This window comes from Hipposideros armiger, unplaced genomic scaffold (genome assembly GCF_001890085.2).
Source record: "Hipposideros armiger isolate ML-2016 unplaced genomic scaffold, ASM189008v1 scaffold_61, whole genome shotgun sequence".
In the NCBI taxonomy this organism is placed as follows: domain Eukaryota; kingdom Metazoa; phylum Chordata; class Mammalia; order Chiroptera; family Hipposideridae; genus Hipposideros; species Hipposideros armiger.
The window spans coordinates 2,667,926-2,727,667 of record NW_017731411.1 but is presented as its reverse complement, the minus strand read 5'-3'; the positions used below and the strand labels follow the sequence as shown (position 1 = coordinate 2,727,667).

General features: G+C 39.6%; 1 protein-coding gene across 1 annotated transcript; it reads left to right on the top strand.

Annotated features, from left to right (window-relative positions):
• The first annotated feature begins 13,411 nt into the window (after positions 1–13,411).
• Positions 13,412–48,624, top strand: TEKT3 (tektin 3). The gene is made up of 8 exons (XM_019641476.1): positions 13,412–13,514; positions 17,093–17,700; positions 20,206–20,289; positions 27,495–27,565; positions 32,249–32,392; positions 34,814–35,036; positions 38,092–38,246; positions 47,402–48,624. The coding sequence occupies exons 2-8, from the start codon at positions 17,122–17,124 to the stop codon at positions 47,616–47,618; spliced, it is 1,473 nt and encodes a 490-aa protein (XP_019497021.1). The 5' UTR covers positions 13,412–13,514; positions 17,093–17,121; the 3' UTR covers positions 47,619–48,624.
• Positions 48,625–59,742: the final 11,118 nt, after the last annotated feature.

Sequence of the window (59,742 nt, the reverse complement as noted above, 5' to 3'; positions counted from 1 at the left end):
CTAAAAAAATGTGTATTTCACAGTAAAAAATAATTAAAGAAAAAAAAAAGAGAAAGAAATGCTAGCAGATTTGTGTCTAGATCAGAGCTTCCCAACCCTTTCCACATCGCAGCCCATGGAGAGAAGGAAAACATGAAGTTGGCAGTTTGTGTTATACAGAAGGCTAGAGGCAAAGGGCGCAATCTCGACCTGGCTGCTGTAATCTATTCAAAGCATGGGTGCTGGGTGCTCTGATACACAGTGCACAGGTGCAAACCAAACACAGTCTTAACAGAACATCCACTGTTGCAGCTGGGCCTCTGCAGAACTGTATCCCTTCATGGGGTAAGCAATAGCTGATCCCATTTCAAATTCACAGTGACTTCACGCTTAATATCCTGGGGTCATGAGTGACTTTGAATGATGGAATGGAAGAATGTAAAAGGACACTGGTTTGTGGACAACTATGAGTAACATCTCTTATCCTGGGAAGAGGGGAGATTGCCTACAGATCATAATATTATTCAGTGTGTTTTCTCCTTTTTACCGGATGATAATCCAAAGTTTGTGATGAATGAGTTAAGAAGAAATAAAGAAATAATACAGTGCGGAGTTTATGACTGTTACTTTGGACTCATAAATCATTTTTAGGGAAGCAGAGTATATATAGATGTACATGCACACACATACATACCGTATATCTGTGTGTATACATATATGTGTATGAATGTATGTATATAGAGAGTGAATATATACATACATATTCTCAGCAGGTGTGTGTAAGAAGGCTCTGGGAATTTTGGTAAATGAGAAGACGTTAGAGTGTCTTGAGGAATAATGAAAATTTCTTTTTGTTTAATTAATTTTTTTTTCCCTTAGGGAAGCCTCAATGCAGTCAGTGATGGATGGAACCTGTGTAGCTAGGGGATCAAGCAGAGGGGAAATGGAACTGCCTAGGTGGGGCGACTTCAGAGATAGTACACCCACCCCTGCTCTATGTGGCGGGGAGTGCTGTTTGCAGAACAAGACTAGAAATTAAGCACCAACAAGAATACTCACACCAGGCCTCCCAGGTGTAGGGGAGACCTCAAAGGATGTTGGTGACAGGCCTCCCAAACCACTTGGGTGACATAGGGCAAGTTAATCAAATTCATTGGCTTCAGTTTTCTCATCTAATAAAGGGGGCTGGACTGGGGAGCTATTCAGGTCCTCCTGGATTTCACTTTTTGTGATTTAACTTCAATTCAGTTACCTAAAACCTCTTTCCAAAGACAGTGTGTGCTTCAACGAACAGCTGAAGGAGAAACAGAAGAAATTTAAAGATTTCTCCTGGATACTTAAAAATATTTTTTTAACTTAATTTAAATTAGAATTATAAGTAACTATGTTAAAAATCTCACTCACAAGCAAAATTTGGCAACTTGTTTACAATGTCGGTTATGTAAGTTCCAAACAAAGGAAATCAGAATATTTGCCTTTAAAAATCCCCAAGATTGAAGTAAGGAGCACCTAAACAAAATGTAAGATCTGGTATTATTGCTCAAATCCAAGTAAATTCCTCCTTAGTATGGATTCCCAGACTCCAACCTTACTGAATCAGGTCTTCTTGGGTTATAACCCTGAAATCTGTATGTCAAAAGCTCTCTGGGCAATTCTGATGAGTCATGCTCTGGGAATGTTCCAGCAGAGCAAAGATATCTGTGTTGTGAATCTGATGAGCTAAGTATTGGCCTAAGAGGAGCCCTTAGTATTTTTATGAGTATTCTAGAGGAGTGTGGGGTGGGGTGGGGGAGGTAATGTTGATTCAAGGCAAGCAGGAATTCTATTTGTGTCTGTAAAATTCTGGCTTTCCATTTTCACTATGGAAGGTTGTAGTGTTGATATCGCTCATCTCCACACCCTACCTGGTCTGATACCACAGATAATTCGACCTCTATTTCTGAACAAAGATGTTTGCCCTGAGCTCCTGTCTCTTCCTGGGCCCTGGTGAGCTGGGCAAGATCAGAGCAAACCTGGAGCAAGCCTCGGTTTCCATTCTTATCTGGCCCTTTCATCACTAGAACTAAAGTGCTTTCTTGAGCAAAAAGAATCCAAAGACTCCAAAGGCCAACGGGCTCAACATTCATGGCTTATACACTCCTGGTTTATAGTCTTTTCAACTTTTTCTTTCTACTCTCAATCTCCTCCCCAGTTCGAAAGCCTCATCTTGGCTGTGGCAAGAGAGAGAAGGGGTATGGAAGGCACAAGGGGATCAGCTGCCTTTTCTGTCTCAAGCAAGAGCACTAGTCTGCCTCTTTTCAGCTTTTGAGTATCTCAAACAGGTTTCCTTACATCTTCATTGCTCAACTTATTTAAATACTAATTTGGCTTTATGTTTCTTCTACTCAAATCATTGTGGCCTCCTTGATAATTTTCAGGAACCTGTCCCTGAAACATTTGTCAATGAGTGGGTCCACTGAGGAGGTGATTTCAGGCTCTTTGAGAAACAGAGATATTCAATGATTGTGAGCAATGAGGATTATAGAAATGAGACATGTAGAAATAAGAAAACCTTATGGACATGGGAAAATGTCTGGAAACTGGAAAGTCATTGAGGGTGCAGTAGTGTTCCAACGACAGGGTTATGTCACTGCTCCCCGGCTCTCCAAGTTTATGAATCTCAGAGTTTTGCAACATCAGATATGATGACTCATCTACTCTCTGTATGACTCAAGATCAAACTTCCCCAGAGAGAATCTGCCTACGTTGGCTCTTGTGCGAGACCATCTCAGTCTGCTGGCAGCCTACAGACGGGCTGCCTTTGAGCAAGGTGCCCACTCTTGGTCCAGTCAGCTATGGCCAGGGCATGCTGGATGGAGGCGAGGAGCACATCATATGAAACATGGCCACTGTCTTAGGTTGGATTCCCTAGAAGTGGACCCTGAGAAGCAGTGTGAAACTGATTTATCAGAAAATGTTCCCTGGAAAAAACTAGTAGAGAAATGAAGAAGTGGGATGTAAAAGGGAAAGCAGGAGAAACAAACTCCCCAGGAAGGTAACTGGTTCAGTGCCATAGGCAGAGCTCTGGAGACAGGGTATGTCACATCTCAGAGTTGTCCCAGTCAGGGCCAGGGAACTGGGGTATACACACCCCTGAACTCATTGGTATTTGGTTAAACATTGGCCTGAGGCACAAATTCCCAGCCACTTGGAGTTTTTCTTGTGCAGGTAAAGTAGATTCTGGCAGTCTGAAGGCAACACTTCAAGGAGATATGCCGTCCACTGTTGGGAGTGAAAGCACTCTGGAAGTCTGTACTCAAGAAATGGTCAAAGGATCTGAGGTGATGTGGATTGGAGCACTAACAGCTCCGGCTACAGCTACCTAAAGAATTAGCTAGAAAGGCTTCCTTCACCAGGGTGCTGTCATCATGGCCAACACCATAAACTGAATAGTCTTCCCTGCATGGCCTGATGGTAACAACAACAAATTGAGTTGGGAACTGATGCTCAGGTTGTAAACGGTGCAGTCAGTTATCTAGTACCTTTGTCTATGGTGTGGCATCTTTGGAAACAGCCAACATCAGTCAAAGGCCAACAGAAAGCAGACTAAAGTTAACACTAGTCAGGCATTGGCTATTTCCAGGTTATTAGGAAGAGATTAATTGTTTTCAACCATTTCAGCAAAAATAAGTTAACTTTCTTATTAAATCACTGAGAAATGTCATTTCAAATATCTTATAAAAATATAGCACATCTATCTGTATCCAACTTCATTTTCACAAGCTCTCATCAGTTTAAAGAGCTACATGATTTTTCATGTGACCAGTAAACTCACCTTTCAGGAGTCCCTGGCTGATAGTGCTTTTTCTTCTTCAGAGCTCCTGAGAGGCTGGGTCCTTTATGAAGGCTCTTGCCATGCTGGAACCAGCACTATAGGAGTTTTGCCCTGTCCCACCAGAGGGTAATCTCTTTAAGGGTAAAAACAGGGGCATACTTGCAGTGATGTAAATATTTACAGCTGGCTTCCTAAGAAAAAAGATATGCATACATAAATTTATTCTACATTTTAATGATATGAAGGATGTATACCACACAATTAATAAATAATAATAAAATATACAATACTCTATTGTAAATTCCATATAGACAATTGATTTTCACAGAAAGCTTATACTGATTTTGGCTAAACTCTTGTATATAAGAGTTTATAGCTGGTCAACTTATAGTTGTGACTGATGAACAAGGAGAGTTCCAATGTAAATGTTTTGGTCAATATTTTCAAGTAAGACAAAAATGAAGATGTATGTTGAAAGTCATTCAATGACATGTGACTTTTTTGCTGAGTCAGATAATTGTTTCCAAATACTGGAAGAATATAGCTTCAGGTTTGTTTGTTGTTGCTGTTGTTTTTGTTTTGTTTTGTTTTGTTTTTGCTTGTCACAATTTAATGGCTACAGACATGAGACACTTTTAAGTTTCATCTGAGTTATAGCATTTTTTCCCTATTTCTTTCTTGAGTCTATATAATCAACAAAACAATAAATCAAGCCTTGATTTGTAGCTTTTGATGATTTTCATGGTGTAAATACTACCATCATGATTAATTCTAATTTACCAAGATGATGTCGCTGAACTTAAAATGAGGAAGGGAAGCCATCATGAGGTAGTACTTTCATTAGAAAGATGCAACAGATGAAAATAAACTTAACAGGATAAAAAACAGTAAAATGTTATAAAAGAATTAGAAAGTAATGAGTTTTGAGTACTGATTGCATTGTTTTAATAAAATTTTTTAAATTATAAATTTATATAATTTAGCTTTTGATAGTGACTGTGCTTAATAACCAGCTAGCAAAATTCCTGGAAATTTAACAATGTTTTTATAGCCTTAGTCACAGGAACCATTTTTGCTCTGTGCCAGTTTCATGCACATCATCGATGATCCTCACAGTAACCCCACAAGTTTGATAATATGATTTCCCTTTTACAGGGACTTAAAAGTCCCTGTAACACCACTGCCATAATTCATTGCCTTACATGCTGAGGGGTAAAAAATGTTCAGTGATTGCATGAGTGATCTGAGTCCAGTTAATTAGAGATGTTGACTCTCAGGCTCTGTTTGACATGTTCTATCTCACTGACAAAATTCTAACAATCTCCCCATGGTAGCTAGGCTCAAAAGCTAATTTTAATTAACTAATAAAGGTCTTGTTGGCTTATCTGGATGAAATATGGTGTACCTCTGGTAAAACCCAGCCTACTTAGACCTGTTAGTCTTTCTGTGCTTGTACCATCCATGTTTCCTTAATAATACATAGTCTCTACAGAATCTTAGTTATTACAAAGTGGCCTCAGATCCTAAAATGTCAGATGTTTTGAGTAGCCTTGATATGTTCTCCTGTTGTTTATAATACATAATGTGAAGAATATTCCATAACCCAATATTTACCATTTTATCACTCTTAGCATTAATCCAAAATTTCGCACCCTGTGTTGTTTGTGTCTTCCTTTAAAGTATCAGAACCTCCCTACAGCACTTAATATGAGTCATGTTTGTTGTTGATGATGATTAATTGATGACATTGGACTGTCAATAAATACCAGGAACTTATAAATGGAACTTTATGATTAAATTTCAGAGGAACCTCAGATCATATAAGAAAACCTTTTAGATCATGATGAGCAATTACTGTCTAGCCATCTCAGCTGCTGGGATGGCTGCTGATTAATTACTCCATGATGCAATTTACCTGATAACTCCAATCTGCATTTCTTTTCCTTTGACTTTTATTTCTTTTTGGGGGGGGAGAGAGAGAGAGAGAGAGAGAGAATCAGTCCCACTGCAAACCCCTGTAGAAGTAGGGGCCATTCTATTTAGATGTGCTAAGTACTCTTAGCTCTTCTAGAACTGCTCAAAAGTGAGCATCCAAATTTCAGTCTATTTTCTGGGAAGGACTACAATAAAACATCTGATTAATTCTCTCCGCTTCAGTTCATTGGAGCATCATTAGCCCTATTTTATAAAGAGACCCAACTGACCTGGGGTGATTTGGGAATTTACCCAATACCACATCACCAGTAAGTGTCAGGGAGGGAAGCTAGTCCCTCTTTCTCCAAGTGCCCATTCATTCATTCATTCATTCATTCAACAGACATGTACTAGGAGTACAGCATAGACCAAGCCCCAGGGTAGGTAGTAAGGATAAAAAGGAAAATGTACAAGAAAGATGTACACCTGTTTGATGTAGGAAAAGGACCATGGGCTTTGGGGTCAGACAGACGTAGGTGGGACTCCAGGTCTCTAAGCTCCTGGCTAATGTAACCTTGGTCGAGTTACTCAACCTGTAAGTCCCTGTAAAAGGGAAATCATATTATCAAACTTGTGGGATTACTGTGAGGATCATCGAAGATGTGCATGAAACTGGTACAGAGCAAAAATGGTTCCTGTGACTAAGGCTATAAGAACATCGCCCCTGCCCTTGTAGGATAGTCTAATGGGGGAGACAATATGTAAAAACCTATGACAATGAGATGATGACTCTCATTATCTCAAAACAAAAGAAAAGAGCCCTGTGGGAGCCCATCCTTTTCCACTTGATCAGGAAGCCACAAACAAAAATGTGACCTTGGGATTGTCTGTTAGCCACTAGATTTATAACTTCTTACCTGTTAAACAAGGGAACCAGAAGACGATAGTGAAACTTGAGTGAGCCTGTACCTTGGATTTCTGGAGGTACTCCCAACAAGGTGTGCCCTGCAATTTTATGCTATAAAAAGTCGATTCAATTACAAAGGCTTATGGTGATACACACCCCCAATAACTAGCTTAGTAACATAAGCAAACATAATAGTGGCAGCTGATATCACATTACTGTTGTTGCAAATGATAAAATTCTCAATGAATGTATCACACACTCAAGCTTCTCAATCAGTCCTCTGAAGCACTTTTCTGTAAATATTATTGTTATATTCTGTACATTAAGTCCATTTGGATTCCATACTAGTTATAGATTACATTGCTGTTTCCACAAGTACTGATTCCTAACACAGCACTCAAGGAAAATAATACCATCGATATGGATGGTGCACATTGGACTAAAATGCCTCAAATCTGTTTCTAAGTAATTTCCAAGAAAGATGATGAAGAATACATTTCAAGAACTTACATTATTCCAAAATTTAAACTGCAAACATTTCTATTACCTACCTCACTCACCTTTAACAATGCAAGTTTCCAATTTTCCTATATAAATAGCTAAAAAACAGACTTATAGAATTAGAAGAATTTAGAAAGAATGAGCAGATTAGAGACAGTTGGCTATAAAGGCAATATTTTCTATTTCCATTCCTAAACATTCCTCTTTTACCTTCCTTTCTCTCTCCTTTTCTCCTTATCCCTTTAGTCTTCCATGAGCCACCCTTTAACACAACGCCCTCCCCTACAACACCCCATATTCCTTGACAGGCTACTTAGAAGGGGAACCATCATCAATGACATCTGAGTTAGAATCTTTTATTGAACACACAAAGAAATCATTTATTTATATATATGGCTTTGGAGTAATTAGCTATCCACAGATATAAATTTTTCTTTCTTTCACTGGAACTTATTTTTAGAGCACATTTTATTCTAAATTAGGGTTTCCCAACTGTGTTCTATGGGACATCAGTTAGTGTCCTGGAGATGTTAACAAATGTTCTTAGTTTTAAAAACTGAGGTTGGGTCTTGTGGGAAAATACAAACTGGCACATTAAAGATTGAGGGTTCTTGTGTTAAAGAAACCTATTTAACTCTCTCTGTGCCGGAAACACACATCTGATACAATAAGAATCTTCTTTTTCTTGTACAAAAGAGCGGAGCAAAGAAACTCTCTGACGCCATCTCAGCCTCCAAGGGCTGCCCCTCTCATGATGGAAGCTGGGCTACTTGTTTACTTTCTCACTCACACTCACATTTGACAAGCTTTCCACTCATTGTCTCCTGCCCTGTCATTCACCCTATTATAGTCTTGCAGACCTTTAAAGAATTTCACAAAGTAGCTGTGAACCACCATCAGCTCCTAAGCCCATGCTCTTGTGGTTCCACTGGACTTTGTGTTGAAAACAAATGACTTCTTCAAGGATGCCAATCCTAGAAACTTGAAGAGGTTGTGTTCAAATTCTCTTGGCCCAGCCATCGTACCCTGCTCTGCGGACCACTCACCCTCCCTTCTAAAAGGTGTCTAAATTATTGAAACAGCCTTGTGAAAGGTGGTACCTCTACCAAAGTCGACTGTAAAACCTCCTAACAGGGGACCTCTGCCCTAGTACCAGTATAATCTGCTGTCAGCAGGCACAGATGAGGTAACTGAGCGGGCCATCAGCACATACCGACATGCCATGAGGCAGCTGTGCTTTCCTCACGGGGGTGTTGGTGAGTTGAAGGAGTTCACAGAGGTGAGGGCAGGGCCTGACACAGCGTCATCACTCTGTGCTACTTCTTCATGGCTGGTACTGCATTTCTGATTTACGACTTCTTTTACGTTTATTTGTTTACAGTATAGAGGTGAAAAGCATGGGAGACAAGGCTTCAAAACACGGCTCCTTCCTCTTGCTGTCTTTGTGAACTTGGGCGAGCTACCTAACCTTCCAAACCTATTTCACCTCATTTAGAAATAATGACAGTCCATCCTGTACTGTTAAGAGGAGCAATAAATGAGATGATGGACGTAAAGCTCTAGCATAACACATGGTATATGGCGCACAAAGTGAGGGTTCGTTAAATTAACTATGATTTGTGTTATTGCAGTGCAATAGTGGTGTGTGTGTGTGTGTGTGTGTGTGTGTGTACGTGCAGAGATACCAGTTTATAGCCTACAGAATAATACTGAAACATTATTAAATATCCACAGCATCAAATGGATTACACTATATGTGTGATATAAACTAAGATGAGGAAGAATAAATTAGTTTTGACAACTTATAATAATTATTTTTGTCAATTTAAAGTAAATATAATATTTATTTTATTGTTTATAATAACAAAGTTAATGTTTAGAAGGAAGTGTTTGCCTTTGACATGAAAGATGAGTAGCATTTATACAGGCAAAGATGGGGGGAAGAGAACTCCAGGTTGAAAGAAGAGTCTGAGGAAATCATGGTTGCAGAAAAATTATAGGACGTTTATGACATCCACTCAGAGGCTGGGAGGCTGGAGCAGAGATTGTGTGTTTTCCCATGTTAGGGGTCATGGAGTGAGAGGGAGGGCTGGCAAGCCAGGGTGGGACCAGATCGTGGGGGGCCTTGAATGCCGATATGAGGGGTTTAGACTTTGTTTTATAAACTCTGAGGACCCAACAAAGGTTTATGAGCAGATAACAGTGTAGTTAGACATGTTTCTGAAGCATTTGTTTTCAAGTGAATGTGGATATCCTGTTTCGTCAGCAGCAATTTGGTGGATATTTTTGTTCTGCCACTGAGGCTGTGACTCCCACTTTTGCTTCTGTTACAGCACATGGCAGAGGACCACACATGTAACAGGTACATCAAATAAACATATGGAGCTACTGTCAGAAACTGTGGGCTTTACGAACATTGGAGCGGCCACGCAAATACCAGGAGTTTTCCTCTCAGCATTGACATGACAATTTGGAAACAGAAACAGTCTGACTTTCAGTCCTTCAGTAAAACTATGAGCTGAGTTGTGGGGGAGTTGTTGTTTTTTCCCTCTTAGAAGCTGTCAGAGGCATGAATACATTCTTTTCACTGCCAGGCAGCAGGCTAACTGCACAGCATTCAATGGTGAGCGAAAGAGACCTGGTTCCTACCCTCCTGACAATTATATTCTAGAAGGGAACTCAGATACTAATTAAATAATTATATGAATGAATAAATAACTGGAAACTGTAATAAATGAGCTGGGGAGTATAGCATGGTGACCTAATTGAGTCTGGGTGACTGCTCTGTAGGGCAGTGACATTTGAGTGGAAAAAAAAAGTGGTCCAGGCAGAGGGAAAGGCATGTATGAAAACCCTGAGGTAGGAAACAGCATGGAGCATTGAAAAACCTGAACAAAGTCCAGTGTGGCTACATGTCGCGAGTGAGGAAGAGATAGGTATGGTCTGAGGTCAGGGGAAACAGAAAGGGTACAATCATTCAGGGTACTGGCCATATTAAGGGGTGTGGATTTTATTTTAAATACAATGGGAAGCTGTGATGTAATCTGATTTACATTTTAAAAAGATTACTTTGGCTATTGTAGTAGCAGTATTAGAAACTAGAACCCCAGTTAGAGAGTTATTCCTATAATCCAGGCAAGAGGTGTGGTGGCTTCAACTAGGAAAATAACACTGAAGACTGAGAGAAATGAAGATATTTAAACTATCTTTCTGGAGATAGAGTTGGCAGGAGTTGGAAGTATGGATGAGGGAGAGGAGCATTAATGAGGACTCCGATATTTCTGTTTGAGTGGTTCTGTTTATGGAGAAGGGGAACCCTAGTGGAAGGGAAGGCTCAACACTGAGCTGCTTGCTGTACAACATTCATAAGAAGATTGAGACATGCTCCCTACTGTCAAGGAACATACCATGAAGCTGGAGAGCCAAGATAGCACCCAAGAAACCTAAAGCCCATCTTGGGGCATTCAGTATAACTAATGGTCAGAGGAAGGAAAGACAGGAGAATTGGAGTCATCAGAGTGCTTCTGGAAAGAGGAGGAAAGCCAACTTTTGGGCAGGTGGTAAGGAGGTGAAAGAACATGAGGAGTGTGGAGAGCGGCACAGACCACATCACAAAGAGAGACACACATGGGTGTGGCCAGGTCAGAGAGCAGCCAAGGGGCTAGCCTGTCTTCCCAGCCAGCCCTGTCTCTGGGCATTTGCTTCTGCTACCTGCTGGAATGCCTGTTCCCATCAATTTCCAGTTTCCCTACAGCAAAGAAGAGTTGCTTCCACGGTGCACTCACTATGCCCTGAACGATGTCCACCATGCACCCAGAGCCATTGGTGTCACTCATGGGGGCACCCGTTTTTCTACCTTTCCTAGATTGGTAGCTCCTTTAGGGCAGGGACCATGTGTGTTATTTGTTCTCTTCTTCCCAGTGCCTGGCACATGGTAACAGGCACTTAATAAGTAATGATTGAATGTATGAAGGAGAGATTTGCAGCCTGTGATTTTATCACAGCTGGGAACAGAGAAGCAGAGGGACAAAAGTGTTCATTGTTTTGCTTTGAACACTGGGGTTCCTGCTGCACATAAAGAGATTGTGCTAAACATCTTGGGGCATAATTTGGGTGGATGACATGTTCCTCCAGCTCAAGGAGTTTATAACCCAGGAAACTCATAGTGGAGGATGGTGGCAACAGGCTGTCCTGCAGTGAGTGTGTCAAATCAGGCTGGAATGCTGGGTCAGAGATATAGACAGAGGAGTTAACGACTTAACACACAGAACTTGACCCCTTGGGCACAGGAGTAGTCATAAGATTAGTCAGGAATCCATGTGGAGGCCATGAACACTTATTTAGGCATTTGACAGGAAAAGCAAGAGAGGTGTAGGTCAATTAATTGAAGGAGCAGAAAAACCTAGTGGCTTAATTCGTAACAGCAATGGTTAAGGTGAGTTTTAGGAGAGATGGTCTTTGTGAATTAGGGAGATGTACAGAGCTGAGTAAATAGATTTATGAAGAGTAACATCAAACCTTAGACTAAATGTGGATGAGCAGCATATGCTAAACTAGTTGCATAATTTATAGTTTGGGAGGAGGAATGGACAAAGCAGTCTGGGTATGAGTCAGTTGTGAGGATGGGAATAGTGGGTGTGAGATCAGGGAAGAAGATGGATAAGGGCCACACTTGGTTTCTGATGAAAGTATCCTCAAAGAGACCAAATTCTGCTATAATTTCACCTGTTTATTTTTAAATCAGGCATTAAATGAATTTGATATTCATTTAGCAATGAGATTGGGCATTTTGATGTATGCAAAAGTACAAAGATGTCACATCATCTTCAAGGAGATTGCAGGCAATTAAATCTATTTTAGGACTGTTGCAGGCCTTTTGAATGGTAGCATTTACTGTTTCTGCAGCCTACAGGCATCAGCAAGGCCCATCCAGAATTCTGAAAATTAATACAAAAAGCAGCACACTATGCATGAGAAAAAGTAATAATAATAATAATAATAATAATAATAATAATAATAATAATAATAAAAGGTAGCTCAGGGTAAAATGTTTCTTCAGCCAGAAATAGAGTTGTTGATAAAGAACATAGGAAAACAAACAAACAAGTTTGCAGAGTCTGGGGGCAGAGGCTTGGCTTGTCCAGGGCTGTGGTCAGGCTGCTGACTAGCTTCTGATCATTAGATGTTGTCTGCAATTTTCCTACTTGGGGAAAATATTCTGGGTTTGTCTCCACTGTCAGGTGCCATGTTGCTTTAATGCAAATCCTTTGCAGTAGCATTCCAGCTTCTCTACTTCAGCTTCCCATGAGTTCAGTTAGCCTGAGTTAGCCTCTTAATAAACCCAGAAAACAGACAGAACTGAGTTTCTGAAATGACAAAGTTGAGCTCCCCTCCCCTCAACCTGTAAGGTTCACTTCACTAAGGTCTGTTAGGGGCTGGCCTCATCCTGGCAGCAAGTCCTCAACATCACTCTTCAATGGAGTGTCACAGAGGAGTTCTCAGACACACCAAGAATGGTTAACTGAGGGCTTTATTTTCTTTAGCATTAAGAGGAACTCCTGAGTTCTGCTGCTGTTCACACATTTAGACTGCTGTCCAGAGGAAAGAGTGTCTTGAAGTTTGACAAATCGGAATTTTAGTGCTACCTCTGCCACTTATGTGGTGACCTTGCTCAAGCCAATGAACTTCTCCAAGCTGAGTTTCCTCATGTAAGATATAAACTCCTACTACATAGTTGTAAGGAGGCTGCATGGATGAACGGTGATGTATGTAAGATATGTGGCCAAGCGCTCGGTGGAAATAGTAACAGCTACTGTTTAGAGAAACATTGGCTAAAGAGAGAGGGGAAGCCCCAAATCTTTTCCTTAGAGCGAGGAAATAGGGGAAGATCGCTGTATAATCCCATCATGAGAGAAGATCTGTGGGACAGAAGACAGGTGTAAATGTGGCTACATTTGTGGTCAGCATTCTGCGCCTTAGAATGGGCCACCAAGCTTTGTGCAGCTGGAAAAAATCCGAATCAGGTGCCAGAAGAGAGGCGGGGAGGATGGGAGATGGGAATCACCACGGTGGCATCTCGCTTGGGTTGACCTTCACCCATTTCACGCCCCAGATCAAGCTGGTCTACCGGGAAGCCGTGGTTACTAAGCACAAGAGCGTCCATGGCAACCCGTTCCTCTAGCTCCAGCTGCCTGCCTCTCCTCCCATGGGCCAATGGGCTCCCGGAGAGCCGGCAGGGGCGGGCGTTGACTGGTCCGTGGACGCTGACGTCACAGATGGGCTAGGCGGGGCCAGGGCCCTACCCGTAGGGTCGGAGACTTTGCGGGCGGTAGGTGGTGGGTCTGCGACCCCTCCAGCTCACCGCCCCTTCCCCGCCCCTCGCCCGGCATCCGCTGACAGGTGAGTGGTCTCGCTGGCTCTCCCCTGGGACAACTCCTATAGGATCCCCTTCTCCAACCAGGGCTACAACGTCTGACCTCAGAATTGGGGGTGAGGCCATGGAAACCCTGGAATTGCTACCCCCCAGTTCTTTAGTCCTTCCTTTAAAATATGAACCGTACAAACCCACAGGCACCGCTACACAGTCCGCCACCCCCATGCCTTTGTAATTTATGTTTCTGAGGCTTTTCAAGGATTGAGAAGTTCTTTCTAAATGCGGAACCGGGAAAGGGGCGTCCGAACCCCGACCCTCTGCTAACTGGTATAATTTAGGAGATCTGTTAGCAATGCTGTGCTTTCCCACTAAGCACTGTTCCTTGTTCTTCTGCCTCCTTTAGCCCGGGTCTCCCAAGTGCAGCCAAGGGGAGGGCAGTACGTCACCTGGAGGTTCAGATATGGTTCCTGAGATTCAGGCAATGCGAGTGTTGTCTATCCGCCCGTTGCCATTTCTGTTGAGCTCTGGCTGTGAAGCTCTCACTGTACTTTGACAGTTCAGATTAAGCCCCTTTATGTTTTCTCTCTAGATGCTTATAATTTTCTAGATAAATAAACATTTTCTAAATGGGTAAAATTACTCGTTTGGTCATTGCGAAAAGAGCAAGCACATAGTTTTACTAACAGGCAAAGTGTTTTGTGGTATCTGATAAAATATTCTACTTTTTCTGACTTAAAATGAAATATTTCCCACAATAGAGTGTTCAGGCATCCATGTACCCACACCTCATATAAAACAACAAAACTGTTACAAGCACGCATGAGGCCTCCTATGTACCCTTGGAATCCTGTTTCTCTCTCTCCTTCCCCACCTGTGCCTGCCTACCAGAATTTTAGTATTTATATTCTGCATATTTTATACTTTTACTACTGATGAATTTATTTAAATCCCAATATATAGAGTTATTTTAAAGTTCACATAATGATATCATGCTATACATGCTGTAGGCCATTCATTTAACTGTTGTGTGATTATGAATTTACTACAAATTATGCATGTGTACTGTTGATGGACTTTTAGACTGTTCTCTTTTCAAACTTATTAGAAACATATTCCTGTACATTCTAATTGTATACATACTTATGTTTCTCTAGGTAGATATCAAAAAGTCGAATTACTGAATCATAGGGAATATGCTCTTTCAACTTTACTGAAAACTGCCCCACAGCTCTGTAATTTGTAGTAATTTATACTTCCACTATCAATAGTTTCTTATCAAATTTTCCTTTTTCTGAAAAAAGATTATTCAACTTTTCCTGCATTCTTATTTAATATATGCATAAAGATAAATTACTTAAGTATCAAAGCCTGATAAAATTTCTTTTAATTCTGGTACTTATTAATATATTGGGGAGAGTGTTTTATTTCTGCTCCAGTGTGAAACTGTGAGTAATTAAATGGATATGACCAAAGGAACTAATGGATTCATATGTAGTCGTTTCAAGCTTATGTTTTCCACTTATCTGAGCCGGGTGTGGAGCAAATTATGGAAACTCTCTGTACTTGTTATATCTTCTGCGGAAAATGATCTATATGTTTTTATACCTTGAAATACTTATGATCTTAAAGTCTTGCCTAAATTTGCTAATAAAATATGTTTATCCTTTTGGACTGTAAATGGCGTTTTCTATTGGGTTGTTGGAAAAATCATGACACATGTTTGCGACAGATGACACTAGTTTATTTTTGGAAGTATTAGAGTCATTTGCATCTATGTTATTGCTATGTCATTTGACAGCTGACAGTTCTAGCTTCATTCTAAAAAAAACTGAGTGATTTGTTTGAGTTTTGGAGATTTTACAACAAGTTGAAGATGGAAGACCAAACTATGCATTTTTGCCATATTTTACTGTTTTACTTCCATAAAGGGAAGAACGCATGTCAATCTTGTGAAAAGTTGCATAAAGTTTACGGTGACAATGCTCTACAAGAACATCAGTGCCAACGATGATTCACGAAATTCTGTGCTGGTGAGTTTGATCTCAACGATGCTCCTCGGTCAGGGAGGCCCACCGAGGTTGATGACAACAAAATAAAGGCATTGATGGAGCAAACCCATGTTACACAACATGAGAGATTGCAGAAATATTGAACATCCATCATTCAAGCGTTCACAACCACCTGAAGAAGCTGGGATACGTAAGCAAGCTCAATATTTGGGTTCTGCATGAACTCAAAGAAGTTCATTTGACAGCGCATATAAACATCTGCAATATGTTCATTAAACATGAGGAAAATGATCCTTTCTTGAAGCGACTGATAACTAGTGATGAGAAGCGGATTGCTTACAACAATATGGTGTGCAAACGGTCTTGGTCCCGACATGATGATTCGCCTCAAACGACATCGAAAGCAGACATTCATCAGAAGAAGGTTATGCTCTCAGTGTGGTGGGATTTTAAAGGTGTCATTTCGAGCTCCTGCCAAAGAACCAAACAATCAGTTCGAATGTGTACTGTTGGCAGTTGGACAGTTTGAACGAATCCATCATCCAGAAATGTCCAGAGCTTGTTAATTGTAAAGAAGTTGTGTTCCATCGTGACAACATGAGACCACACACGTGGTCTCATTTTGATCACCTGTCAAAAATTATTGGAGCTTGGATGGGATGTGTTGCCACACCCACCATACTCGCCTGACCTTGTGCCATCAGACTTCCACTTGTTTCGCTCTCTTCAAAACTCCTTGCATGGTATAATGTTCAATTCAGATGAGGCTGTAAATCAGCACCTTGTTCAGTTTTTTTGCAAATAAAGACAGGTCCTTCTATGGACAAGGAATTATGAAACTCACTGAAAGATGGCAAAAGGTTATCGAACAAAACGGGCAATATATCATTGATTGATCTTTGTTGTTTATATAAATAAATGACCTTTGAAAAACAAAGACAAAATACTTTATGACTTTTCCGACGACCCAATATATCAGAGCTGCTCATCGGTGGCAAGTTGCCAGGAAAAGTGGCTCTAGGTACTGGCTTTGAGCTATGTTTGCCTACCAACCACACCATTGTAATGGGATTGTGTGTATTTGGGATGACTGGCGGCGGCGGGGGTGTGGGTGGAGGTGGAGCGGCAGGATGCTGCCCAGCAGCCCCTTGCTTTGCTAATACTGCTCATAACAATCCAAAGAAGTGCTATTATTCCCAATTTAGAGATGAGGAACCTGAGGCACAGAGAGGTTAAGTAATGTGCCCAATGTCACATAGCTAGTAAATAGCAGAGCCAAGATTTTAATCTGTTAAAATACATAGTTTAGGCTCTTAATGTGAATTTGTTACAAGACAATATTCTTGTAATTTAAAAAATATTTTAAAAATTTAAATAATCTAAAAATATGATTTTTAATACATCTAGCGACAGAGATGAAAACATATTTTGGAATACATTATCTCTGATAAAGGTGGGTATCAAATTAAAACAAATCTCCTATGTATTAGGGAGCACTGCTGCTAATTCTAAGTCAGATGTGGCCTTTGTAAGTTTCCACCAAAGATTAATTTATGTGACTGTCTATTTTTTTCCTTTTCCCCCCTTTGAAACAGGAGAGATTTACAAGTAGCATTTGAGCACCATGGAGCTTTTAGGTTCTACTTTAACCGCCACTTATGGCCACCCAAGACCAGCATCAACCAGCTTTCTACCCGCCATCAGCACCATGACATCAAGCTATAAGGACCGCTTTCCCCACTACAATTTGACCCATAGCTTGAGCCTTCCATGGAGACCAAGCACATACTACAGAGTAGCCTCCAACTTGCCGACCTTGGGCCCATACTGCACCAGATCTCAGAAGGTGTCTGAGAGCACCATGCTCCCCTTTGTCTCCAACAGAACCACTCTCTTCACAAGGTATACTCCTGATGATTGGTATAGGTCCAATTTAACCAACTATCTGGAATCCAACACTTCCCGACATAATTCAGAGAGACTAAGGGTAGATACATCTCGCCTGATTCAAGACAAATATCAAGAAATGAGAAAAATCCAGGCAGATTCCACTCAAAATTTGGGAGAGCGAGTCAATGACATAGGGTTTTGGAAATCTGAAATCATTTACGAATTGGATGCAATGATTGGAGAGACAAATGAACTAACTGATGTTAAGCAAAAAATGGAGAGGGCTTTGACGGAGACAGAAGCCCCTCTTCAGGTAAATATAAGACCTTATAAATGACACTGTGTCTTGATGGTTATAATCCACTGGCTACTTCTGAGGTTATCTATTGAACTGTGTTTTACTTCAATCAATTAATTTGTAACTAGTTTCAGTAATGATAAAACAGTTGCCATTTTTAGACGTTATACAGAACAATCATTTAAGTAGAAAGAATTCTGAATGCAAAACAAAGGAGGCTAATTAAAGAAACACCTTAGGACACACAATGTTTTATGATGAAAATGCTATCTTCACATTTCTTAAATATGCTGCTTGGTCATTGCTGTACCTGGATTAACATAAACAATATGTAGGAACAAAAAACAAAACCAACTATTTCTTTAGTCTGTGTCATGAAATGCCTCCTTTGCATATGATATGATTCCATTTCAAGGTTCAAATGAGACCTTCTTAGGAGATGGAATGAGTTTGATTGAATAGAGAAATGGGACTGAGGTTAAGCCAGTTGTGGTGGTCATGGAGGATGCATTTCAGTTGGTTGCTGGCCTCTGACAAGGCTTCTGAATGAGCTCAAATTGCCTCTAACCCTCTGAGTCTGTGAAGGGCCCTTTAGCCTCATTCTATCCACCACCACTGAAAGAAGACATTCTGTATTTGAAGATGTGAAAATGACAGGAATTATTTTAGAAGATATATATATATATATAAATATATATGGATGATAAAAGCTCATACCATTTTTCTTCATGTTTTTATGACTTATTTCCCATGTGATAAGCATTTGCTGTAGTTGTTTATTATGACATCTGTAGCGGAAGAGTTTAGAGAATCAAGGAGCTGGAAGTCTAGTTGTTTGAAGAGTTTGTTGGCGATCCTTGCATACTGTTATTTCTTATTGAGCCCCCTCCCCATTAAGCACAAGGACACACAAATACTATAACCACTGGAAATCCTGAGAAAGGTTGATAGATACTAATGATGTCCTTTTAAATTAACTCATCATGAATTAGTTTTGGGGATTAGAAGCCCTTCTGTACTTTCTGTGTTCTGACTCATTTTGAGGATTCCTGGTCTATTCTACATCCCACCCCATCCCAATCCTCACTTACTTTAAATTCTCCTGAAAAGGATAGCCACTTACCTTCTCACTTAATTTCCAGAGGAGATTCAGTTTCTTCCATTAGTACTACTTTAGTGATGACTGCTTCCAGTGAGTTTGGTCTAATTTGAATTTTTTTTCTGTAATTTTTTGTCCAGATGTTCTTGTGTGTTTGAACATTTACTGTCAACACAGTATCAGAAGGTTCCTGGTTAAAATTAGAGTTAGTCATATAAATAGATACATCTCAAAAGAGAAACTACAGATGATCAACTAAACAAATGTTAAAATTCAATAATAAAAATGCAAATTAAATCAATGAAGTAACTATTTTTGGCCTATCAGATTTACAAAAGTAAAAACTGATAATGTGTTGGGTTGACAGAAGTACAGAAAATGGACACTTTTATATATTGCTGGTAGGACTGTGGATGGGTAGAAACTTCCTTGAAAATGGTTTAGTAATACATGTTAAAATAATCAGAGTTCTCCTCAACCTATTAATTCATCTTCTAGTAAATGTAAATTATACTATTAAAAATTAGAAATTCACTTAAAGATTTTGCTCACTGATATCATATCTGGATTACAGTATACATACTATTTTAAAATTTGGAAAAGTTAACATTATACAGTCATCCCATGTCGTGAAATAGTCTTTGAAAAAAGTATTTTAACAATTACATACTATTATTTTATACATAATTTATTGTTAGCAATCTATGCTCTTTTCCATTGGAGTCATTAATATACTTTGTCTCAAAGGATATTTCATAAATAGGGCCTATCATTTAATGTCAACCCTAAAAAGCATAATATAAAATTATAAGGACATTATAATCTCTGATTTGTTAGAAACAAACAAATAAATCAGTGATATGGGCATGGCTAAATCATCTTCTATTTTTCTATATTTTTTCTCTTTAATGAATAAGGCAATATTTTTATAATTAGGAAAACAACAAATGGTACTTTAAAAATAATCACTTGGGTTTTTTGGCTACGCAAATATTTTGGTGTCTTTAAAGATAATCATTTGTTTTTCCTTTACTCTTCTCAGTATAAAATATTGGGAAATAATATCTTGAAGACTATGTTTCAGGTTTTGAAGGTTTTTCTCAAAGAAATTAATGCCAAGTAATTGTCTCAGATGCTAATTTGTGTGGTTTGAGTAGATGCCATCTGCTTCATTTTGTCAAGTTTCCAAATTATAATTTTTTTTCAAACTACTTTGAAGAGCTAACTGTTTACCTTTTAACTAAAAGCAGGGATTTACTTAGTTGTCATGGTCAGTTTCATGCTATATTTCCAACAAAATGGCTTGAAAATTTGGTATTGGGAGTATTTGTTGACTTGTTTTAGAAACAGATCTTTAGACATGCTAATCACTGATTTTAGAGAGCTTATATTAGTGGCTTCCATTATTTGTATATCTGTAGGTAACCCGAGAATGTCTGTTTCATCGAGAGAAGAGAATGGGCATCGATCTAGTTCATGATGAAGTGGAGAAAGAACTGCTGACGGTAAATGTGGGGGAAAAGCTTCAACAAGAAACTTAGTTGCACACACGTGTTTAATGTATAGATACAAAAAAATGCTGTTACATAAAGCCACTTATACATAAGGAGTTCTAGTATCAAGTGTTTATAGCATTTAAAATATATACCTTCTGTTTTTGGTTATAAAAGTAATAATGTTCATTTAGAGAATTTGAAAGATACAGAAAATGATAAAGATAAAAATAACCTGAGGTTCACTTAGACAGAAATCATCATTAATTTTGGAGTATCTTTATTAATCATACTTGGATAGACACCACCAAACTTAAAGACATGTCTTCAAGATTAAAATTATACTGTATACATAAATTTGAATAGTGCTTTTTTTGCATGATAAATACTCAATGCTGTTTATTCTTAAATATAGATGTGGGAAGGCAGTGCTATTTTTTTTTTAAAGAATTCTTTTTTTTTTTAGAGAAGTTTTAGGTTCACAGTAATATTGAGAAGAAGTACAGAGATTTCCCACATGCCTCTTGCCCCCACACATACACAGCCCCCTCGATTATCAACATCCCACCAGAGTGGTACATTTGTTACAATTGATGAACCTACACTGACACATCCTAATCACCCAAAGTCTATAGTTTACCCTTAGGGTTCAGTCTTGGTGTTGTAGATCTTATAGATTTGGACAATGTATAATGGCATGTATTTATCATTATAATATCATACAGAGTATTTTCACTGCCCTGAAAATCCTCTGTATTCTGCCTAATCACCCTTTCCTCACCCTAATAGTGCTTTAGTCATTTAAAAATTATATTGGGGTAATTTCCTGATATGATTAGATATCCTTTGAGACATGATTTTAATGGTTACATAGTGTTTTGCAATGTGAAGTGCTTTCATTTAAAAGAAAAAAAGAGATAGGAATGCAACCCAACTATTTAAAAAGAGAGGATTGATTTTTTTTAATAGCATCACAGTATACAAAAATATTACTGATAACTATGTATTTCTAATTTTTTTCTTAGAATACATTTAGAAAAATATAATTGATGTTTCAAAAGGTATATACATTTGGAAAGCTTTTGATATACAGCCAAATTGCTATGCAGAACCTTATAGTTACATCTGCACTACTATGCTGATTCTCCCACCACGTCCTCTTCCACCTTCCACCAGTTAAATATGATTTAGTTCTAAATTCTCTGACCTTTACTTCCTACACTTGCTCCTGCAAGATCTCTGGCACTCCTTAAGATTCAGTCATTACATACCTGGGGCTCTTGCTAATCTCCTTTTTAGTTTTTTTTCCACTCCAGATACTCTATTAAGCATTGGTTGGGCATCCCTAAGTACCTGCCAAACATATTTACATTCATAACTAATTTTTTGGTTCCCATTCATGAAGCCTAAAAGTGGACGTTTCTTCTATCCTGATGCCTTCTGTCTTCCCTTTCTATTGATGGTACTATTAACTGGTTCTATTACTCCTCTGCCTTCCCCTTACGATTAATGATACCAAGGTTCTCCAGTTTTTATGGCATGGCTTGTTGACCATCACTTTCTCCACCTTTGTAATCAGTCATCTCCTGTATATTGTTCCTCTGATTTTTTTTTCTATTCCATTCCATTTTTTTCTACCATTATTCTAAACCATCCTTTCCTCCTTCATAGCTAGTTAATGTGAAATCCCCAAATACCTTCCCTCCCCCTAGTTTCACTTGGATCTATACTGCACATGATTGCCAGTTTTCCCGACTGCTAAAAACTCTTCCGTGACTCACTAGTCCCTACGGGAGAAAATCTACCATAGCCTTCCATTGTTTTACTCTCACCCCTTCTCAGTCTCTTTTCCCATTCTGACTTGCTGAATTTCTGCTGCAGCAAATCCATTAACTATCCATGAACCAGTTTTGTAGGATCACACCTTTTTTAACTTTGTTTGATTGGTGCTTGGTAAAAAATGAATCCTTGGAAATAAATCCTATACTTCCAAATAATCCTTGGAAGTAAATATGACTAGCTAGCAACCTGGTCATCTGTATTTTATCCTCAGAAGTTATCAAAGGTCCCTTTTAACACTGCATTAATTTCTTTTAGTGACCGATTATATTAAGGATGATAAGCAGGTTTTCTCTTTGCTCTTTGCTTTTCTCTACTCCGGACTCTCTGAAAGCCATATGAGTTGAAATAATGTACTCAGGAAAGCTTTCACCGCTACAGAGAGCCTATGTAATTGACTTGGTAAAAGCCACAGTCCCCACTGCTTCATATGAGTGATTAGGAAGAAGGCATCCTGAATGAAAGAGCTTGAAACAAAAACAGCTCTGCTGTTTATTCTTTTCAAGCCTCTGATGAATTTCACAAGTGTTAAAATAATCTGTCATCTATTCTGTCATTCTAAACGAGAAGGAATTTATCAGCAAATATTTCTTGGCCTCTTGTTCTCAGTAACAAGAGGTGTTCTCTATGAAGTAAATTATAAGCCACTTCTAACTTTATCAGTTTGCCCACAAACGCTCTATGGTATTTCTAAGAGGCTTTTTTTTTTAAACTTGGCTACTTCAGTGTTTCCATTATTTAGCTCTCAAACTTGGCTTCACCTTAGGAGTTTCTTAAAATATCAGTGATTGATCCCACATCCAGAAATTCTGATTCAAATCTGAAGTGGGGGAATAGGCATTGATATTTCAAAATAGTCCCCAAATAATTTTCATTAACAACCACAGTTAAGAACCACCGCTTTAAAACTATAAAATATCATTGATATAAATTAATAAGTATCTAAATAAATTAACATAATATGTTCATGTATTGGAAGACTTAAATAGTGTTAAGATGTCAATACTTCCCAATGTGCTTCGTAGAATCAACACAATTCCTATGAAAATCTTGGCTGATTTCTTTGTAGAAATTGGCAGGCAGATCCTAAAATTCACGTGGAAATTCAAGGAATGCAGAATAGCCAAAATAACATTGAAAAAGAATAACATTAAAGGATTCGCACTTCTTGAATTCAAAACTTACTAAAAAGCTACAACATATGAAACAGTGTAATACTGACATAAGGATAGACATATTGATCAATGGAATGGCATTTGAGAATCCAGAAGAAACCCTTATATTTATGATCAATTAACCTTCAACCAGGGTGCCAAGACTATTTAATGGGAAAGGGCTATTCTCTTCAACACATGGGAATTGGACAATTGGGTATTTACATATAAAAAAAAAGCCTGAAGTTGGATCCCTACCTCACACCATATAAAAAAGGTTGAGTCAAAATTGATGAAACACTTGAATGTAGGAGCTAAAACTGTAAACAGGCATAAATATTTGTGACATTGGAATAGGCAATAATTTCTTAAATCTGACACCAAAAGCACAAATCATAAATAACATAAGAAAAAAATGCATAAATTGGACACCATTGAACTGAAAAATTTTGATGCTTCAAAGAACATTGTTAACAAAGTGAAAAGACAATCACAGAATGGAACAAAATCTTTGCAAATCTTATATTTGATAGAAAATATAAAGAACTCTTATAACTCACGCCCGCCGAGTGCTGCGTTGGTTAAGAGCTGGCTTGGGACGCCAGCTCTGAGCGGCAGGGCCCGGGGTTTGGATCCCACATGGAGCCAGTGACACTGCCCTCTACAGCTAAGATGGTGAACAACAGCTGGACCTGGAGCTGGGCTGCCGTGAGCTACTGTGAGTGGCTGGCAGCTGGCATGAGCAGCCCAACGGCTGGCATGAGCTGGTGTGAGCCACTGTGAGCGGCTGTCCAATTGCCCATGAGTGACTGCCTTACCCTGGAAGAGTGCAATGATAATGCCAACATGGGCCAGTGAAGCAACGTCCTCTACAACTAGACTGAAGAACAAAAGGACAGCAACTTGTCCTGCTTCCCCGATTCCCCAACGTCGCTCCCCTCCCCCAATTCCCCAATAAAAATCTTAAAAAAAAGAACTCTTACAACTCAAAAATATAAATAAATAAACAAACAAATAACAAAAACCCAGTTAAAAAATGGGCAAAGGATCTGAACAGAGTTCTCCAAAATGAATACACAAATGGCAGAAGCATAAGAAAAAATGCTCAACATTAGCCATCAGGGAAATGCAAATAAAACCACAAAGAAATACCACTTCACACCCACTAGGATGGCTATACTCAAAAATACAGATAATCACAAGTGTTGGTGAGAATGTGGAGAAATTAGAACCCTCATACCCTGCTGGTGGGAATGTAAAATGAGCTGCTTTGGAAAATGGTTAAACATAGAGTTACCACATGATTCAGTAATTCCACTCCTATGTATTTACCCAAGAGAAAAGAAAGTGCTTGCCCACACAAAAACTAGTACATGAGTGTTCATAGCAGCATTACTCATAGCAGCCATTTAGAAACAAACCAGATGTCCATCACCTGATGAATGATAAAATGTGTCCTCTCCATACAATAGAATGTTATTCAGCCATAAAAATGAATGTACTGGCACATTCTACTACCTGGATGATCCTTGAAAAAATTATGCTAAGTGAAGAAAACCTGTCACAAAGGACCACAAATTGTATGATTCCATTCATATGAAATGTCCACATTAGGGAAATCTATAGAGAATGAAAGTAGGTTAGTGGTTGCCTAGGAGGATTGGAAATTGGGGGTAACAGATAAGGGGGATATTGATTCTTGGGGGCAGGTAATGAAAATGTTTTGAAAATGGTTATGGTAATGGTCACACAATTCTGTGAATATACGGAAAAATACCAAATTGTACAGTTAAATACATGAATTCTATTGTATGTGAAATATATCTCAATAGAGCTATTAAAAAAACAAACAAGAACCACTGCTTTAGAGATTAATATTTTCTAGGTCAGTAGCAGAGGCTGCTTTACCTCAAAATAACTGAGTGTGCAATTAGAGCAACGGTTCACCAATTGAGGGGTGTCTTAGTCATTGCTAATTCATTCAAGTAGTGAATGTGTCCTGTAGCCGACTCAAGGTAATATTAGCATATCTCTCATTTTTACCAAAAAGGGTCTCAATTTTTTAGGATAACTAAATGAACACCATAAAAAATAGCCTTAAAAGACCTACTTTTGGAAAATGTGGGTGGAATGAAATATTTTCTCATGAATTCTATTGGTTATTACATTCAGACTGTGATAATCACCAAATTCTTACAAAATGGCTTCTCTTGGGAAATTGATCAGGATGCTATCTATATTCATGGCACTCCCAGGCTGTGCTAACTCCTTGAACTTTAAAGCCAAATGAACCTTTGGGTGCAGATTAATAGATAAGTTAACACTGGGGACCGTCACAAAAGTTTTTGGTTTTAGGCATTTAGACCTTTCTGCCTCCAATCATCTGGATTTTTAAATTTTAATACAAAAATTATTGTTAAGTAATTTTTTTTATAAAAAGTCTCATTAAATGTAGTTTTTTTCACTAAAAGTCCTAGGAATCCCCACTATGTGCATGGTGTACACATAATATAAAAGCTCACTAGGTTTTGGGGTTTTAAGTGGTGTTTTTTAAGCAGTACTGCATATACCCTTTGCCAACACCTCAGTGAAATAGCTACATACATATGAAAAAAAAAAAAGCCATAGAGAAAGATGAAGACTGAACAACACTAAAAACTAAGATGGATGCACAACCTACTGTGAGAATATCTTTGCTACTTGTAAGGGCAGGGAGAAGAGCCTTGATAACATGTGGTGGGAATTTAGTTTTTCATTTACTTCATTAATTCAAAGAGTCAGACAGTGAGTTAGCACTGAAATAAACCTTAGGTATATTCAATATTTTTATGTTAAACAATTAAACAACAAAAAATAAGAAGACTATATAGTTGAATAATAATTAATATTGGAATGAAGGACTTCATAATCAAATTAACAAGGGCAAAACCTAAAAGGGGTTATTTGATTATTTTTGTTTGACACCATAGAAATCATAAATGTCTCTATCAAAAACACCATGCACAAAGTATAAAGGCAAGTACTGACTTTTAAATATAAGAACACATAAGTTAATAAGAAAAAACACAACAGAAAAAAAAAGTGGACAAGCATATGAACAAGTGGTTCACAAAAGAAGAAAGTCAAATGATGAAAAAATACATAGTCATAATATTAACTGCAAATTCGAGCAAATGTGCTTTTGGGAGGGGCTCCCATCACACTGGCAGAGATTGAGAGGAGTCATATGGTCACTTGGTGTGTGAGGTGAGGAAACTCACACTCATTTATTATTGTAAATGGGTACAACTTTTCTGAAGGGCAATTTGGCTGTACTTGTCAAAACCTTAAAAATGGCATACCCTTTGGTGGTATCTAAATATTTATTGAGGTGGTTCATCACAGTATTGTTTAATGTCACGGGAAAATGTTCAAGTTTAAAATGAAAAAGCAGACCACAAGACAGTATGCACTATATGATCACTTTTCACTTGAAAAAATGTTAACAATGATTATGTGCACTTTTTAAATGTCTTATTGGTGCTATTTTGAGTTCCCAGATTTTCTAATGTGAATACAAATTTTGGAGGAAAGTCAATATTTATTAAAAAAATCTCTGACATAACACGTTATGTAATAGTTTATACATTCTAGCAGCATCCAAATGCTAGCAGTGTATGAGTGTGCTCAGGTAGGGCAGTGTGGCTAGCAGGGGTGTTTGTACAAGTCTGGGAGCAGGGCTGCAGGGTATAGTCAGGACAGAGGGGAGGGGAAGGCAGCTTCCTCCGTTTGGACCTAAGAGCTGGGTCTATTGGAGGTTACATGCACTGCTGGAGAGACATCCCTTTTTAGCTGCCCTTTTCCCCTCCCTGATTGACTTTGTCTTGGAAGAATAGTTAATATAGAAGAAGCCATGCATTAAATTCCACCTTGCACATAATCAGAATTTTATTTATATATATGTTTATTTATTTAGGACCAGAGATAAAAATGAAGAAAAACCCTAGAAATTTACCCCTGTCCCAACTTATTCCATAATATAATTTCCCTATAGCCCTATAATATTTAGATTGCAATGTCATGGGGACATATATGTAAATAAGTGGATGTAAAGTTGTCTTGTTGTTTTACTTTACAATTTGCCCAGAAACAGTTTTCCTTCATAGTTGTTTTGTTACATTGTTGACTTTGAATGTTACACTCAATAAATGAAAACATTAATGTGTATTTTTTTCAATTGAGTAGGAAGTTGATATTATTCTGTGTTGTCAAGAAAGGATGAAGCTACATTTGGATAAGGCCATTGCCCAACTTGCGTAAGAGCTTTACCTCTCTATACAATTTAAAATCTAATCAAGAAGCTGTACTTTTATGCCTTCCATTCAGATTTCTCTTAGCTTCTTTTTTTTTTTTTAATTGGGGAATTGGGGGGTGGGAACAGCGCTGGGGAATTGGGGGAAGGGGAACAGACAAGTTGCTGTCCTTTTGTTCTTCAGTCTAGTTGTGAAGGACGTTGCTTCACAGGTCCAAGTTGGCACCATCATTGCGCTCTTCCTGGGCGAGGCAGATCAGTCGCCGGCTTCTGGACAGCTGCTCACTGCGGCTGCTGGTCGCTCATGCTGGCTGCTGGCTTACACACAGTAGCCCATGGCAACCCACTGCAGCAGGGGTTGCAGCCTACGCGCCTGTCAACAGCGACTCACGGCAGCCCAGCTGCAGGTTGAGCTGTTGTTCAGCATCTTAGCTGTAGAGGGCAGTGTCACTGGCCCTCATATGTGGGATCCGAACTGGGGCCCTCTGGCGTCCCAAGCCATCTCTTAACCAGTGCGCCACTCGGCCTCTCTTAGCTTCTTATATAAGGATTTCTTATATAAGAAATAAACACACACACACACACACACACACACACACTTGTTTTTATTTAGAGGTTAAAACGCGTACTTGGAGTATTTGCTTCAAATTTTAATTTAAAGAAATCATTTTGAGATTCCATAGAAAGGATTTCTGCTCTAACTTGGAATATGGCTAAGGTTTCTTTTAACACAAAAGACTTTTATTCTTTGATAAGAGATCGACTTGTGTATGCTCAGCCCAACAGTTAGCTCACTTTTACACTTATTTTCGATCCCTCTGTAAAGACTCAGCCTTCCCTGATTTCCCGGCAGATCCTAGGACATGCTCTTTCCTGCTCTGGTTACACCATCTCAGCAGGCACCACATTCATTGTAATTGCTCATCCACCTATTCACTACCAGAATACACAGTCCTCTTTTGTTGGCAATAGGAGATAGTAGGTACTTAATATTTATGGTGGGGATTTGGGAGGGGGGAATAATAATCAAAGGAAGGTCTTAAATCATGATAACAGCTGTCAACATAGAAAAAGTATTGGCTGAGCCTGCTGCCTAACATGAATAGAAAGATCAGTGTTCATTCAGTTATGGCCATGGGAAGAAGTTGTGTTGATATTACTACAAAGGAAACAATGATTCTGTTTCTGCTAATGTTGTCGAGGATCATGTGTGATACACCAAAAGGAATACGTGTCATAAAGGTGTCAGTACTTCTTACTTAGTTTTCCCACCCTGCCCATCAGGGCTGATGCTGTGAAGGTTGGGTGAGGTTCAGGTGGCTTACATATCAAGATCTGATTGGAAGGACTCTTTAGTTCAGAGACTGGTGGGGATAGGTAAAAAGTTAAGGATGACTTGCTGCTTACGGTTTGGTTAACTGTACAATTTACATAAGCTATAAATACCAGGCAGTACAGTTCCAACATCAATTTCTGGTTTCTGCTCCCTAGGAATTTCAGAAACACAGTTTAGTGTGGTTCAAATAATTGTTTCTGTTCTGTTTTCTTCTGGTCCAGTTCCTAATTTCTTTCATAATCTAGAATTGGCTGCCCATCTTCCGTGTCCTTTGTGCTTCTTGGCCTGGATCGTTCCACCCTGGAACAGCCACATCTTTATATCAGTCCCAGTTACAAACTGCCTTGGTGTAGCCCTCGCGCAGGCCTCTGCAGAAGGTTCTGTCTCTGCACATGCACTTGTTCAGAATCTTTGTTGGGGATCCTTTAAAGAGCTTGGCTTTCCTTTAACACACAGTGGGCAAAATGCTTACTTCATTTCCTGGGATGGCTTCCCCAGGATTTGTGGGAGCCTGAATCACTAACATGATCCCTGGGCTTGATCCAGTGAAGGTGATGGGAGGAGGGCTTTTAACTCCACTTGTCTTGGAAGGTACAATGACGTAGCCATCAACATGGCAGCCAGGATTTTCCCCATCTTGGTCTGTAAGGCAGGTCCATGGGATGCTGTCTCAGAACTTTCCTTAGGAAAGCGTGAGGTCAGGTCAGAGGAGGTCAAGGATGTCGTCAGCCCAAGAGAGAAAGCCTATGGGGCATTTTGGTCCCAGACCACAAACAAGATAAGGCCTTCTAGTCCCAGAGTTTCAACACAATCTGAAGCAAGAGTCTGAACACAGAAGTAGCAACAGGAGGCACCTTCTTTTCATCCTTTGCACAGGTATACTGTTTTAGAATTTACAAAGTGCAAGCGACTTACATGCTGCTACCCTCATTTCCACTTTATGTGTGTGTGTGTGTGTGTGTGTGTGTGTGTGTGTGTGTGTGTGTGTGTAAAGAGAGAGCTCTGGTGACAGGTCAAGTGACTTACCCAAATGCACAGGCTATGATAAAGAGAAGACGAGGCTAGAATTAGTCTATTCAATTCCGCGCAGGCTTTCCTGAGTGGCTCCTGTAAGCTAAGACTATTTTTGGGTGCCAGGAATACAGAAATGATTAAGATCATCCAGTTGTCCTGCTTTTTAAAATACTATCTATGTGATAATGTCTCCCAAGTTTTGTTTCTAGGGGGTGTATAGGCCCTTCACAAATTTCAACAACTTACTTGGTACCTCCCCTTGGATGTTTAATGGACACCTAAGCTCAGTGTATCAGCAGAACGTCTTCCCTCAACCAAGCACCCACAGCCTAGCCCAGGGGTCGGCAAACTTTTGAGATGGAAGAGCCAATCCTGTCCCTCACAACAATTTAAAAATTATTCGAGAGCCATAAAACAAATGAAATCACCATTATATAAATAATATCCTTTAAAAATTCTATAAATGAAACTATGATAGTTTTATTTTCATTTTCAATTTTACTTCACAGCCACATGTACATACGTACCCGAAGAGCCGCAAGTGGCTTGCAAGCCGCAGTTTGCCGACCCCTGGCCTAGCCCACCTTGATTGATGGGATTCTGCTATAGCAAGTACTCAGCTTCAGCTTTTTTTCTCACTGATATCCAACCTCCTGGGAGATTATCTTGGTTTCATCTTTTTTTTATAGTGATGATATTATCTGAAGAGCTAACATACGGTTTAAAAACAAGTCTATCCTATTTTTCTTGACTTCTCACACACTTGTATGTACTTTAAATTTTTTACCCCCATCCCCACACCTTCCCCCTTTGGCAAACACCAGCTTGTTTTCTGTGTGTTTATTTCCATTTTACTTTGTTTATCCTTTTTGTATTTTTCAGATTCCACATATAATTAAAATAATACAGTATTTGTCTTTCTCTGTCTGGACTTATTTCACTAGGTCCATCCATGTTGTCGCAAGTGACAAAATTTCATTATTTTTTTACTGCTGAATAGTATTCCATTGTGCGTGTGTGTGTATCTTGACTCTATTTTTAAAACATATCTAGAATCTGAGCTCTCCTCACTTCCTCCACTGCTACCCCTTTGGTCCAAAGCCACTACCATCTCTCACCGGGATAACTACACATGTCTGCTATTGGGTCTCCCTGTCCCCTGAAGTGTTCTCAACCCAGCGCCGGAATCCTTTAAAAGTGCAAGCCAGTGGCCTCTCGTTTCACTCAGAGGAAAGCCTGACGCCTCTCCGTGTCCATCAAGGCCCTGCATGATCTGCTTTTCCCCCTTCAAGTCTTTGCTCAAACATCTCCTCCTCAAGGAGTCATACCCTGACCATCCTATTTGAAATCATCACTCACATTCCTAGTCCCCTTTTCCTGCTTAGTTCTCTGCATTGTTCTGCTAACAAACCACATGATTTGCTTCCTTGTGGGCATTGCGTCTCCTCCCAGTGGGAAGTATGTAAGCTCCTCTAGGAAGAGATGTTTATTTTGTCCGTTGATGCATCCCAGGCTTGTAGAACAGTGCCTGGCATGTAGTGGGCATCCAATAATTATTTGTTGAATGAACTACTCCATGAGTGAAGATGTGGCTCACCTGTCATCCATGCCCACCCCTTGGGCCCATATATTTGGTAGTGAGCTGCCAGGTCTCCTTTCTGCTTGGCAGGGCAGTAACTACCGTGCATCTCAGAGCTCACCAAGGCCTTTTCCTTCCCCGGAGGGTGGCTGCTGGAGCGCACGAGCCTGAGGGCCACCAAGTCCCAGTATTTTTTCAAGAATTCTGACTTTTTCCTTGGATGTTAATTTTGACCTTTGGTTTCTATTTTCTGATCAACTTCTCAGGCCTGCCGTGACCACAAACTGAGGTCACCAACGGATGGAGGGAAGCCGGGCTATAAATAATGCCTCATAGCTTCTCGGGGGAATTGCACCCAAAGAATGGGGGAGAAAGGGGTTACAATGTAGAAGAGGAAAAGGAAGAAGGAAAAAGACACACAGAGGTGGACACATTACTCTTAACGAGTATCCTATCTAGAACAGTTTGTGTGTGAGGAAGATGGGCCCCAGGGCTTGGGCTCTAGACACGTGACTTTTGTTTATCTACACCTCTTCTCCCTAAGCCCCACCCCACCCCACGAAAAGGTCAGTGTGGGAAGGGTTCTAATTACTCACACGTATGGACATCTCCAGGGAAGGCTCCATTCAATTGAGGAGCCGGACATTGTGTGAAGGAGGAGAGATCTGGAGAGCAGTAATGGGCGGGTCCCCACGCAGAAAGGCAATATGAAATTGTTACCCAAGATTGAAGCTCCCTTTCCTCACTCTGTGTCACAGAGCTAACAGAGCTGCCCAGCACGAGCTGGAGAAGGACCTGAGTAATAAACAGACAGCTCACCGGATCGATGATAAATGCCACCATCTGCGAAACACATCGGAAGGCATCAGCTACTTCCGCGGAGTGGAGAGGGTCGATGCGACGTAAGTCAGACGCACACCCCTTCGATGATTTTGATGTCATTTAATTCATTCTCCCTTCTTTGAAAATGATGCAGCTTACTGGTTAAAACAGAAGACATAGGAAGATGTGGCAAGGTAAAAGACACATCCTGCTTTGGACAGCCTTAGTAAGTATGCATGGTCTGCATTCAGGTCTTGACACTTGCATCCTGTATTCTTTTGTAAAAGAATATTTGTTATTTATTTTTCTAACTATGAAAATAATACCCAATTGATAGGAAATAGGAAAACCTAGAAAACACAGATAATCAGAAAGCAGAGTGTTGCCCGTGTTTTGGATGCCCAGGACTCGGTGGGGTGCACGTTGAAAAACAACTTATCGTGTTTATTACCACTGCTTGTTAAACTTGCTTTGTTAATGGTTTCTTTGCCAGGCCCCTGCATGAAATCTTGGGTTCATGATCGTTTCTAGTCATTCCCTTTTTAAATAATTAACTTTATGGAGGTGAAATTCACACAATAATATACATTCAGTGTAAGTGTACATTTTGATGAATATTGACAAGTTTCTATGCCTAGGTAACCATGACTACAGTCAAAATAAAGAACATTTTTGTCACCTCAAAAAATTCCCTTGTGCTTCTTCCCACACTCGTACCCACTCCCTCTTGTAAAGTGAACCCCAAATGGATCTCTCCTCTGGGGTTGGTCACCCCCAAAGCAGCCTGCTTTCTTAACAGCATGTACCCACTTTGACTTTTAGATTCTTCAGGTGTGAATCAAATTCAGACTCTATGTCCTAAAGTGGTCCCCGCGAAATGCCTCTCACTTGGCTTGAGCTGAGCAGGAAGCATCTTCCTTTGCTCTTTCCAGGATGAGGAGTTGGCTGGGATAGAACCACACACTCTGAACACCTAGCCCTCCACAAAGGGCCTCCTCTTTTTCGAGCATGAATTCTTAGCCATCTCTTATAGGACGATAGGGTATGGAGCACATCGGGTGATATTTTGGGCCATCGGGGCCTGAGCTAAAACCTCATGTCAACAGTGAGAATCTTGTTTGATATCCTTTTTGATATCCTATTACATCAAAGAAATGTCACCCATACCCAGAGACACCCAATGGTAACGACTTATTGTTAGTCCTTCCAATAGTCTTCCACTCATGTAGGTAAAGATTTATGTTTTTAAATAATAACATTACACACATACTGCCTGAATAGCATGTCTGATATTTTACTTCATAATATATCAAAAAGATTGCTTGTGAAAATATTCTTTTACAATATGAATTGCATGTTATCTAGATTGCTTTTTTCTTTTTTAAAGATTTTATTGGGGAGTTGGGGGAGGGAACAGCGTTGGGGAATTGGGGAAGGGGGACAGACAAGTTGCTGTCCTTTTGTTCTTCAGTCTAGTTGTGGAGGATATTGCTTCACTGGCCCAAGTTGGCACCATCATTGCGCTCTTCCCGGGCGAGGCAGATCAGTCGCCGGCTTCTGGACAGCTGCTCACTGCGGCTGCTGGCCGCTCACGCTGGCTGCTGTGTTGCAGCAGGGGCTGCAGCCTACACTGTCGCCAGCGACTCACGGCAGCCCAGCTCCAGGTTGAGCTATTGTTCAGCATCTTAGCTGTGGAGGGCAGTGTCACTGGCCCTCATGTGTGGGATCTGAACCGGGGCCCTCTGGCGTCCCAAGCCAGCTCTTAAGCAACGCGCCACTTGGCCGACCCCAAGAGAGTAGATCTTAAAAGTGCTCATCACAAGAAAAAACATGTAACTATGTGTGGTGATGGTTTTCACTAGACTCATTGTGGTGATCATTTTGCATGATACACCTACATTAAATCTATACACCTAAACCAATACAATGTTATATATCAATTATATCTCAACAAAAATTATTTCTAGAAGTGACATTCCTGGGTTATACGCATTTGGAAGGCTCTTGGTATGCTGACTTTTTACCCCGTAGCATGGTTGTACGAAATCAACGTTCCTACCTTCAGGATATAAGAGAATCTATTTCTAGACCTGCTCCCCAGAAAATCATTCTCTTCACTCTTTGCTATTATGATAAAGGGTTATTAGTATGTTATTTTCATGACTTTGATTATTCCTGTGATTGAATATTTTTATGTGCTTATTGGGCTGGTGTGACATGTTTGTAATGAACCTACATACCCTTATCCTTCATCAATCCTTTTTTTCTCATCAAATTGGCAGAGGAGTTAGTTTACATTTTGGATTTATAGAAAATTGGTTAGCAGTAAAATAAGGAGCAATTATGAAAAGTTTAAAATAAGCTTTGCTCTGTTTACATTTTATTCAATAAAACCAGGATCAATGATTTGGGATCTTTTGCATAAAATGAATGATAGACTACAGACCATCTAGGCCAATTCATCACTATCACCATTGTCTGGTTCTACTTCCTTTTATCAGGGTCTCAGTGCCTGAGTCCTGGGCCAAATTTACAGATGACAATATTCTCCGCTCCCAGAGTGAACGAGCAGCCTCCACAAAACTAAAAGACGACATTCAAAACCTCTTGGTTGTGACTGCCAATGAGATGTGGAATCAGTTCAACAAAGTGAACTTGGCTTTCACGAATCGCATTGCTGAGACTGCAGATGCTAAAAATAAGATTCAGATTCACTTAGCAAAGGTAAGTCAAGCACCGCTGGTACCCTTAGCTGACCTGGATGGATAAGACAGGGGCTCTGGGACCACAAATCTCTCACCATTCCTGGAGAGATGCCATAAGGCACAAGACCTCCTGGCCATATAGACTAAGAAAAATTAAAAACAGTACAAAGAGCACTATTTATTTCAACAAGGTAGCCAGGTATCAAAATGAAATTGGAATCCACTGGTTTTTTTTTTTTTGGAACACAAAGAATGCACTATGTAATGAAAGGTTCCTAGTATTTTTAACAGAAACAAAAATATTATTATTAAATCTTAATGAATCACCATATGTAACTAGGAAGTGAACTTATTATTAGAACATATTGTAGGAATGTTTTCTGTTAAATCCTTTCAGGTGCTTTTTTCTGGAATACAAAACCAAATACAGGAAACTCTTAGGTAGTTCAAAATGTTTCTGATATTAAACTTTTTAAAGTGCTGTAACTGTAAGAGTTTTACAATAACAATAAAATGAAAGAGTCAAGCAGAATTCATATGTTTCAAGATGAACAAGGAGCTCTTCTTTCATTTAGTGTCAGGCTTGGAGCTCTTATTATTTCTGTGGATTATGCTGCATATGTTTATCATTTCTTTTTTTTTTTAAAGAACATTACAAGTCAGTCATGTCATTCTAAGGTGATGTTACCCAATTGAGAGCACCATGTTTTCTCAGGCTGCAGCAATTTATTTTTCCTTCTCATGTGCCTTCTTTGGGCGACAAATATTTACTGAGCCAGACAGTGCGCTACATACTGTGAAGGGTAGAGAGAAATATAAAATGTAGTTTTTATTCCCAGGAAGCTTATACGTATGGAGAAGAGACGCATACATATGAAAAGCTCATGAATATTAATAATAATAGAAAAATTACAAATTGTGGTTGCCAGATAACAAGTACAGGAAGTGTTTTGGAGATTTAGAAGAAGAAGTGAACATTCCAGATGGGCAACGTCTTGAACAAAGCCTTAGGAGGTAGCCAATGAGAGGCTGAGTTCAGGTCTGTAAAGAGACCCATTTGGCTGGCGTGGATGGTATTTATTCTGGGAGAGAAGCTTGGAAAGAAAGGTAGCTTGGAGCCAGACTGTGGAGGGCATTTGTGGACAGGTATCCTTTTGGCAGTAAGAAGCCATTCTAAAGACCTTTTAGAAGGCTGTCTTGATGGGGCCTCTTTGTTCAACAAAATTTTATTTACTACTGCATTAGTTTTCTAGGGCTGCCATAACAAAGCATTACAGACTGAGGGACTCAAACAGCAGGAATTTATTGTCTTACAGTTATGGAGGCTAAAAGTCTGAGAAAGGTGTTTGTAGGGTTCGTTTCTTTGGAGGCCTCTCTTCTCCCTGTGTCTTCGCATGGTCTTCCCTCTGTGTGTGTCTGTGTCCTAATCTCCTCTTCTTCTTATAAGGACACTAGTCATATTGGATTAGGACTTACCCTAATGACTGCATTCTATCTTAGTTACCAAGCCTCTGTCTCCAAATACAGTCACATTCTGAGGCAATAGGGGTTAGGACTTCAACACATTAATTTGGGGGGGGGGTGGAGAAGAGGGTAGAATTCAGCCCATAAAAGCTACATTCAAGGCATTTGGGGTATACACACATGAACAACATACTGACCCTGCAATCTTGTATCTTAGAGTGGGACAAAACATGCATGTAGAAAATAAATTGCATCAGAAAAGGGGTGCAGAATGAACCCCTTGGAGCTACAGATAAAATGTAGTTTGTTTAGCAGAAGAAGCAGTTATTTCCAATGGTGAGAGACAGGGATCCCCAGAGTGTGGCCTTGGTGATAGGAGCAATGTAATGATTTGTAGCAGGTTGTTGAAAGCATGGGAAAGGAGTCAAAGCTTATGTGACAGTTTTAAGAGTTCCTGGCTTACCCAAGTGCTTGGATCTGTGTGATTACGTGATATCTCAGCAGGAATGAAAGGATGTTGAAGTGGTCTGAGGACAAAACCTTGCACTGGAAGTAAGGAGTAGTTAGAGAGAAAGGTAAGGAATGAGGGCAGCAGTTGGCCCAAGAAATTAAGCAAGGTGAGGGAATTCAAGCAAGGGAAGAGATCAGAGACACCTCATCATGGGCTGTGAGAGCGCAGTCTCATGAGGGCAACTAGGGCCAGAGACTTAATACAGGAACCACCATAAGATTCGGTGGGCCAGAAATGCAGGGAGAGAGCAAGGCCATTGTTGAGTACACTTGGCAGTGAATGTGAGGAGAGGGGTGAGAGAGCACCAATTGGAAGCACCCAGGTAGGACTGAATGAGAGAGTGATGGTGAAGACATGAGGTTTTTAAAAGAATTTCGGTGATACTTGGGCATGTCTCCAGGCCACAGGAAAGGAGCAGGAGAGGGAGAGTGATGGGGGGAATGTGGAAAAATGAGAATACAGAGGTCAAGGTGGGAGGAGAAAGAAGGGTTTAGCGCATAAGAGAGGGGCTAGTTTCACAAAGGAGGAACCAAGGAGGGGGTCCAAGTTTATGCAATTTGGGGGACTCTGGTTAAGGAAAAAGGATATAAAATTAGGACTACAAAATTGCCAGTGCTTCTCCCTTGTGAGTGAGACACCCTGAAGCTTGACTTGACTTGCTTCCAGGCAAGTTCTTCACCAGCTCCATCTCTGTGAGATTAGTGAGAAGAGAGAGTGGAAGCCTCATGGCCTCCCTTTCCTCAGTTACACACAAATGTGTGCTGCTAAATATTTAACAACCAGTGACCTCAGGTGGAGAAAAAATCTCTGATTTGTAGCATTTGCCAATATCTGTGGTGTAAATACGCCCATGCTGGCTGATTTCACCCCGAGTTGGGAGTTGGGAAAGATACACGCAGCCAGCTCTCCAGGGCAGTGGGAGTGTTGCAGATTTGCTGGGCACGAGGCTGGGAAGGAGCAGGGCACTCAGTGAATCAACCTCCCCGTCCCAGACGGTGAGGTGGGCTGGGCCCCACATGGACAGGCAGGAAGGAGGCAGGCAGCAAGTGGCAAGCAGGCACAGCACCAAAGCCTCAGCCATCTGCTTCTCTCCGTACAGACCCTGCAGGAGATTTTCCAGACTGAAATGACCATAGAATCCATCAAGAAGGCCATCCGGGACAAGTCTGCCTACCTGAAGGTGGCTCAGACCAGATTGGACGAGCGTACCCGGAGACCGAACATCGAGCTCTGCCGAGACAGGGCCCAGTTGCGGTGAGGCAGGAGGGTGCGTCTTTGGTGGGAGGGGAAAGTCGCGCTCACTCTGGGACAGTCCACCAGCCTGACCGGGCGCCATACTCTCTTTATGAAAACACTTTCTGCCAACACATGGGTAATATGGAAGAGCATAATAATGCTCATTGTTTAGGAGCCTTCTTTAAAAGTATTAATAGTGGGGAGTTAGTGTTTAATGGGCATGGAGTTTTGGTTTGGGATGATAAAAAGTTCTTGAGATGGATGATGGGGATGGATACACAACATTGTGAATGTACTTAATGCCACGGAACTGAAACACTGAAAAATAGTTGAGATGGTACATTTTTTGTTATGTATATTTTACCACAATTAAAAAAAAAAGAAATGACATCAACATTACACATAAAAAGGTGATAATAAACATTAGGCCTCATTCAGCGAGGCCAACGAGGCGCTTGGGTTCCCCCACCTTTCCCTGGGGTCTCCAGTTTCTAGCATGCCTCTCTGTGTTCCTCAGTGCCCGGTACTCGTCAGAAATGAAACTTGCGTTATAATTCCACTGACCCTTATCTATCTGCTTTCATCCATTTGCTCTCTCTCTCTGGCCTCTAGTAGCAGTTAATATCTCTGTTCTTGTCATGAAGACCTAAAATCCTCATGAATCCCCTAAAAATCCCAATGGCCTTTTAGGTTCATTTTAGTTTGTTCTGCTCTCGGTAGAAATTGAGAACAGCTGGTCTTCATCAAGCAAGTCTCCCGCATACATATGTCAGGAGGAATCTGATGCCACAGTTTATTTACTAAACACTACATGTATTTTATTATTATTATTTTAACTTGAAAGGTTCCTTTTAGAATAGGCTTGTAAGAAATTGACCAAGATACCCGCCTCCCCACTCTGTCCAACCCCCACTTAATTCTGGCTTTATTTCTAATTTCCCAATACTCGTGTCTGCCTTTTCTTTCTGGATTTCATCATTGCTATTCTTAGGTCATAAAATACTCCATGCAGAGGCAAATCAAATTTATAGCAACTGGGGGAACCAAGGGGCAGCACTTAAGATCCAGAATCATTTCTGGGGAGAGATGACACTTATCTTGTCTTCTACCTTGTCCCATGATAAATTCCCTTATCACCATGAAGGTTTTATCCAGGAGATAAAATGACTTTGAGTCTTACCAAAGAAATGAATGTGGATTGCCTGGAGGGAAAAAGAAGGGAGTTTTTGTGAGGCCAACAATGATGAAAATAATCCTAAAGATAGAGATGAAGATAATAATGGCTGCCACCATTTATTGATCTCATTCTGTGCCGGCCACTCTCCTGAGCAATTTACACTACCTCATTCATTGTCTTCATTGTACAAATAAGGAAACTGAGGCAGAAGTGGGTTGAGTGCCTTAGCCCATGTGGCGTCTGGTGGTAAGAATGTGGGCCACAGTCTGAATCCTTACCTGTCTCCGTGCAGAGCTTGAGCCCACCAAACCAACTATTTGCTTCTGCGTCTTCCATCTTTCATATTGCAAGGTGCTTTCTCCATTCCTCTATTGTGTATGTCATCTCATCTGACCTTCTTAATGCCCATGTGGGATGAGTTGGCAAAGCAGGTACTGTATCTCATCTCTCTCTCACAGACGATGAAACTGAGGGTCACAGAGGAGACCGTTACTGCAAAGCACCCTACACGCATAGTATGGGTGTTGTCTGTGTTGGATGCTAGGAAGCATGCTTTAGAATATATGCAAATGAATTAACTGCATTTGCCGCAGTGGAGCTGTTATCTAGGCCATAGCCATAGAGGTGTTCAGCCAGCTACATGTTTCAGAGTGGGTTCCATAGAACTCCTACTCATACAGCGCTCATTATTTAGGATAAGCTGCTCTCCACTACAGAGGCTAAGTGGGCTGCTGGATGGCCAGTCTGAAGTGTCTGTTTGCTTCAGAAGAACACCCATTTGGCCAGCCTAGGATTGGATCATGAATTATGGCTTTATGCAAATATGATTAGGAGAAGCTGAACTGAAGTTTCATGCTCCAAAAATTTCTGCAGGGTCATCACAAGTAGAGCTAGGGATCTGTACATCGTTCAGACTGCCATTAGATAAACCCAGGGTTGCTTTTTAGAAGGGTTTTTGGTAGTGGTCTAACTTGACTTTAGAGTTATCAAAACAATGAGGCATTCAGAGCGGCTTCTGAAAAGCTGAATGGTTTTTTTCTCTTTTTCCCCTTTCACAGCTAAACAGAAGTTGCTTTTCCTTTACTTCCTGTCCACTCTGTAGTATGTCTGTTTCCTCTGCTCCTTCATTGGCTTTAGAACAAAACCTACTTTTGTTTCTCTAAAGATTTCTTGCTAAAATATCATTGCCAAAAATATGGTCCTAGAGTAACAACAGTGGAATTTAGGATTATTATTGGGGGAGGAGGTTTATTTTTCCTCTTCCACTGATCATTCTGAAAGCAGCCCTTTGGCTGGGTTGCTTTCAGAATTAGATTAAGAAAAAATAAGCCCATAAACTCAGGGGAGGGAGGACTGAGAAAAATTGCTGTTTTCATTTCAAGACTCTTATTTTCATTTAAAATTTTTTAAATGGGGTCTTTCAAAAGTAATTCTAAACATTCCTGGCATCTTTGGTGGCAGGCCAGACCAGGCTCTGCTTTACTTAAATAATCTCCGTTTTGTTTGTTTTTTTTAAACTACGGTAGTTTTATTTGTATTTGAATGCAAAATGTTTTTTAGTTCTGTAATTCTCCTCAAATGAGTAGTTTCAGCAAAATAGCGCTCTGTGATCTGCCAAGAACAAGGAAACCGAGAGTGAGATGTGGCCTTGAAAGATGAGGAAAAATGTATTTCTAATGGTGAAAGTTGAGGGAACTGCAGTGTCTCCTAGCAGTGTTCACACAGCAATGGGAAAACAAAGATAATTGCCTGTGCTCTATGTGTCTTGAATTCCTCTTTTTTAAACATTGATATTTTAATGTGTAGTTTTTCAAAAGTTCCCTCAGATGAATTTTCCACTAGACTAGTATTTGGCTGCAAGGAGTAAAGACTCATATATCTTCCTGCTCCTTTCCCTACCTTTTGGTTCAGGGTTCCTTTTGAAGCCGGGGAAAGGGCAGAGGGAGGGATGGGAGACCAGAGGCAGGCCCTGTGTGACTACAAACAACCTGCTCCCCAAAGATTGGTTTCTTAAAAAAAATTATGTTTGATCTAACTTCATCTAAACAACAACAAAATATGTTTTAGATCAGTTCTCAGATTTTGTGTTTACCAATCTCAGACCAAACGAAACTTGGCACTGAAGTTCCAATTCCTTCCCTTCCCCATTGAAAGTAAGAAAACAGTTGCAGGTTCTAAGTTGAAAGGAGATGCATGGTCTGGATGTGTTTTCATGGCTGATTGTTGCTTCTGTGAGCCTTTGGAGTGGGGGGCTGAGGCGGGGGTCTTCGCAGTACCTTTCTCTTCTCAGGCTGCAGGTGGGTTGAAAACTGAACCTCCAGGCTCCCCCCAGCCCGTGCTTCCTCTCTATCACCTGGGGTCTGGTTTTTGTTCTTTAAAAAAATTTTTTTAATTGAATTTATTGGGCTGACATTGGTTAATAAAATTATATAGGTTTCAAGCGTACAATTCTATAATCTATCATTTGTATATGGCATTGTGTTCACCACCTAAAGTCAAATCTCCCTCCGTTACCATATATTTGACCCCCTTTACCCTCTTACACCTCCCCCCTCCTCCATTTCCCTCTGGTAACCACTAAACTGTTCTGTGTCTATGAGTTTTTGTTTATTTGTTTTTCTTGTTCATTTGTTACTTTCAGTTTTATATTCCACGTATGAATGAAATCATATGATTCTCAAATTTTTCTAACAATTCACTTAGCATGATAATCTCAAGATCCATTCATGTTGTCGCAAATGGCAGCATTTCATCTTTTCTTATGGCTGAGTAATATTCCACTGTATATACCAGGGTGTCAAAAAAATGTATGCAAGTGGACACTTTGGTCAACATTGCTCAGGCAGTAGTTTGCCATAATCAGAAGTGTCTGGATGCTGATGGTAACCACTTTGAGTACCTCTTGTAATTGCAGAAGTCAAACATGACTTGTATTCATCTTTCGTTATTGGTATATAGTGAGTATTACAATTTTAATAGTTTCTTTCCTTTCTTAAAATGTGTATACATTTTTTGGCACCCTCTTATGTACAACATCTTCTTTATCCAATCATCTATCAAAGGATACTTTGGTTGTTTCCACGTCTTGGCCACCGTGAATAATGCTGCAATGAACATAGGGGTACATACTTGTATATCTTTATGAATATATGTTTTAATTATTTGGGGGTAGATATCCAGAAGAGGAATTGCTGGGTCATATTCTTAATATTCTATTCTTAACTTTTTTGAGGAACTTCCATACTATTTTCCACAGTGGCTGTACTAATTTACATTCCCACCAGCAGTGTATGAGGCTTCCTTTTTCTCTACAACTTCTCCAACTTGTTATTACTTGACTTGTTGATGATAGCCATTCTCACAGGTGTGAGGTGGTATCTCATTGTGGTTTTGATTTGCATTTCCCTAATAGTGAAGTTCAGCATCTTTTCATATATCTGTTGGCTGTTTTTATGCCTTCTTCGGAGAGGTATCTATTCAGCACTTCTGCCATTTTTTAATTGTATTATTTATTTGTTTTGTTGTTGTTGAGCTGTATGAGTTATTTATATATTTTGTATATTAGCCTTTTATCGAAGGTGTTGTTTGCAAATATCTTCTCCCATTTGGTTGGTTGCCTCTTTGTTTTGCTGATGATTTCTTTTGCTGTGCAGAAGCTTTTATTGAGAGATCTTGTGGACTTGGACTTCAGGGCAGCTCCCTACCTCCCACTGCGACCTCCTTTACCTAGGACATGGAAGTTGGTCCTCACGCAACAAGCATTTTTTGCATGCCTGTCAACTGCAGGAGGGGCTGCTGGGTTGATCCTTGAGCAAGGTCAGCTCATGGGAGACTGCTTTCAGGGAGCTGATGACCTGCAAAAGAAATGTAGTAAACATCTAGTCCCAGGGTTAAGGGAGGGACTTCAGGAAGAAGTGTGTGTTCACTTGGGCTTTGAAGATCGCATAAATTAGTGGATGGGGTGGGGGGGGTGTGAGTAAAAGTGGGCTGAAGGGGTGGGAAGGATGAAGGCCCTGAGGTCAGAGACAGAGCAAACACATTACAGAATGTGCCTGCAGAGCAGAGGGGGAAAAGTGCAGTGGCACATGGTAAGGCTCTTTGGGAGATAAGAATAATAGGATTTCATGACTGAGGAATGGGGGGGGGGCATGAGGAAGAAGGCAGAATCAAGGTGATCAGAGGGTTTGGGTTACAGCATCCACAAGGATGATGACGCCATTGTCTGAGATATGGGACACACAGGTGGCCTGGGGTGCCGGTGATACATCTGTTCCATACCCCACCTCAGCATGAGTCAGCCACATACTGGATGGAATATCCACCAGGAAAGGTATGCCCAGAAGGTGGGCATGGTGGAGCTGTCTGTCCTAGGGAGTTTCTAAACCATTCATTGTTGGCTGTGCTGTCTGAATGATGTTTCCCAGTCATTGTGTTGGTCAGCAAGTCACATCAGATAACCTCTCTAAAGGTCAAAAAGAGTTCAAGTCCCTCAAAATTGTGTTTCCTTTTTGAAGAATATTTATTGTGTTTTTCTGCTTTTAAAAGTAATATCAGTTCATGATAGAAAAATCAGTAAATGAAATAAGAAATCAAAACCATCCTCGATTCTTTGTGCCATCGAGGGATAACCAATGTTAGCAATTTGTCATATTTGCCACCAGCCACATTAACAAATTTGTGATCTTTCTGCAGATAGGATTTAATATCCTGACTCAACCAACATTATATTGTGAGTTTCTTTCTCCATGGCAAGTTTAAGTTCTTTTTAAAAAAAGTATTGCTCGTCTAATATTTCATCATCTAGCTATAGCATACATTATCATTAGACATTAATATCATCTCTCATTTTCTCATACTACCAGTCAATACAAGATAACACTATGAAGAAGACATTTCTTTATAATTTTATGTCAAACTTTTCACCTTGCTTTTTTTTTTCCTAAAAGTTTTTTGGGTTTAATTTCACAAGTAAGATAAGGATACATTCTGATTTTAAAATATATGAAATGCAGGATGAGAGTCCCTTTCCGGCCCTTTCCATCCTCTCACTCCCCAACCTCAGTAACATCTGCTGATTTGTGCATCTCCTTAAATACAATTTTAGTTTGTCCTTTAGGAAAGGAAAGAATGAAGAGTCTGAATAGAAAAATTGTTGCTTTGGTGCCATTTAATTTGGTTTCTGTAAGAGCTACTTGAGGCCTGACACCATTCTGACCCTTGTAACAAAGTTGCCAAATTTTACAAATTAAAACACAGGATGGCCAGTTGAATTTGAATTTCAGATAAGCAATGAATAATTTTTCAGTATATACTTGTATGTCCCAAATATTGCATGGAATACTTATACTAAAAATACTTATGCTAAATAAAAATACTTATACTGATTATTATTCTGCCTTTAAAAGGAAAGAAATTCTGACATATGCTACCACATGGATGAACCTTGAGTATTTTATGCTGAGTGAAATAAACCAGTCATAAAACGACAAATACTGTATGAGTCCACTTGTATGAGTTACCTAGAGTGGTCAGATTCAGAGAGACGAAGGTAGAAAAGTGGTTGCCAGGGGCTGGGGGAGGGGAATTGGGAGTTAGTGTGTAACCAGGACAGTTTCATTTTGCAAAACGAAAAGAGTTCTGTGGATGAATGGTAGTGGTGATTGTACTACAACGTGAATGCAAGTAATGTCACAGGACTGTACACTTAAAAATGGTTAAGATGGTGAATTATATGTTATTCATATTTTGCCATAATTAAAAAAATACTTGTACTAAAAAAATTACACATGTATCTGAAATTCAAATTTAACTGGGCATCCTGTGTATTATCTGGCAATCCTACACTTTGGGGATTACGGATAGAAATGAGATGGTCTTACTGAAAGAGGTCCAGTATGTTGAGGCCAATTTCTGGGGTCTCTGCTTCTGCCCTTTTCTCACAGGGAGATTAGAGGGCAGGAAATGGGACCTAGTTTTTTTATTATGGCCACTGAAGCTCCTTATTTCCTTCTTAGCTTCCTGGATAACTGTGAGCGGCTTATAAACACATGTGGGCTGTGTGTCCCTGGAAAGGGCAGCTCATCAATCCTCCGGGCTCAATTTCCTCATCTGTAGAACAAGGAAGCTCGGCTTAATGACCTTTCACATTTATTTTCCAGTTGCAAAGTTCTGTGAAACTATAAAATGTATAATGATTTTAATATGGTCTGGATATTTTTCTATGATCACAAAATCCTTTTCTATCTCTAGCGGTGTCCACATCCCTTTTGTTCATTGTCACTGTCCTCTTTCTATTACTGTATATTTTAATTAACTTCATGTACCTCTAGGCTGCTGATAAATAAACCCCCAAATAAAGAAAACCTTAACTTTGAATAACTGGTTAAAATTTGATGAATTTGGAATTGTGTTTTCAACCGACCAGAGTCAGGCAGGGGAGCAGCGTGGTGATTAAAGGCTGCTGATGGGTACAGTCATTGAAGACTGTAAAGAGAGTTACCTAAGGTCTTCGTACTTCGGTCTCCTCATCTCTAAAATGGGGATATCATAATATCTACTTCAGAGTGTTGTTATTAGGATTAAATTGTCTGATCATGTAAAGTACTTAGGATAGTATATGTATATACAGTACATATTAATATATAATATGTACTATATTATACATATAATAAAGTAATTATAACAAATGAGTTGCTATTATTGTTATTGTAGTCTTTTTATAACCTGTTTCCTATTTTGTCTCTTGACTGACCACATAGTCATCTTCCTTGGATATTATTGGCCAAATCAGTGGGTAAAGGAGCCCTTGCTTAATTGCTCTTCAGGAATAGAAATACTTTCTAAATATAAACACAAGGAAAGAAATCATAAAGGAAAAAAAGAGGGAGATTTGGCTTACTTAAAATTGAACTCTTACATATAACAAAAACATCATAAAAAATTAAAAGCCAAAAATCAAATTAGGGAAAGCATTTGCCACAAGCATAACAGACCCCCCCCCACCCAAAAATCAATATGCTTAATACTGAAAGAGCTCTTTGCAAATGAGTAAGATAAACAGAAATACCTCAGTAGAAAAGGGAGCACAAGACAGAAGCAATTCACAAAAGAAACGCAAAATAACCAATGGATATTTAGGACAGTTTCACTAGTTAATAAATGAAAATTGAAACAATATTAACTAATGTAATTTGAGGAGATGCTAGATTTTTCAATGAAGTGAAAAAACTTTGTTCCGTTTTGTTTAAATGAAAAATGTGTCATATTTTTATCATTGCAACATAATTAGAACTGCAACTTGTTTCACGGTTTATGTAGCTGATCTCATGAATTATCATTTTCATGTTCTATTAAGTTTTTAACAATTACAAATATATTTACTCTGGGACCCTGAATCATTAGCTTGGGGCATTGTTGAAGGGGAGGGACATTATAATTTGAGTAGCGCCCCATTAACTAATCCTTCCCTCCACCCCACCAGGATATGTTGACAGGTTGGGCTGAATTCTAGCCACTGAATAAAGTTGGGTATCCCACTTTTCCTAACTATAAAAATAATTTCAGTGATAAAATAAATGTGAGAAAGTCCAGCAAAGTTTTCATTTTTCCCATTTTTACTAATTAAAAATATGAAATGTTTAAAAGTTTCCCTCTTTTTAAAAATATACAATATTTAATATACATGTGTGTATGAAAATTTGCCGGTGTCCCCAAAATATGCTTAGTTTGCCTTTTGGATTCTAGGCCTAATTAATAGAAGTGGTCTGGGCAGATACTAGAACCACACACAAGTATTGCTTCCTCTGCGATTTTGAAGTATGAAGTAGTTCTGATGTTGGTGTAGCCTGTGTGTTGCTGGGGGCTCCATGGAAGCCCAGCTCAGCAGCCACACCTCCAATAGGGATTCAGTAACCATGCATGCCCTTAATTCAGATAACAACCATTGTCGGGAGTGTGACTTCTGCTAACCTAACTGGGTGCTTCTTCGCTCATGCAGCCTTGTTAACGAAGTGTATGAGGTGGACGAGACCATCCAGACCCTGCAGCAGCGCCTGAGGGATGCTGAGAACACTCTGCAGTCGCTGGTCCACACCAAAGCCACCCTGGAGCATGACTTGGCGGTCAAAGCCAATTCTCTGTACATCGACCAGGAAAAATGCATGGGCATGCACAAGAGCTTCCCCAACACCTTGCGGCTGGTGGGCTTCTGTTAGGGAGCCCACCAGGAGTGGTTTCCTTACTCTTCAGGAAAGGTAGAACCAGAGCCCTATCGCAGTGTTTAAGCGGAGTGCTAATATATTCACTTATTAAAGGATTGTATTGATGGAAGTCTACTGGTCTCCTGTCTTGGAAAGCCTATTGTTTGCATCCAAACCTTAATTTTCTACTGTTTACTGACTAGGCTTCTGGGCAACGGGAAGGATATAAAGAAATATAATCAATCTAATAGAGAAGGTAAAAAAATGTTATTTATTTTATTCTTATTCTCTGTGTGACATAAATGGGCTGGGAAAGGAGAAATGTGTTTTTTTTCTGGGGCGGTAGGAGCAGTAATCACAAACAGTGGGTTTTGAGCTATGCCTCAGAAGGAAACATGGAGAGGAGGAGAAAGGCCTCTGGGTATGTGGGAGCTGGGGGTGGTTTGAACAAAACAAAGGTGGAAAAATATTGAGTGCATTTCAAACAATAGTAAGTAGAGTTGTTTGTAATTCATAAAGCAAGGTATACAGGAAGGAAATAGAACCCGCAAGGTACCTGGAAAAGTGGGGGGTCTTCAACTCCAGATTAAGGAACTGGGAGGAACTGACGGACATCTCCAAGCAGGGAAATGGCCTTATGGAAGCAATGATTGAGGGATGAAAAGTTTGAACTGGACAGATGGCAGTGAAAACAAAGGAGGAATGCAAAATATATTATAACAAATCAACAGGACTTGGTAACTCTTTGCATGTGGAGGGAGTGCTGGGTGTGGGTGAGGTGGGGTGGTCCAGCGTGACGTAGAGGCCTTGACCCTAGATGGGCTGGAAAATGGGACATTGCTTGATTTCTAGGAGGTCCTATTGTATCTCAGGGTGGGTTGTTGTTTTTTTTAACAATTTTTTTTTTGCAAACAAAAAAACATTTGCATGACATGTATTTTGGAAAATAGAGAAAATACACTCACATGAAACTTCTAAAAAGCACTCATTATCACAACACCCAGAAAAAGTCACTGGTATTTTCAACATTTTATTGCGTATACTTTCAATCCTTTCTCTATGATTATATAGGTATATGACAATTATTTATATAATAAATTTGTTTATATTTGTTTACAAATATGTATAATAATTGTATTTGTTTACAAATATGTATAATATAATGTTTATATTTAAATACATAATACCGTTTGGGACTACACTGCTGATTTGTAATCTCCTTCCTCTTATTCAAATATGATTAATGGCTTTCCATTGCATTAGCGTTTTATCCACATGATTTCTTTAAAGCTTTCCCTTTTTATCTCTAAAATAAATATAGCTTTTATTTCAGTGGCAATTTCAGAAAATACAGACAAGCAAAAGAAGAAAATAAAAATCTGTATTTCTAAACTAACTATTTCTGAACATATTCTTCATTTCTGTGTTTATGTACATATTTTTCTCTAAAATATGGAATCATTCTTAATAAAGTAGCTAGCAGTTATAAAGCACTTATGTCAGACGACATTCTCAGGCTCACCTCAACTCATTTATGCTTTTCTCCCTTGATAATGTGTACTCTTTCCATGTCATTAAACATCTTTTCACAACTTCATTTTAATGGCTCTTTAATATTCTATTGTATTGAGGTTCTAGAATGTTTCATAACTAATTTCCCATTACTAGATATCTTGCCTTTACTCTTCTCTGTAATAAACAAACAATGAAGCCATGATTTAATATTGTTAGCTAAATATTTGCAAACATCTTTAATACATTCCTTAAGTTCCTAGATATGAAATCAATAGATCAGAAGTTATGCACATTTAAAAAAGGGCTTTTACAATGCGTTGTCAAATCGCCCTCCTGAAAGTTTGTGTTACTCTGCACCCCACCAGCAGTCTATGAAATGGCCTATCTTTCTGCATTTTTTGATAAGCCTTTGCCATCTTTCTTTACCATTTAATAGTATAAAAATGGTCTTAATGCTTTAACGTCTCATTCTTTGGAAGCTAGTGCTGTAGAACATTGTTCACTGGGCTCTGGAATTTCTTCTGTCAATTGCTTGTCCTTGTTATTTGCCCGTTTCCCTGAGTATTTTTATCTTTTTTTTTTTTTTTTAGTTCCCTGCATATGACACGTTCATCACATATACTGAACATATTCCTTATATGCTACTTGCCTTTACATTTTGTTTATGGTTTCTAATGTACACAGGATAAAAAGTATAAATGTTTCCTTTATGATTTATGGCCTTGGAGTTACACCAGCAAAGCTCTTCCTCTTCCAAATTGTTTACTTATAATTTCTTCTCATTCCTTTAATGATTTCTTAACTTACACTTAACCATCTGGGATTCAATTTGATATGATATAGGTAGCATGCTAGCTTTGAAACCTTTGATCTAGAAGCTCTGAAATGGGAAGATGAGATTACTGGAGGGAGAGGGTTTCTCTCTTTTCTTTCATCCATCTCTCTATTTGTACACCCCCTCCCTCCTGTTAGCATCTCCTCTGTATGCCTGTGTTCTCCTTGCTCAGCCCTAACCACTGCCCATTAACCCCAAACCCCATTTCTCCCCCTCTCTTTGTTTCTTAAAAGACTTTTTCAGGCCTTGCTTAGTCAACTTCACAAAACCTCTCAAAATGCTAGTAGAGTTGATTTAAACATGATAAGGTTGTACCAGGGTTATTTTTGTGGTCTCAGTATATCATTTTAGAAATCAAATTATAGGTTTTGTCATTCTCCCTTTGTTTCTAATGGAAACAAAGATATGTAAGTGCCACTAAAACACTTAGCAATTAGAGCAATCAAGTGTTGATAGTCATCATTTTAAGATAATTGCAAGAATAAACAGAAATGCCATATGTCTCTTATTTGTTATATGTTTCAGGGAAAATCTTGCCGACTTTTTCCATGAGTCATAATTTTGTTATCTTTTTGAGGACTATATGCTTGTGGAGTACTTTTACCTAAACATATGTTACTGGCATTACAAGAATGTAATGGGAAGAAAATGTCGTTCAAACATAGAAAAAGGCTAGTTTTCTTGTTATTTCGGTAAACTGTGGGCAAGGCTAAATTCCACAAATAAACATTTGGTTTCTAGTCTAAAATGTTGCAGCTACTTGGTATGGGTGAATATTCTAATCCTGAAGCCCTGAGCAGCCAAGAGTCACAAAGTATAATCCTGTTTAAGAATCACGGGACTGCAAGTATCAACATGTGATCTGGCTTTATATATTCAGCCTCAAACTATCTTTAATATTGTGTGGCTTTAAGAAGAGCTGCTGGAATGTCAAAGGCTTCCATCTACCCAAGCATCATTCAGATTTAGAAATGTGTGTAACTGCCCCTAAATAGCCGAGTCACCTATAATTTTAGTAATTTCCATTTATGTCTCCAGAGAGTGTTGTCATAAACACCTCACCTGGCACTTTTGAGTCCTGAGTTCATGCTGTAAATAGCTGAGGTGGGTCTGGGTTTAGGTTATAATTTTTGTTTTGCTCCAAAACCAGGAATCGTTTCCTTCCATTTGTGCAGGGCTGACCCAAAGCACAGGGGAGGAGGTGGAGTTGCTGCTCATTGTTGTGCCCAGATCTTTCCAGTCTATGGTCTTCCAGCTCTGGCCCTTCAACTGTTCCCGGAAGTGCTGGATTCACCGTTGACATGATAGCCAAGACCAGCCTCATATGCAGAGTGCTCTGATGGTATTTTCTGAATCCTATATTAGTGTTCATGCATTCATGGGGCAAGGAAACAATACTTAATCTCTTCACCAGGGATGCAAACTCTATTTCACCTTCAGGACCAGCTCTTCACCAGGGTAGTGCTTATGTGGAGTGTGGAGTTGAGAAGAATTCTGAGGCCATGTGTGAGCTCAAATAGGTAAGAATCTAGACGTCCCACAGGAAGTCACCTCTCAAGGGGGTCCAGGATGGAGAGTAGCGGCACAAATACTGTCACCCCTGTTCTAAATAGTTCTGAATTCTCCTTCAGCTCAGATCTTTATCTTTCAACTTCAGAAGGATTCTGTTTTGTGATCTATGGTTCATTTCCTGAAGACCTTGCTATTTGCTATTTTGCTGGAAGCTAATAGAAGACCCTTTCTGCTGCCAAATTATTGTGTTTAGCAAGGATCTTCTAAAGAGCTCACCCAAAAAGCTACTCTGGTGGCATCCTGGAGCATTAAGAGGGAGCTCCTTGGGAACAGAAAGCCTTTCACTGCTATTCAAAATTATGTCCTATTGTGTATGAGTAAGGGTGTGGGAACCATAAGAATTAACTTTTATTTTTCAGTTGCTTTATTTTCTCCTATAAGGTAAAGTAATATCATCGCACTGACTTTCAAAGTTTTCATCTTGGGTATTTTAGCCCTGCAGTCACTTAGACGTAAGGCACTTGTCATACCTCCCCTAAATGGTGCTCTATTTGCCTGAGAACCTGCTCTTTATGGAAACCTATGTATTTGCTAGAACAATAACAAATATATATTACACAGCGTCAGACAATCAAGTTCATGAACTCATCCTACAATAACTACTACATACCTCATTGCTGAATATCACTATGGTCACCTTTGAAGTACTCACCTTGGGAAGCTATGCACCGATGCCAGCTCCTAGTCCACCCTTCAAAGCAATTTTGGAACTCTTTTTCTGGAATGGCCATCAGAACTGTCATCGTATCACCCTTAATGTCATGAATGTCATCAAAATGCCTTCCTTTCAATATTTCCTTTATCTTTGGGTAAGGAAAGAAGTCATTGGGGGCCAGATCAGGTGAGTAGGGAGGGTGTTCCAATACAGTTATTTGTTTACTGGCTAAAAACTCCCTCACAGGCAGTGCTGTGTGAGCTGGTGCATTGTTGTGATGCAAGAGCCATGAATTGTTGGTGAAAAGTTCAGGTCGTCTAAGTTTTTCAGCAATTCCAAATAGTCAACTTGGTTAACTGTTTGTCCAGTTGCTATAAATTCATAATGAATAATCCTTCTGATATCAAAAAATGTTAGCAACATCGTTGCAACAAGCTTGGGAACTTAATTGTCAGTGTGTGTGTGTGTGTGTGTGTGTGTGTGTGTGTGTGTGTGTTTGTGTGATCCATTTATTTGCATCAAGCTGGTGGGTTTCACCTCCCAACCCCAGCCCACTCAATGTGTGTAGCAAGGACATGGTCTCCTGAACAGAGATGAAGCCAGGTGACCAGAAAGGAAAATAATAAGCCAGGGCCACAGATAAGACCCCAGAGCACCACACACACACCACAGGCTGAAAGATTAAAGCACTGATACTTTGAAACAGTGCTGGAGGGGCAACCAACTTTCCCAGTTTCCTAAGGGAGATGTTATAGATGTCTCTCAGGGTCTTCAGGGGGAATTAACCATGCCTCTAAGTGTTCATGTCCTTGCAAAATCCACGCTCACCCTCACCCTTGAATATAGGCTGACTCTCTGATCACTTAAACCAACAGAATGCTGTGTAACACTGTCATAATTCCAGGCCTAGGACTTAAGAAGGGCTAGAAGCTTCTGCTTTTAGGCTCTTGAAAGCTGGGTGCCATGTAAGAAGTCTGATTACACTGCGATCACCATGCTGTGAGGAAGCCCAAGCAGTCATGTGAAGAGGCTTGTGTGGGAGAGAGCTGAGTCCTCAGCCAATAATCACAGATGTGCTCCATCTAGCAGCCGTGTAAGGGTGACCAGGATCTTTCAGCCCTCCTAGTGCCTCAGCTGACAGCATGTGAAGCAGAACTGCCTGGTCAACCCACAGAATCATGCGAAATAATAAATTGTTGTCTTAAACTACAGCTAAGTTTGGGATAATTTTTATGCAACAACAGGCAACCAAAACAAGTTTTCATTGGCTTTTCACACATCAAATACCTGGACAGAAAGGGATTCTACAATAATATTTGTTGAATGCTTGTTATTATGTTCCATCATATAACATGAGATAGTTATTGTTGCCCCTCTGCAAATGGGGAAACAGAGACTCAGAGAGGTTAAGTAATCCCACAGTGGTTAAGCAACTAGTTTGAGATTACTCAGACAGATCATGGTGGATTTAGTGTTTAGTCCCCTTATCTGACACTTGTGTCTGAACCACTATATAATACAGTGTTCCTCTTCTCAGCAGCAGCAACAAAATGTGTAAAATGATTGCATTGATGGATTTAGATTTGAGCGCAGGGGCATTTAATAAACTTGTAATTTTGGACAATTTGTATAAAATTAAAGCATGAGTGGGATCTAGCTTCTGGTCCATTGATCACATCTTGAGAATGATACATGTAATGATAGTGACAGTTAACTGTTGCTGAGCAGAGGAACTTTACATATGTTATTTCACCATCACAGCTATTCTCTAAGGTGCATACATTTAATTATTTACATTCAAAATGAGGAAATGGAGTCTTAAAGAAGTTAAATAATCCAGAGTCAAACCACTAATAAGTTTCAGAGTCAGGAGCTGAACTCAGGTTTGCTCCAAACTTTCATTGCCCTTTTCTAAGCTGGTTAGAATGAATTAGACATTCTCAAAGGCTGTGTCTTTTTAAAGAAAGTTGTTTTGAAACCAATGTTTTATTTTTGCCAACAGATATTTATGAAGGTATGATATTGGGTTGTCTGAAAAGTCATGATGCATTTTTGCAACGAAAAACATAGAAAAAATACGTCATGACTTTTCTGACAACCCAATATTTTGCGAAATTAATCTCATCAACACAATCAATTTTACTATAGTGTTACAAATTCCTAGCTCTAAACTTAAGTAGAACTTAAGGATAATATCTGAGTATATACTATACAAATAGAAGAAAAAAAATTTCCCAACAATTTGATAGAAGGTATTCAATTCTGGAAATCAAATAATTGTTCTTTATTCAACCTCTTCCAGTATTGTGTTGACAATAACCATTGACACCTAGGATTGTAGGATTGACCCCCACGTGCCCGGGTCTGTGACAGCACATTTCTCCTAAAGAGCAATACAGTCCCAAATGGGAAGTGTTTGTGTTTAGTGACCACTTACACCTGCATTTTGGTGCTAGTTAACTAAAATAGGTTCTTTCCCATATGTGTGCATTTTAGGTTGTTGTCTGAGCTGGAGTTATAGCTCCAGAAATAACTAACTTCCTCTAGAGAGAAAAGAGAATTTAGAACTAGGTCCCTCCCTTTCATACCTTGGTTTGGAGTCTCTTCATCTCATCTTGTGGATTCTAAGATCTTTAGATCACAACATATTTCTTTGCTCATATGGAGCTCAGGAATGCATTAATAAAATGAGTACTAAGCATTGTGGAGTGGCAGTGTTAGAGACTGTGGAAAGGAGTCTAATTATGAAATACAGAGATGAAGATTCAACGCACAACCCAAACCTATAGACACAGAGCTATCTAGGGAGAATTTCCAGAGTTATTTGAGTTCTGGTTGGCTGGTACTCAGGAGGAGTAATCACCTTCACAAAGGATAGAAGCCTTTAAAAAGAGGAGGATACTGTTTATCTCTTAGGAAGGGGGAAGCTCAAAAGTTCAGGAATGGGACAAAAAGACCCACCAGTCATGACATAATGACCATCTCTATTGGTCATTTTCATGACAGAAGAATCATCTTTAGCTAGATTAGACAGAAAGAGATATAGGGTTACTGCAAAAGCTGAAGAAACAGACTCTTAGCTGACCTTCCTGAGTAACTCCCAAACCCCATTGCTATACTAGGCCATCAAGGAAGATGCCTTTTATCAGGACCAGGAAACTTTCCACTGAGTTGAGATGCCACTGCTACAGCTACCATATCCAGAGCGCTGCCACTTCTGCTGGGATCAGAAAGTTGCCTCTGGTAAATCGGAAAGCAGTAAACATCGCTACCTACTCTACCAATTCCAGGAATATGGCCTCTGTCATCTGCAGGAGCAAAATTCACACTTCACATCACCCTTCATCTCTTCCCATTTAGCTGAGTTCCAAAGACAAGCCTTACACAATTACAATTTAATTAGTGGAAACCAACTCACATCCAGCTTCTGGGCTGTGAGGCAGTCTGAGAAAAGTTTGGCCTCTACAGTAGGGCATACTTTCAGAAGGTTTGAGGAGATACCGAGGGAACCAAACCCACCACATCCACTAGAATTGTGCAAAAGTGGCATGTCAGTAAGAACTTGTTTTGTCTAAACCAACTGATTATGATTAGGAGTTTGGACTTGTTTTTAAAAAGAGCTTAATTCAAAAATTAAAAATTATAAATTCATTCAACATTTATAATGGTTTTGAATGAATGCAATTGTTAAAGAAAAAAGATTATTAGTCTAATTAGTTAGAAAGGAAACCACTTGCTGAATGCATGGTTAGACAGAGAAAATACTTTGAGATTTTTTTCACTTGAGAGTTTCAGTGTTATAAAGTGATTAGTGGTAGGGGTTTTGTCCCTGTATTACAGAAGAAGAAACTGTGAGGACTAGTGACCCACCAGGGCATGCTTCTGAGCTTGCCAAATGCCAAATAGCTATTTGAGTTGTTTTCCAGTCTACCTATGTGGGAAGTGTTTTGAAGACAGACAAATGACTAGTTCCCACAAGAAAGAATTTTAGCATGAATTAGGCTAAGATGGAGCTATTGGTAAAATACAAAATAAATTTGAGGCAAAATGCAGAAATGAAATGGTCTGCATGCGGGGCAAATCTATAGCCAAGAAAAGCACTGAGGACACTGTTGCCACACTCATTAAACATTGTCACTGGGAACCAATTGTAGTAGTCATGAGTGCTGTACCTCCAACTTCCCACCTCCTTAGCTCCTTGTAGGTTTGTGGATCCACGAGACTAGCTCTGGCTGCTGAGTTACGAGTGGAAGGAATATGAGTCACTTTAGGCTTGAATATTTAATAGCCAGCATGAGACTTTCCAAAATTCTCTTCCTTTTGGCATGACATATTATTCAAGGTTCTCCAGAGAAACAAAAACTACATATATGTAATAAGAATTGGCTCACCTGATTATAGATGCCAAGAAGTTCTATGACCTGCCATCTGCAAGGTGGAGAACCAGAAAAGCCAGTGGTATAATTTAGTCAGAGTACAAAGGCCTGAGAGGCAGGCACACTGATGTCTGAGGGCAGGAGAATATGGATGTCCCAGCTCAAGAAAAAAGAACAGATTTGTTCTTTGTCCACCTTTTTGTTCTATTCAGGCCCTCAATGGATTAAACGATGCCCACCGGCACTGGTGAGGGTTATCTTCTTTTCTCTGTCTACTAATTTAAATACTGATCTCTTCCAGAAATATGCATATAGACACACCCAGAAATAATGTTTTACCAGCTATCTGGGCATCCCTTAGCACAGTCAATTTTACACATGCAATCAACCACCACACATGACAACCAGTAACCTTTGAGATATTTCTTGAGCAATTACACTAAACATAACTTAGCTGCTGACCCACTGTGGCCATGTTACATGAGTAAGAAATATATTTGTGTAATTTGAAGCCGCTGACACTTTTTGGTTGTTTGGTACTGCAGCTTAGCCTGGCCTATCCTGAGTGATACACCAGCCACAAGAAACAGCTGAAGGCAGAGACTAAATGGAGAGTGGTCATTTTCCACTGTGAAATTCAGACTCCTTACTGTCCCAGAATGCACGTAGCAGTGCTGACTAAACAAGTGGGCACGTGTCCACCCCATCCCTAGAAACAGCAGGCTAAGACAAAATCTTTTGCACACATCTAGGATTGGAAGTAGGACATACAGGGCCTTCCAAGCACAGGAGCAACCAGCCCAGGGGCACAGGTGTTTCCAAGTCTACATAAGAGCCAAACCAACCCAAGGCACTTCAGTGTCAGAACTTGCAAAGGCTCTAGAGCTGGGAAGGCAAACTCAAATGCCTACAGGGCCAGCCAGCAGGCATAAGTAAAGCATATTTAAGTTTCCTGTTAAAAGTCTGCTATAAGAAAAACAACAGTGCAGTCACGAGGATAACTGGTAGTTGAAATTCTCCTTCTGTGTTGGGAAAACAACAGACTGTTGGGAGCTGGAGAGCAGACCTGGGATAAATTGAATAGTGTGTGCCCAGTCTGAAAGAGGGTGCCACTGCTGTGCTCTGGGCAATCATTGCTGAGCAAGAATGTGATCCTGTGTGGCTGGAGCTGCTGTTGTGGTTATTTAAACCCTGTAAGAGACAAGAGACTTTAGCTTGTAGAGATGAGAGAAGGCAAGGCTGAAATAATACTATAATATCTTCAGATGCTTGTTTTACAAAGCAACTTAATAATAAAGATAATGGTGGGGTGGAGCTCTGATTCAGATCTGGAGCTTAGGTTTATTATATTCATATTATAAATTATAGTGTAGATGGCAACAGGGGGCCTGAGATGAGCCAACCCTTAAAATGCAAGCATGCAACAATAGAGACAGGTTACATTATGTAGTTTTAATTTATTGAACTAGTATATAGTTCAATTGAAAATGGGAAATTGGATCAAAGATCATTCAGGGAAACTAAGACCTATAAAATAATTTTAAAAGTATATGGTTGTTAGAAATCAACCAGACCTAACCCAGAGTACAATACGCATTCACCCACGTCTACACAGCAGTATGAAAACGTAGCTTAATTCTATTTATGAAAAGGGAAAGGAGCCTGACACTCTCTGATGTTAAGTTTGAAATGACAACGAGACAACTAGAGGCACATGTGGGCGGGGCACATGTTGAAGGACTTTGTACAAACTCCAAACTGGTCATTTTGAAGGACGTGGTGACACCTATTCTTGAATGAATTTATGGAAGGCTGCATGGTTAGAGGGTAACTGGAGATGCGGAAATGCCAAATAAAAATTTGAAAACCAGATTGGTGTTACTAAAATCACACTGGCTCAGTAAAGAGATCAAAGCAACTAAAAAATTAAACTAGTCAACAAAATCAATCTAGTGATGAAAAGCTCAGTAAAGTCAGTTATGTGACTGAAAGAATCAAGGCAATAGTTTATTTTTAAGGTTTAAATCACCTAAATCTTTTGCACATATTTAGTATTGGAAATAGGACATGACAATACTTTCCAAGCACAGGAGAGATATTTTGGATAGGACATCCCAGTTTTTAAGCATTTGAGTTTTAAATATTTTATGGCCAGTTCAGTGAAGCAAAGGACTTACACTTTATATTTTAATATTATTTAAAATTACATGACAACATAGAAATACATTATTCTTTTAAAATAATAAAATGTTATAGATGAGGCTAAATTCTCCTTTGACCACCACTCCCTGTCTCCTCAGAGGTAAGTGCTGGTATTAGTTTGGTGAGACATTTTCTTGTTCTTGGTAGTGAAGACCAGTTTCTTGGGCCTTTTGGGAGCCATTATTATGTCCTTCAAAGCAGGAGTTTAGAATACACTGAAACCCCATAGGGATGGCAAGATGGCTCATTCATAAGTAATCCAATCCAAACGTTGTCTTTCTTTTCTCCATCTCCCTGCTGTCTAGTTGAATCCACGACAAAGAGCAGGGCAAGATATACAGAGTGAACCTCTGCGAGGAACTGGAATTTGGGCTGGGGACTCTGATATGTCCTCTTACAGAGTCACCTTCCTCCTGTCAGCCAATTCTCTGAAGATATATTATAGTACATAGAAAATTTCAATTCATTCATTTATTCACTCACTCATTAAATAGAATTTTATTGAGTACCTTCTATATGGGGAGTGCTGTATTTGACTTTGGAGATAATATGATGAGCAAAATAGACAAGGTCTCTTTCCTCATGGAGCTTCTAAGTCTAGTGAATTAGACTGATAATCATATAATCACACAAAGCACTCAGTTAATTATGAGAATTTATGAGAAGGATTAGACCTTGGAAATCTTTCTGGAAGTTGTGACACTTAATCAACTATCTGAAAGGTAAGAAATCCATAAGCAGTGTGGTAGGGGTGGAAGAGCCCTCAAGGGTGTTCTAGGTAGAGAGTCACATTTTAAAAGACTGAACATTTGAGGAACTATATATAGGAGTTAGATATGGGCAAGGCTGGCTTCAGGGCCATGTGACTTGAGCAGTCACTCAAGGCCCTAGGCTCATATATGTTAATGCTTAGTTTAATGTTCTATGATCATCGTTGTTAAATTCCTAATAATTTTTTATAAGGATCCCTGCATTTCCATTTTG

Coding starts and splice junctions, on each gene's coding strand:
- TEKT3 (XM_019641476.1), top strand. CDS start 17,122: ATGGAGCTTTTAGGTTCTACTTTAACCGCCACTTATGGCCACCCAAGA. Junction 20,290..27,494: donor TGGAGAAAGAACTGCTGACG/GTAAATGTGGGG, acceptor TCAATTGAGTAG/GAAGTTGATATTATTCTGTG. Junction 27,566..32,248: donor AAGGCCATTGCCCAACTTGC/GTAAGAGCTTTA, acceptor TCTGTGTCACAG/AGCTAACAGAGCTGCCCAGC.